Genomic DNA, 60,948 nt, shown 5'->3' on the forward strand with positions numbered 1-60,948 from the left:
AAGCAATGAAGACGAGGCGGATTATGTGCCCAAGTGTAACTAAAGAGAATAAGGGCGAAAATCAACGAATCATTAATCAATCCTTTCATGATGTGACGCGGTGCGTGTCCTTTTATGTGTCAAAAAAAAAAGAAAAAACAACGAGTGAGAGAAAGAAAGAAAATTACAAACAAAAAAAAAAGAGTGGGGGGAACCGAAAACAGGCAGAGAAAGCGAAAGAGACGGGACTAAAAAGAAAGAAAAAGAAAAGTATCTTTTTGCATGGAGTTGAGTGACAGCAAGGCACGCAGCGACGTCCAAGTGGATGAACAGGATATCCAGGATCAGGGTTGGGAACGGGAGAAAGAAAAAGGAAAGTAACAAGAAAATGGCGACAATGTTTGCCCAAAACGGCAAGTCCCGGCGATGGATTTGGGCTTATTTACATTTTGAGGTCGCGTTGATTAGCTGAGTGCGGGTGTTCTCAGCCAAAAATTCCACCCAACCTAGCGATAAGAAATGAAATTAAAATGATAAAAGGGAAAAGGGAAGAATTTCTCATTCAGAAGTTGAATGGATTTCATTTCCCACTAATATAACTAATGGTTTTTGGAATGACGGTTTTTGGGTAAAAATATCTTAAAGACTTTTTCTTGCTAAGATCTACAAAATATTTCCTATAAAAGCTTAATATTGTGCCCCAATACCTTCTAAATAAAATTATAAATTGCTTTACAAGACTTCTCCACAAACTTTAAATACAAGAAGCGCAACGGAAACCTTTAAACCAAGCTTCACCTGTCTGTCATGCTGGGGCCTTGTCTTTTGGGGAGTCTCTCGGGCTGAAGGGGCGTATGAGTGATGGCTGGAAAAGCATGCGTCTCCAGTTACCAGACAGATAAAAGATATGCCAACTATGCCTGGCATCTGCTTAGATGCAGTCTAAGCCAGCAGATGCATCATGGAGATGGGAACGCCAGCCGAAACGGAACCTTATCTCTTCGGTGCGGGGAAAGTCTTTCTCTCACGTGGCCCCGATGTACGTACACATCACGTTGCCCAGAGGGCAAAGATGCGGATACAGAAAAGTGACAGTTTGCCAGGAGCTGTAGAAAAAGTAGAGAAAAAAAAGAAAGAGCAGACGACGGACATGCAGGCGGTCCCGGTTTCAGGAGATTCAGATTCCTGTTCGGAGGAAGGGAGGGCGACATCAGCATCAGACCTACACCAATGCGTGAATATGGAGCACATCATTAATTATGCCCATGGGCCTGAGTTTGCCGCTGAGCCGATTTATCTGACATTTTTTGGTATTGAAAACTTGGTTCTCCGTGCTGGACGCTGCTCTTCCTGTGGATTTCTTTCCAACAAAAAGAAAAGAATTTCACTCGCTTGGGTTTCTCTTGCCGGTTGAGATCATTTGTTTCCCAGGCGACACATGCCCGGTCCGCTGGACAAGCACTTACAAAAGTTACTCCTCCTTTCCGTTTCGTCTCTAATGAAAAAATAGAGAAGCGTTTGCCAAGGGAGATCAATTGGATTTGCTTCTAAGACTTTATTAGGACACCAAAGAGATTTTTTTTAGCTAAATTGAGCTGTTTCTGATGGTCTACTTTTGTAGCGTTTGCTTTCTAATCATCCATCAAACTATTGGGTGGAAGTAATACGACAATCGTAGTATTACAAATGGGGCTCTAAATAAACAAAATTTAATAAATAACTAAAGTGAAAGGGAGTCTACAATGTCTGTCCATTCGATTGAGCTTCTAGAAGAACACATTTCTAAACTCTTACATAAACAATCCTACCAAAAGGGTATCGAAATCATGGAAAAAATGCAAGTTGCGTGACTCGAAAAAAAGGCGATTTGAAAAGCGCAACTGAGCATCAGACAATTAGGCTTTGTTCATTAATTAAGACTCGGGGAGATTGCAATTGTGAGCTGTGGCTGCGACTCTATAATCTGCACATTACAGCCAAGTACTTATCGTTATGACGAGCCAAGTGAGTTGCTCAACGGCGACTCGAAATGATAATTACGAGTGTTTGAACTCAGTGTCTGAACTTGATCAGATTTTTTGGAGAGGAATGACTGACGGAGCCGAGAGCCAAAGTCGTGAACATATGCAGTCAATTAAATAAACATTTTTTAAGCCGGCCACTGCACAAAAGCTGTTAACAAAGCCATTTGGCCATTTCAGAAAATGAAAACGTTCTCAAAAGGTGTTCGTAGATGGATGGTTGAGGAGGAAAAGGGGGGACTGTATCCAGAATGGTTGGCAACTGCGACTGAGAGTGTCTCTCTAGGTCCAGAAAAGTGGTAATTGATGATCTTGGCCAGGACGGGCAGGCCAGGCCCAGGCCAAGCGAGTGCAGTTGTTGTTTTCGACCAGCATGGAGCCCACATGCATTTTCAGTCGCCCTCTCTTTCTGGGTGTATGCCCGTCCCACTCCAACTGGATTTCACGCATGGAACTCGGTCGGCGTCCCGTCTGGTTTTCCAAACACTCAAAAAAAATACTAGTGGGTTTTCAAGAGTAATTTTATTTGAGTATTTCAAAGATACGTCGAGTAGTAATCGAGCCTTACCTAGACCATAAGCTAGAACGAAACTTAACTGAATTATTTTTCAAGTGTATCTTCGATTTTTGGAGAGTCCCAGGTTCCAATCCCTCCCGGGCCATATACATAGTAAATTCGAATTGAATTTTGGCGGCGCGTTCATTAATCATTATTTCAATCATGAAACAAATGTGCTCGCTTGGTGCTGATGGTTGTTGTTGTTGTATTGCCTGTTGTTTTGTATCTTATGAAATTTTGTTGGTGTTCTGCCAGCCCCGCATCCCCATACCCATGCCCTAAGATGGCCATCTTCGATGCGCTTCAAAGATTGATAATCTCTGGGATATCTTTAAATTTAATTAGTCACATTCATAACAGACCGCCAGCAAGCGAGCCATACCAAATTACATGTTACAACAAACTGAGCCTCGCTTTTAGCCATGTTTATGCTCCTCCCCCTTTTTTTTACCCCGGACTCTACTGCTCCCGATCTATGGGGAGATGTGTGTGAGAAACTGAATTCTCCACTGTGCATTCGGCACTCGGATGCCAGTGTTTTCTTTTACGGCAGCCGTTCGATATTCCTCTGGCCCTTTAATGAAAAATCGCCGTTGTTACTAATTATGATTGACACAGACGTAATTGGAAATTTGAGCAAAGCTCTCGGGCCCTACTGATTCCATTTTAGCCACTTCTGGCCGCCGCAGCGGCACTCTTCAAAAAGTTTCACTAAATTAAAGGTTTTTGGCTTCAACTATCCGAAAAGAAAAACTTTCTTTGATGGATAAGCGCAAGTTTCGAGGGGATATCCCAGGTTTTTGGTGTGAAAAATATTTACAGAAAGTTTAGTGTCTTCTAAGGCAAAGGTATTTGGGTCAATCAAAGTCAAGTTGTAAGATAAGCTTACACTTTATGAATTGTTCTTAGATTTCTTCTCCAACCTCACATTAAAACTATTAACGAAGCTTAAATTCTATTCATTGTTGGGCAATTTCCAAGTCATTTTATCTAAAAACATTGCAATTAAAAATTTTCAATTATTTTTCCCTGATGAGTCTCTATTCTAAAGAAATTTTATCCCAATCATTCACAAAATTATGGATAATTACTGGCGGAGCTTATGAATCTCTCATTTGTAGGCAATAATTATCCTTTTATTGCTGCTAATTTGATGACTTAATTTGACATCGGGAATGACAAAATTCCAATGATATGTGAATATTTTAATGGCCCTCGAAATGATTGGGTTCTATTGGGTATATTTTTCAGAAGAATCCGAGGGCTTCTCACTTTCTTAGGAGACGAGAAACTGCACGATCAGAGGGGCATGCTTTGACTAACAAAACAAAACAAAAGTTAAACAGCTTGGATCATTAAGCATAATTTGGAGAAGATTTCTTAAGTTTTAGAGCTAATGCGAGGCAATTACGGTTTCATCTTTTCAGCCAATTGGCGGCAAAAGGCGATCGGTGGTTCGCTTTTAGCCCGAAGCCCCCGAGTGGTCCACATGCAGCTGAAATCGACGAGATGTGTCTTAAGTCCCCGGGTCCGAGGCTCCATTATGGGTTTGTGCAGCGACCGGACGGCAAAATGAAATCAATCAGAGATAATCTGTCATGGTAATGGGTGCCTGTCCAGTTCCAGTTCCAGTCTCCGTATTCCGTGGGTACCCCCAAAGCGATCGGCTTCGACTCATTTAAGTGATTCGTGTAATTATTTTAAACAGCCACAGTGTAAATTTCGTTAAACATTCATCTCCGCTGTGGACATGGGCCCATCTAGGCCCGATTTGGGCATAATATGACAGGTAAACAGTTGGGGCCGTTGATAAATGGCCAGAAACGCTTTGGACCACATTTAATTGTTTCAGGTCCACCATCTCCGAATGTCTCTTGGGACGTGAGAAGGTACATAAATGCAAAACTTTCGATTGGTATTGTAAATCTGACTTTAATGACTGTAAGAGTCTGATTGGGCTTTAATTTCTGAGATGCATACACTCGAGAGCCGTTCATCCAGCCAGTCAATCATTAATCACTCAATCAATCATTTGGCAAGCGATTCCTGGCCTGGCCGCCTTCATTGTCCTGTTGTTTTCGCTGGAAGCCTCCTCCTCCTCCGGCGAAGACTCCTCCAGTTTTTCCCCGAAGGTCTCTAGCTAATCAACATCCCATTCCCCCGGAGTTCTTCTGGTTAGGCTGAGTCTACAACGACTTGTCAACATGTCGTTAACACAATTTCCATACCAGATTGATTGGAATGCCAGTCGCTAACCGAAAGCTGTGAGTGAATTGCGGAGGGGGTGATAAAATGTGGGTGGAATTTCTCAGCTCTGATTATATTTAAGGAGGAAAATTGAACAGGAATTTTTGCATCAATAAGCCAGCTAAGGGCTTCTAAATTTTAGATCCAAGTCTCTGGAACAAAGACCCTCAAGTAACAACAAACTTTAAACAATATTTAAAGCATCTGGGTAGTCTGAACATATTTTTCAATCTTATTATACCCTTGCAGAGGGTATTATAATTTTGGTCAAAAGTGTGCAACGCAGTGAAGGAGACATCTCCGACCCTATAAAGTATATATATTCTTGATCAGGATCACCTCCTGAGTTGATATGAGCATGTCCGTCTGTCCGTCTGTCCGTCTGTCTGTCTGTTTCTACGCGAACTAGTCTCTCAGTTTTAAAGCTATCGACTTGAAACTTTGCACACACCCTTCTTTCCTTTGCACGCAGTATATAAGTCGGAACGGCCCGGATCGGCCGACTATATCCTATAGCTGCCATATAACTGATTGATCGGAAATGGTATAACTTCGGTGTTTTTAGAGTTAGAGAGTTCAAATTTTACACGAGCGCTATTTTTGGCAAAATAATACGACATGCCAAATTTCGTAAGGATCGGCCGACTATATCTTAGAGCTGTCATATAACTGAACGATCGGAACTGACCCAACTTTCGTGTTTTTAAAGATAGAAAGCTGGAACTTGGTACAGATTATATTCTTGGTCAGTTAATCCGATCTACCAAATTTCATAACGATCGGCCGACTATATCTTATAGCTGCCATATAACTGAACGATCGGAAATGGTTTTTGGTAGAAATATCAACTTTCGTATTTTTGAAGATAGAAGTTTGGGACTTTTTTTAGATTTTGTATTGTAAAAAATTGGATTATATATTCCTATTCCCATAAGGATCGGCCAACTATATCCGATGTTTGCGATATATATCCGGTTTTAACTGCAAGGGTATATAAACTTCGGCTCCGCCCGAAGTTAGCTTTTCTTTCTTGTTATTAGCTTGTTCTTAATTGCTAGCATTAGTCCACTAATCAATGGACTGGATCCCACCCATTCCGGATAATACTTTTCGATCGGCTTGGGCTTGCTTAATTTTATATCAGAAACTTTTGATGGCTGGCTTAAAGAAGCATAGCGAAAACAAAGAACATCCCACACACAGACGGGCTGGTGGTGTGTGCTTTCGCATTGGTGGTCGTGGTGGTTGGGGATGGGGATGGGTATGTGGATGTGGATGCGACATCATTAATCACATTTCTGTGTTGTGCCTCGTGCAGCAAGTGAACTTCCTTCTGCCGCCGCCTGACAGTCGCAACTGATTGCTGGATCTGAATTGGGATTTTGGACTCAAATGCTCCGCACAAAGAGCAAGCTCAAGCAACACACAATCCCACCTATCCTTATTCCCGGGCCATTCCTTCCTCCCTGCTGACGCAAAGCTCTCAGCGAGACCTCGTTTCCCCCCAAAATGGGATGTCTTCTCCAATATCCTCCAAGTCCCCCGCCAACCACCTTTTCCATCCACCTAAGGAGCTGTGTCAGAGCCGGAGAAATTCAATGTAGCAGCCACTAATGCGACTGAGTGCAAATACTCCTTGAGTGGAGCTCTCGCCGAGGGAAGCTGTAAGCTGTATAGTAAGCGCTTTAAGTACAATTTTTTGGTTGCCTGATTCAAGCCAAGTCATCGAATAGGGAAAGTAAAACATACTTACCTGAAGAATTACCTAACAGAATTAGGAGTGATAAAGAGTTTTGGTAACCTTACATTGCATGAGGTAGGGATAAGTCGCATTTTATAGGATAAGTTACTTAAAACTTATATAGGAAAATATCCTTAAAGAAGCTACATTAATACTCAATATTTGTAAGATCCTTAATACCTTGTAGGTATTTATATAATATCTTATAGGGACTAATTAAATAATTTAATTGTTTGTAATTGTTAAGCCGGCATTGTTTAGACATCAATATGCTTTAATGAAACCGAAATACTATTTGTTAACAAGCTAGTTCCATTAGTTATCTTTCGTGTCAATTAAGTCAAACTCTTTAACATGAAATGAACCCCTAAACCAACATTCACACCTATCCAATTCAACCGAATGAGCCGCAAACTAAATTTAAGTTTTATTCACTTAACGAAGCTAATGACGTTTTGATGGTGACCATCAAAATCGAATCAGTTGGAAGTCGATTAATTAGTGAGCTCGCCTCCTGTGTCCCTTTCCCCGAAAATATATGAAACTGATGTCGGAGGCGGCTCAGCACGTGGACCCAATTGAGAACGGGTTGAGATACATATATGTATGTTTGTTAGGTGGGTGGCATCTAAGGGGGTTCAATTATTCGGCAATTAGGCCGAGTCACAGCCAGCCACACATGCCAGAAGTCTGACTCTACGTTGGTTCTACCTTTTCTATTTAAAAACATTCGAAAGGGGAAGAGTTATGGCGAGCGAGTCTAAATATTTACAAAAAACAATATTAAAGCGTTAAATGCCCGACCTTCTGGCGTGCATTATACAACAATCATTCTATCGATTTTCCATGTTTTGGTCGCTTCATTTGAATATCTGCCCGTCATCGCCAGTCATCACAACAACAACATCAAAGGCAAAATCACGGTAGTAATGATAACAACAATAACAGCCTCCCCCCCCCAGCGAGACCACAACAATAATCACATAAGAGAACATTATGCCAAAGTGATATTCGTTCGTTGTTCAATTGAAATTATTGCAAGTCAGCCCCTCAACTCGGTAGCCGATTTTCAGACGTGGAAATCGTCATTTAATATCGTATCATATGGTGGCTCCGGCGATCGATACTGATTTTGGCCCATGGGCTGGTGCATCTGGCCAGTGGAACCGCGTTCTCAACAAAAGATTCGAAAATAAATGGTCTAGTCCATATCCACACTTTTGGCCAGTCCGGGATCGATGAAAGCCAGTGAAAATGGGCGGTGCTTGGCCCCAGACGACTTTTTCGTAGCGTTTTTACTTTTCGAGCGTGCGCCATGGCGGTAGAATGCCACCAACACACACTCAGCCCCCATTTGTATCTGTGAGTGGTGAACAATCGTTGCCTTGAAAAGGGGCACAGTGTCTTACAGTGGTGTCGGAAGCTTCACATTCCTCAGAACTTATCCGAATTATTGGGAAAACATGGGATTTTCAATGAAAATTTTTCATCAAATTTGTTTTTTTTTTTATTGGTAGTAAGAAAGCATGTAATTTAAACATTAAAATGATATTTTAATATAGTAATTTATTTACTCTTTTTTACAACTTAAAAAAATAATAGTCACAGACAGCAAAAAAAAGCAATAATCTGCTTATATAATCTTGAATTTGTTTAGATTTTTAAAAACTTGTACAATGTTTTATATATTCAATAAGTATCTTTTTAAAGTATTCCCAATATTTTGAGCCTTGCCTGTTACCCGAGAACCCCGACATTGAATGGGTGTGTCCAACAGTCCTGCCATCTCGCTTTTCCGTCTGCTGCCATCTCTGTTTCGCTGCCATAAAAAAGAGCGGTGGTGGAAAATGGCGTGCGAGGAGTGAAGAAGAAGACCGAGCCATGGCTGCTGCCCCGCACAGTTCCCTTCCGTTTCGTTTTCCGTTTCATTCCAACTGCTCCGCGTGTGTGGGCCGTCCTTCGGAGGTTTCTCTTGCTGTTGTTGTTGTTGCTGTGTGTTGTGGCAGTGAAAACCCGTAGAGCGGGTTTCGATGGCGATGCGACGGCAATGGCGGTGGGTGAGTGTAAGCGAGACCGAGCACCGTTGAGAGGCAGAGGCAGAGAACGGCGGTACGCGAAACAGGTTCGCTCGCACGGAGAGCTCGCGTGCTGGACCATAACAAAAGAACGGCTCGAATGGAACGGTTCGTGTTCGCAGCGCACTCGTGACTCAGACGCGTCCGACTTTTCTCGCAGTGTGTGTGTTTTTCCCCACAATTTTCAATTCCCTAAAATCAAAATAAAGGGTTTTCAAATCGAAAATACAAGCCCCAACGGCAAAGATCCAAAAGTTGGGGTTCAAAAAAGTGCCAAAACAAAAGTGCAAAATCTAAATACAATAAGTATCTTAAGGATATAAGGAGGAAGTCCTTAAAAATAAATAAGCCAAGTCCAAAACACCAAAAATTGTTCACGAAACCAATAGTTACTGTACCAAGAGCCAAACCTACAGAATATGTGCGAATCGAGTGAAAGTGCCCAAGAAGAGTTGTGAAAATAAAAAAATAAAAAAAAACAACAAAGTCCTATTGGTGCAGCAAGATCGCCGAGACCTCCAGCCATGAGCTCCTTCCTCATGGGCTACCCCCACGCCCCGCATCACGTCCAGAGCCCCATGTCCATGGGCAATGGCCTGGATCCGAAGTTTCCGCCGGTGGCTGACGACTACCACCACTACAATGGCCACTACTCGATGACCGCGTCCACCGGCCACATGAGCGGTGCCGTCGGCAGCGGAGCGGTCACAGGTGGCGGTGCGGTTGGTGGCGGCGGGGCAGCCGGCATGTCGGGACATCCGCATGCCATGCATCCGGCGGATATGGTCAGCGACTACATGGCTCACCACCACAATCCGCACGGCCACTCCCATTCTCATGCCCACTCGCTGCCGCATCACCACAGCAATAGCGCTCTTTCCGGGCACCACCAGCCATCCGCCGGAGGTTACACTTCCAACTACGCAGCCGCCACTCCGCCCTCGCATCCGCACTCCCACACGCATCCACACGGCCACCCGCACCAGAGCCTTGGCTACTATGTCCACCATGCCCCCGAGTTCATATCCGCCGGTGCGGTGCATTCCGATCCCTCGAACGGTTACGGTCCGGCCGTAAACGTCCCGAACAGCAGTAGTGGTAGTGGTGGCGGTGGCGGTGCGATAGGTGGCTCGGGAAATGGCTACTATGGCAGCTATGGTGGTGGCTACGGAGCGGCGAACGGCAGCGTGGGCAGCACTCACTCCCAAGGACACTCGCCCCACTCCCAGATGATGGACCTGCCCCTGCAATGCTCCTCCACGGAACCGCCCACGAACACGGCTCTGGGGCTGCAAGAATTAGGTGGGTTAATGGTCTTAATAGGTATTAGAGTATTTTAGAATAGGGTATAGTTTCCTTTACTTATAGCAACATAAAATTTATTAAAAATATCCTTTTATTATTCCCTATATTCGCGGTTATCCGCCATATCGAAAGATAGTCCTAACTTATAGTAAAGTTGTAAGTTGTAAGTCATAACTTGTAAGTTATGAAATTGTCTTAGTCCCAGATTACAAGTCTCAAAATATATAAGATTGTATGTTTTTAGACTTAAATCAATACATATAATTGTTGGTGAAATAATTTCCATACATTCGTTAGTTTATTTATCAACTTAAACAACATGGTACAGAGGTTATAAGTTTCGATATCAAAGATACATATTTTAAAGTTAATAAATATGAAAATAATATCCTTCAATAGAAATAGAGCTTCCCAAGTCAAGTACCAAAGCTTTATTCCATTTTTTCAATAAATATCTATAATACGTATAATAATCATAATAACAACCTTAAAAATGTGTTAATTCCTTAATAAAAAATTATATTTTAAATTGATTTAAAAACAGGCTTAAAACTGGAGAAACGCATTGAAGAAGCTGTACCTGCCGGCCAACAACTGCAAGAGCTGGGAATGCGATTGCGCTGTGATGATATGGGATCCGAAAATGTAAATACCGCCAAACAGACAAACATATTCCTGAAAAAGTGCTTAATCAAGGTTTTGATTGAATTGTTTAGGACGACATGTCGGAGGAGGATCGCCTCATGTTGGATCGATCCCCAGACGAGCTGGGCTCCAACGACAACGACGATGATCTCGGGGACTCAGACAGCGACGACGATCTGATGGCGGAGACGACTGACGGCGAACGAATCATCTACCCTTGGATGAAGAAGATCCATGTGGCGGGAGTGGGTAAGTTGAAAGTTTCCGCCCATTTCCCTTAAGTTTAGCCCCCCATTGGAGGTCCCATTTTTCGGGTTATGCTAATTAAATTACTTAGCTGCCAACACCCACTTGATCCACTGACAGGCCCCTGTAATGTTGGGTCTTTTGGCGAAAACGCCAAATGGAAATAAACAAAATTAAAGCTAAAGACACCAGCCGACCGAGTTACAGAAAAAAAAAAGAAAACTGCGACTCGAAAGCTCATTAATCAAAATCAAGAGTGCCACGCCCTGTGTCGAGGGGCGAACTGTGCTCACCAAATGACAAGTTCCTGTACGTAGTGCTCCTATATGCAAAGTACAATGCACATATCGTTGAGTGTATGTAGTGGCTCCTCTGCACTTCCAATCAGCACTCCCAGTAGCTCCTTGTAATAAGGCCTCTTCAGTGGTTCTTTCAACACTCGAAGCGACTTAAAGTCGGCTGTTGAGCGGCATGGTGCCAATTGACATGTCATAAAGTGCACCCAAGGAATGCAGATTTTACACCATTCCCATAAAAATTAAAGCACAAAAACAAACTACATTTTAATGGTTTGATGGTTATAATTATAAAATTTAAGTTCTTTAACTTGATGGTGGAAAAACACTGTCGATTTTCTCATAGCCTCATTAAAATGAATAAAACAATTTACCGTCCCACTGATTGAGGGCTCCAGCCCACTAGATTCAGACTCAGATTCAGATTCAGTCCATTACCACATTGAGCAGAACTTTTATGATCGTTATGAATGCACCATTGAGTGTGTTCGTGTGCTGCGAACAGGTTTCCACTCGATCCATTCACCAGATCCGGAGTAGGACTGAATGGGCCCCACCAACTTCGCTGAAGTTGACACTGCGATGTGGTGCCTGGTAGAGATAATTACCCTTAATTGTCGGCGAGGCCCAAAACAGGGAACTCATTCAGCCATGAGTCGAGTGTGTTACCAACTGGCGTTTGGCGATTGTCGTCGCTTATTGTTTTAATAATGCAAAATGGGCATTATGGATGCCTTGCGGCGTCTAGTAGGTGACGAATGCATTTACTAGCCGATCTGCAGGTGGCAAGGGAAATGGCTGATAGATTGCTTTTTAATTAGCACAGCGTCGTAGTACTCCAGTTTGGGCATAACCTTGACCCAAATGGGTAATTATAATGTTTCGCTTAACGCCACTCGGACTCGTTCATTGTCAAATGCCGCCTCGGTTCATCAGTTCCCATTTCCCACTCCAGATTTCAGAGGCACTGGGGACTTGACTCCAAACACTGAAAAAAACTAGAGTTCGTTATGAATATTCTGGTTTATGTTTGAAAAGGTTTCTTGACAGAATATCTTTAGAATTGGGACTAGTTGGTTTTTATTTTAAATAAATAATATTGTATTAGATTGTAGTTATCTATAAAATTTTATTTCATGTGTCTTCCAAAAACCAAAATTATGGAAAATCCAAAATCGAAGTAGTCCGGTCTGTCCCACAGACGGACAAACGATCGCTCAGGGGCATGTTTGACACAGTCGCAAGGTATGAGACTCTGTCTCCGACTCCGATACCAATCCCCCTCCCATCTGAGACTCAAAACTCCGACTGAGTGACGGATGGTCCGTGTCATTTGATGTTAATGTTGTGACATTTATCATGAGCGCACGACCAGGAGAACAAGACGAACTTGATTATCGCCAGTGCATCATCTCAGCCTCATTCTCGTTATGCCCCAAAACCTGTCCCCCTTCTCCTGCCGTCGCCGGTGTCATGTTGTTCCCTTACAAATGACTTACACTCGCTTAGCACTTGGCCCGAAACTAAGGCCCGAACTATGCCACGGATGTGGCGTGTGGTCTCTTGCCCAATTTATTTTGTTTTTCTTTATTTTGGCCTAAGGCGAGCCTAAAACTTGTTCAAAAGCTGGGCCTAGGTGTGAAACGAATTTGGAGAGTAATTTTGTGGATTATTTAATAGTTGCCATTAACGTGTTGAAAGGTAATGAAAACTTAATGAAATCGGAATCAATTCATAAGAGAGATGGGCTGGAAAGAATAGAACCCTAGCAAATGCAAAGGTTAGAGAAGAGATACTTATATTCTTGAAAGAATACGATGTCTACTGTTGCAACTATTTAACAAAATCAAGTTTCAAAAACATCTTGGCTGGCAAAATATTGATTTCATGCACGACAAACGGCCCAAGATGAGGCGGCTAAAACCCGTACAAGCTCTGTGTTTGTGTAAGGAGAATCACACCGATATACATATAGTATGGTCGATGCCGCTTTCAATGAACAGTGAAACGTGAACAGCCTTGTAACTGAATTTCAATGGCAAGTCCACGATTAAGTTTCCACCATGAAGCGGAGGCTGAGGCGGAGGCCTGAGAGTCTGAGACTCCGAGAGTCACAGTTACCCGATGACTTGCGGAAAAGCCTCCTCGGCGGGCGAAAAAAAAAAAAAGTGCAAGCCACAGATACAGATATGCGAGGTTCAGGCCGAGACGCAGATGCTGTAGCTGGAAACTCAGCTGGATTTGCGCCTTGTGCAAAACTGCAAAGCGGATAATCGGGCAAGAGGGTGACCGGGTGGCCGGTGGAGCAGTCACCGGCGGCCCAGGGCATGACAATGATGAAAATGACGCAGTAAAAATTAAGAAGTTCGCCTTTATGACAGATGGGGCACGAACAGCTGAGTCTCAGCTGGATTCTTCACAAAGCATAATTAGCGATCCCGGCCAGTGGCGGGTGAGTGGCGGCTCTTTCTCCTTCACTCCCCCTCTGTTTCACTCTGTTTTGGTTCGGCAATTTACGCCAATAAAGTTCTCCGGACTCTGGAGCTGTGCAAATTATTGAAATTGGCTTTAATTAGCGGAGCTTTTATTGCTGCTGCCACACTCTGTCCATTGTCCAACTGGCTACATGAAAACTACGAATACTGGCGCGTTCTTTTGTCGAAAGCAACGAATCTTCAAGGTCGCTCTGGTCAGACTCCATTGTGTGGCGGGCTTAGAGTCGTGATCTTCTTAGCTGGTTTTGTCTATCTTCTGGTGTTCTGCAGTTTGGTGTCGGTTTCGCTTGATTTTCGGCTCCATTCGTTGGCAGAACAAAACGATTCCGTCTTGGGACAAGTGCTAAGTTTTCGGCTTAGTTGAATAACATGGTTGATGGCCATTCGATTGGCTACTTGGCTGAGACCGTGGATCGAAAGTGAAACGAATGGTGTTTGCAGACGTCATGGGAGTGAGTAATAGATACATTTTAGGGGGAAAACTAAAGCTGCCCCAAGGAGTATCTTATATTCCCTTCTAAACCTCCTCCATGCTTCTCAAATTAACATATTTTTTTCATTTAGTTATGCATTTGGCTTTAAGCCCAAAGTATTTGCGCTTAAATTAACAAAATTCAAGAGTTGGAGAACAATTCTCCCACAGCGCGCCAACCAGTTCAAGTGCTGCGGGTACTTTACTTTTGGATACACGATTCTAGCATATAAGTATTCGTACATATGTACTTTATATATACAGGGGTTTGGGTGTTCTGCCCGTACATATGTAAGTAGCATGAGATCATGTTTATTTTTATTATTTGCCTGCCACAAATTGCAAGTCACTTGACAAGCTGCTGATGCAGCTCCCGCTGTTGTTGAAATGTTGACTTGCCTTTTTTCTTCATCGTGCTTTTGTTGTTGTTGTTGTTGCCATGAGCTCACACACTTTACTAACAGAATATACAACACAACACAAAATAAAAAACACAATACCAACCACAACGAAAATATCGAGCTCCGCGTAAAGTTTTAAACTTAGAACCCAGCTGGATAACACGGCGTATGCGCAATCTCCGCTCGGGCATTCATTAGTGCAGACCGAAAATTAATTTCTTGCCATTTGTTAGTTATTTGAGGTGGCTGCATTCGCAAATGCGATTTCCTCTAATAAGTGAACAGGTTTCTTTTTATTTTTTGTGCCTTTTGCTATAAAAGGTTGTGATGAATGTTTCTTTAAATGAATTATGACAGCCGTTAAATATTTGTCGTTGATTTCTTTCTATTTTCATTACAATTTGTTTTTTATGTCTGGCAGTTGTGTTTTGGGGCTGGCACGAGTCAAATTTCTTTTCGACGGTTAACCAGACATAGCTACATAGGTACCCCCACTCGTCCGGCGATTAATCATTTGGATTCAAGCCGCTTCTCGCTTCCATCGCTCCATCGAGAAATGCAAAATGAATGAAGGTGGATGGATAATCGAAGCCCGGAAGTTGTCTGGTGGCCACCGCACCTCGAAATCGGGTTGGCTTAAGCCCACAAATGAGGCCGCCAGACAATAAGGGATTATGAAATAATGCCTGACATAGTTTTATCGCCTCCCCAGCTCATTCCAGCTCGCGGTGTGCCTGATGGAAACTGTAGAGTCACAAATGCATGATAAATCATATAAAATTTTCGGATGGGACAAACATGCCGACAGCCAACAACAGTTTCCAGCATGAGTCGGGGTCTGGGAGGGAACTCATACAATTCCCTCGGGGGCGCCATTCAAGCTAGTCCAGCTCTTTAGCACTTTTCCAGCAAGGAACCCCCTTCCAAAAGCAGATCCCCCCAGCCATGGCTTGCGCAATCTTGATTTCCTTGGCCTTGTATGATTTGGCATTTTCATAAATTGGCTGCCATTCTTGGCAGTTTTAAATGCAATTGGCACTCTTTTTGGTTTTCCTCCTTTCGGCTCTGGCCGTGACTTGGCGTTTTCCTTTGGCCTGGCCTGAACTTCGCCTTCGCCTTGGCTGGGTTCTTCCTCTCAATTTTTTTTTTTGGGCCTGGCAGTTTCGTTGAAATGTTGAAATGAAATGATACGCACTTATTAAAAACGAATTAACGCAGCATGCCGCCAACGCCATCGCCATCGCCGACGCAGCAGCTGACATTGCTATATTGGTGTTGTTTTCCTTATCTTTCTTGTATTTTTTTTTTATAATTTTTATTTTGCTCCTTTGGGGTCTTTGTAATTGATATTGCAGTTGGTGTGTTTCGTTTTGATTGCTGTTCCTTTTGGGGTTCTGTTTTTTAATTTCCTGCCATGTTGTGTTTTGTGTTTTCGCTTTCAAGTCGAAATAAATAATTGATGGATTAGTCTTACTGATAATTATTTAAAAGAAATTATATCAGATGGTATAGGATTTTTAGAATATATATTAAATACAAGTACCATCATAGCTTGTAAGTTAGCCATCACTAAACTTTAAACATTAACTCTGCAGGCTACATTTGATTGGAAAACCTCTGGGATGACATTCCCAATAGTATAATGAAACTTTCAAATGATATTCCTCCTCCCTTTCAAGAGTCCTTCCTGTAAGGTTTCTGTAAACCTTGAACATGGCTTGACCTCTTCCCCCCCCACAGAAATAAAAACATGTCAGCAGCTCTTAAGCGCATCTGCTCCCTTCTGTTCTTTAGAATGAGGTGACCCATGTTAGTCCATTTTTTCCGATGGACCACCCAACAACCCACTATCCACCATAGGCCCCGCCCATGTTTGGGGGCCTGTCAACGGTCGGCTGGACACTGTATCATTAATCTAAGTTTCGGACCGGGTCGGTCCGTGCTGGGATTGAAATATTTCTATCAAATCGAAAGCTGTCTGTCACAGAGCAATGAAATTTTTATAAATGCACAACTCCAGGGCGGTGTAATTCTGATGGAAACATCAGCGGAGATGGCGTCAAATTGAAATTGATGGAGCGCATATACATTTGATGTCCATCTCCGACTTGGTGGGGGCAGACGGATCCGTCCGACGGCATCCGGGCGGCAGGTGCGAGGCATTTATCTGGCGGCGATAAAAATTAAAAGAAAATCGAGTAAGAAACTGGAAGGGGGGAAAGCGGAAGGATGCAACCCTCGGATGGGTTTCAGTTTTTCGGTAAGGAAGTCAGTTTTCAAAACTAAATGCGGCCGCGTAATTTTTCGGGAGGCCCAAGGACATGCCCGACGTCCTGGCAGTTGCGCGCTATTTGATTTTGATTAATTATCCGCGAGCCCAACTGTCAGGAGTCTTTCATGTGCCCGCTGGCCAACCCTTGGACCTCCTCCCCCCATTCCAAACTCTACGCCCACCCCTCCCGTCTGACCGGTTTCAAGGTGAAAGCGGGAGTAACTCGGGAGCGGGCTGTTTAAGGGTTGTCAACTTATCTGGGAGATTTATTGAGAACTTGGGCGATTATGAAACGCAATTTGAAGTGTATTAATTGTGGTGCCCCCACTCTCACCTCTCCGTATTGTTTCTTGTCGATCATTAATTATGCAAATCCTTGGAACTCCACGTAAAAAAAATGTCGAACAATATTTTTGCTAAAATATTCAAGTTTCAATTATTAATTTGAAAACTTTTATTTTCTGTGCAGCAAACGGGTCTTATCAACCTGGAATGGAACCGAAACGCCAACGCACCGCCTACACACGCCACCAGATCCTGGAGCTGGAGAAGGAGTTCCACTACAACCGCTACCTGACGCGTCGGAGGCGCATCGAGATCGCCCATACGCTGGTGCTGTCGGAGCGGCAGATCAAGATCTGGTTCCAGAACCGTCGCATGAAGTGGAAGAAGGACAACAAGCTGCCGAACACCAAGAACGTTCGCAAGAAGACGGTGGATGCCAACGGCAACCCAACACCAGTAGCCAAGAAGGCCACCAAGCGGGCCGCATCCAAGAAGCAATCGCAACAACAACAACAACAACAACAACAACAGCAACAGCCGCAGCAGCAGCAACAGACTCCGGTGATGAATGAGGTGAGTGGAGCGTGTTGAAAGTCAACAGGAAGAGGCACTTAAAGTGGAGCTCCGCCTTAATATTTATTTTTGCATTTGGCAGTTGTGCGTTCTGCCATTGGCATTCTTGGGTGTCTAAGTGGGGAAGATTAAAGGGAACCTATCATTTAAAAGCATTCATAAAAAACTAGTATAATATTAATATTTTTAATATATTATTTGCAGTGCATCCGCTCGGATAGCTTGGAGAGCATTGGCGATGTCAGCTCGTCGCTGGGAAATCCTCCTTACATACCGGCGGCCCCTGAAACGGGTAACGCCTATGCGGGATCTCAGCAACATCTTAGCAATAACAATAACAACAACGGCGGCAATAATAATAATAACAACAACAATAACCTCAACAACAACAATCAAATGGGTCACACGAACCTCCATGGCCACCACCAGCAACAATCCGATCTCATGACCAATCTGCAATTACACATCAAACAGGACTACGACCTGACGGCCCTGTAGGATCCTGCCGGAGAAGCCGGAGAATCCTTAAGAGATCTTCAGAATTGTAAATTGAAAACCATGCTTTCTTTGTAGATTTTTTTTTTCGTTACCAATCCCCCGCCTTGTACTTGGACAAGGTTAAGGACAAATCGGAGTATACAGTGAATGTAGTTAGTTAGTCTAGTTAAGGATCGACCATTAGTTAAAGGAACCCTCATGGCATAGTGCTGTAATGCCCCTCACCAATATTACAGGGGCATTATAAAAGCTATATGTATATGAGTTGTACTTAAGCTCCGTAAGATTCAGGTATAAGAGTTTTGTAAAAATCCTATAAAAAGATTCGTCATAGCTATTAAGTGGCATACATACATACCGTTTCTATATGTAGTATAGAAGTGCTTATTTGTATAACTAACTTTAAAAAATGAATATTATTACTGAGTGTAGTTGGCATTTGTTGTGCGTCCTTAGGTGTATGTAAGTTCGTACGTATATTTTATGAATAAAACAAAAATAAGACATGCGTATTTAAAAATAGAGAGAATACTATGTACATGGAAACCAAAATAAACTGAATTTGAATGAAATTATTGTGTTTTTTGGTTTGAATCTTTATTTTGTGGGGAAATAAAAGACCTTATTCAACTTCAGATAGTTTTCCAAGCTTGCCTGATTCATAAATACCCGCCTACACGAGACACCAACCAGAAGATCCGCTGATTCATCATCGGTCATTGTCAACTAATTAGGACAAATTTAAACATCATTGCCCAAACGCTGCTGGGTAGCCACATTCTGAATCGATTGGATCCCAGTATCCCCTCAGCTCCTTTTCGCGATAAAGAATTCAACAGGCCTTTGTTGGCAATCAGGCCGGATGGGGCCGGAGAGAGTGAAGTTGGCCAAATGCTAACAAGAGTTCTTAATTAAAAATCGATTCGCCAATGATTGATCACAGCCCATTGGCACCTGTTGGCTTCTGGAAATATGTTCAACATCAAGAAATCATCTCCCTGGCCTGCGGATCCTCCCGATTGCTTCGATGGGGAGTAGTGTGTGCGATAAACTGGTCTTAGCTCACTTCGCTCGAATCCGATCGGGTCCTATTGCGAATTGTGGCTGCTTGGTCAGGCGTGGCCTGCGTTGACAATGACCCTAGTCCCAACGAGGCAGTCAGGAGTGTGTCCAGCAACATCGGGATATAATCAATCTACCCCCGGTCCCTGACAGTGGATTGTCTCGCGGGTACATGGAAACACTCTTAGCGCTTAATTTATCATTGCGAAATGATCAGGCCAGCTCCTCGAGGAAGAACTCGGGGCTCGGTTCGGTTCTGGGACTTGGGGTCTGAAAACTGGAAATTGCGCGCACTCGGTCCCAGCGATAAAAGGATTAAGACCTACTTATACCTCGACCGGAACGCAAGTGATGGCAACGAAGACGAAGCAGTTGAAATTAGCAGCTCAAAGTGATTACGAGAGCATGAGCACGTGTTAGGGGAATAATTTAACACCTTGACAGGAAGAGGGAAGAGGAGACAGGAGATCGCTCGTAATTACGAGCAACGGTAGCTTCACTTGTCACGTGTCCTGGAATATAGCCCGCCACACACAGTTCGTAACAATACAGGATTGGGTTTAAGGCTTGAGTATAAGCTTTTTTAAGTAAATAAATAAGAACTAGTTAACCCCACAAAATGTAGGTTTCTAGGAAAATTCGATAATCCATTAACCACCACAAAACGTCCTCACACCTTTTGTAAACATCTGACGAGAACCACAAATCCGGCAACCATTTGTTCTAAATGATATTTAATAGACAAAACTCAGCGCAGCCATTCATCTGGCCATTTATATCCCGCACCGGCTTCAAAGAGCCAATCGAGAGATGGCCTGGAGGGGCATGGCATAACATAATACATGGGTTAATGGTTACAAATTAGGCTGGATCGGTTGCAGGCAAGCGCAGCAAACACGCAAGGCGGGCCACTGGGGCGAAGGACCAACCGCAGGCTCCCTCGGATGGTCGAGGTGTGGCGGGCGAGCGAACTAAGCTGCCAATTTAATAAATGGCCAGGCATTAATTAAATCGAAAAAGGAGAGAAAAAGGGCCAGCCAAGTGGGTAAGGGGACTCGAGAGTATCGACTTGAGTGATGAGACTTGATTGATTCCTGCCGAGGGCCACACTTGAGCTGCATTGTTGCACATAATTGTGGCTCTGGCCTTGGTTGCACATTGATTTATATGTGCGGCCGCACGGCATTGTCCCTTGGAATTTGTTTCCAATTCAAAGTTAATGAGAATTGATGCCTCTTCAGATTCTTCAGCTTTTTGATTCGGAGTGTTTGTTTTGGCTCCGGGCTGTTTTGCCATTAAATGGCCTACTAATTGGCAAGGTGAACACAATTAGTCGGATAATTCCTAGAAATCTGCACAGAATTCGTCCTCTGACTGAAACGGTAGCCAGTAGGGACAGAAAATGTCCTGCGGCACTTTTCAAACGGAGTATTAGGAGAAGTCAAACAGGAGACCCTATAGCTGTAGCTCAGCACGAGTCCTGCGAATCCTTTTACCGTTCTAATCCCATCACTTGCGCCGCCCGACGTCGCGTGGGCGTTTGGTGGGCGGTGCCCTTCGAACCCGTATGCAAAAAGGGTATGCCGATCCACCGAAATTAGCAACAGTAGACGCAGTTAATTGTTTCGCTTTGATCTGCCTGGACCTGGTCTCGCATCCTGCCTTCAAAGGGTTGAGACAGTGGGCCGGGCCGTGTCCCTTGACTTCTGTTGGGATAATCCGGGATGAAAGAGGATGAGACTGGATTACCCGAAAGGATATTTTCTCCAAGACTGCCGCTGTGAAAAGTCAAAAGTCGAGAAAAATAGAAACACAGAAAGCAACTCAAAATATTAGGAAAACTTGTAGTTTTTGCAGGAAATGGAAAATTGCATGAAAATTCATTGATGAGCGAGGAAATTGCAATTGTTTTGAAAGGATATGGTTTACAGAATGAACTATAGAAGGAATATATTTTTAACCAAATGTGTATATATTTTATTTTGTATTTTAAGTACTCCCGTCTATATACCATATAGTTTGTATTTGTATGTATATTGTACAATACACTTCTCCCTGTATTTGCAAGTTTTTCTTTTCGGATGCCGAGCAGCATAAGTATCTGCGGTAATTGACATCCGATCATTAATCAAACTGCACAATGCAGCAGGCATTTCTTTTAGTTTCATTTCATTTCGTTTTTCTTCGTTTGGTTTCGAATTTTTATTCGCGTTGAAAGAAAAATACCCCAGTCCGGGGACAGTCTTTTTTTTGGTTTTCTTTTTTTTTTTACAAAACTTACAATTTCCAGCCAGCGGAACGGCCTTCAACACCTATTTTTTTGGGAATGAGTGGGAAGGCAGGGGTGTAGGCAAGCGGGTAAATTGAGGATTTCATCTCCCCATTTTGTAGTCGCATCATGGCGGCCCAACTGAGTGCCTCTTGTTTTTGCCACTGACAGCTCCTTGACAAGCCGAAGGCCTGAAGGGTCCGCAAATCCTCATATATGATGTGTGCTCTCACCGTCATCCCCCGGTCGACCATCCCCTGGCTGTCGGCTGCCGACTACGGAGTGAAAGTTTTCCCGTGAACCGAACCCCAAACGGAACCCAGATGAAAGTAGCAATTCCAACCATTTGCAATTCCTCCCCCGTTCCCGGTAAGTGTGCCTGTGACAGTGGCATTTTTGATGAAATTTTATTCCGTCCACATTTCTGCCGTCAATGTCATTTCTGCCGCTCGCTTAGTCCTTCGCCTTTTTCCTTTTTTTTATGTCACTTTGTTGATTATTTCGTTGACGTGCCTCTGTCTCGGACGCACTGAATGTGGAAAAACGAACTGGAGACACCCACGCATTTGCGACATTATTTTTTGACAAATGTTACCTTCTGCCTTGGTGGGAGCTTGAATTTCGATCTGAGTTTTGTGGTGCCCTTAAAGATGGAAGATGTACCTCCCTATGTATGTACATAGATATGTATTTAACTAGCTCCGTATAACATTCTTTGATGCAATATCCTATAACCAAGCTGGATAAGGGAAAGTGGAAGACAAAATAGCCATTTTGGTCAAGTTCCAACATCCATAATTCGGCTTATATTTGCCAAATCGTCGAATGTTATACCTTCCCGATCTTAAGTTTTCGAGTACTATCATTTCTCATCAAAACATGGCCAACTAAAATTTGACCCGATTTTCAAAATTTTTCCAAGGGTCAAAAAGGGTTTTCAAATTTTTTGTGTGTTAGTAACATCACAATTTTGGCCATCTACATCTACAATCTACATTTCGCATTTTTTCAATATCATAAAAATATCATGATATTTACAATATCATCATAACTTTTTCTAAAAATCGACACACAATTGAATTCCCCGATTTTGACAATATTTTGAAGTGAATCGAAGGTACTTGAAGCCCCGATTTGTAAAGGGTATTCGTTTTCCATATCCGATAAAGAATAGCTTAAATATACTGTAAAAAATGTCTCAAAATTTGCATTTTTTTAGATTAAATAAGATTAAAAGATATCTTAATGTGGTAAACGAGTCCTTAAACCTCGTCTTTATTGCAGATCAACCAGGTTAATGTAACCAACATATCCAACGTTAGGTTACGCTGTTTATAATTCGAACATATTCAAAAATCTAAACTACTATTACATTAATGTTAAAAACATTAAAATGTTTTTTATGTTCGTTTTTAAAATATATTCACAAGCCATCTACCGGTGGAAGGTAACAATCTTACGTTCCACAACATGTTAGCTTAGCATGGACACCAACCGCAAGTATTCGACTTTTGCAAACATGTAGGAAAAAAATACCGTGTGCGGCCCTCTGGCGGTTTTCGAACAAAGCACTCACAGGCCATGCCGGTTGTGCAGTTTTTAACACTAAATACAGAATCAAATCATAGGCACTCTACTGTACTCGAAAACGACTGGTCATGGCCCCCCAGCAGGACTTAAGAGGCCACATGGCCTCCACAAATAATAATTTGTATAATATAATTGTATGTTTTCTTCGAACAGATCAATTTAAGTTTTAAACTAATTGTGGACTTGCACGCAGTCACGGGAATTTATGTTTCCGTCTATAACCACTATGAACTACACTCATAGTTTAATGTTATTCTAGCTCATTAAGGACCATATTCGATTAAGAATAATTGAAAACCAATTATTTTCCCAATAAAAAACATCAAGCAGCATTTGTTGCAAAGCTTTTATTTGAATAATTCATTTTTAATTTTACTAATCCTACGTCACATTATTTTCCGATAACTTGTGTGATTTATTGCTATAGTTTTCCAGTAAAAAAGGATTTTCGAAGAGCCATAAATGGCCAGATTTTAGAGCATGACCCAAATAATTAACACTGCCAGATGTGACTGCCATTGAAACTGAAACCAAATCTGAAGTTTGGCCATAAATTCAGGCATTCAGTTTATGTTAATCCAATAAATATTTTCGATTCCGCCACTGCTGCTGGGGGTAATCAATTTTATTTGCAAAACAATTTGTATTTATTTGGTTGGCCATCGTCCTGGGTGGTGGTCTCAGGTCCTGATCCCGAGGTTCTGTTGGTGCTGTTGCTGGTCCATCCTGCAACAAATTTAAAAGCTCAATTTGTCCATTTATGTCAACTTGTCACGCGAAGCAAAATAAAACGAATTAATAAAATAGACAGCATTGGAGCAGCGGAAGGAAAAGAAGAAAGCAAGAAAGAAAGAAAGGACCTTCCCAAGAGAGAGGGAGAGATAGGGAAACTAAACGCGTAAAATATATTCAGCAATTGTTTGTCGCGCTGCTGCTAGCCAGATACAAAGATACTTCAGTGCCGAGATACGGATACACCATCATTCATCGCTTATGTTCGCCGCTCCTCCTGCGTCCTCCAGCGTCCTTCGCATCCTTGGCATTGCAAACAAATGGCAAAAACTGTCGCTCATTCGCATAAATCCTGACGAATGATTTCAACGCTCTCGGTAAAATGGCAAAAAGGCGGACAAGCGAGGTTGGAGGTGGAGGACACCGAAAGGGGGGGGGGGGCGTTTTCCGTGAGGAGTGCCACAACAAAAGCAATTATATGTGCGAATCATTTTACGAGCTGCCTCGCCGGCTCATCCTGCCACCCACCACCCACCACCCACACTTTCCCACCCAACAGTGTGCTGAAAGCTGCAGCAGCAACAAAGGCGGGAAAAAAACAAAGGACATGGCTCAGCGAGTAAAACAACGAACGAAAACAAGCGCAGAACAACAGTTCAAATGACAAAGAAATTGCCAACTCAATAAAAGCAACAAGAGCTGAAAACAAACAAAAAAAAATCCAAAACCGAAAACCAACCGGGAGGGTAAGTTTTCGTTGGAGTTTCCCCAACCCTCTGCCACCCACAACCATCGCACTCGCACTCCCCCAATCGTAAAAAGGAAAAACGCAGCGAAAATCAAACGATTGTCAATGCGAAAATAAATCGCATTCTTTCATTTTCGTTCTTTTGCCAGCTCTGCAGCACGCTAACATTGGCATCCCTCCCCAAGGACAACAGCTGCCATAAAAGCAACTTTCTTCCCTGGCATCCTTGATGAAACGTGAGGCATTTTTATATCGCTTTGTGCCAAAGGGGCTTCGGCCAACTTCCAACTGGAATTCAACTTGAAGTTTTAAAGAAGCAAAGAAGTGAAATCAAAATTCAAATATCTCAATACCACAAATCCCATTCAAATGAATAGCAATTTGGCCATGAAGTTTGGTAAACAAAACGCGTCTGCGACCATAAATGATATTTATTGTTTGTGGTTAAGCTAATACTGTGATTATTTTTCAATTGAAATGGCTTTTAAATAGAAAGGAGTGATATATTCTTCTTAAATATGATGTTAATCATCAAATACTAAAAGTTAATCCTTGACAAAATTCGATTTTACCTCTTGGCCTAACAAATAGCCCCTGTAACTTGTCCAATTCTTCAGCCACTTAAAGTTCAGCCACCATGACGAAAAATAGCTGGCAAGCTTTGGAGCCAGTCTCCCATAGAAAACGTTGACAAATGATTCGAAACAGTCTGCCGAAAGTGGCAAGAAGCGAGAACAAAAACCAGATGAACAGGAAGAAAAGCAAAGTAAAGCAATAAGCTTTCAGCCAACTTGTCGCAGGTGACTTACCCAACTACTTAGCACATAAAACATCAACTCAACTATGACAGGGCAGTATCCCAGCGCCGGGAAACTTATCCACCTGAGAGGGGATCCACCAGAACAGTGGCGTCTGAGGGCTGGCCCGGCAATCGTCGTTGCCTTTTAACGTTTATTAATAATTCAGGCCCACGTAAAAGTGCGCTTCACTTAGCCAAGTGCGAACAGCCAGCGACAGCAATGGTGGAAAATCGTGGAAAATCAGAGGCGAAAATCACAACCCGACACGCAAGGCGGTGGAGGGCAGAGAGAGTTGAGAGTTGGTCCAAGAAAAATCCACATATATATGGACCATTGTCTGCAGGAAAACTCAATGTTAGCTGGGGGAAAGAAGCTTTTCCAGCTTGCCACGTTTTCCTACATAAATAATGATTCCGATGGGCCGTAGGTTGCTTTTTTCTACACATCCCCTGCCCAGTTGTTGGCTGGGTTATGATGACGTTTATAGGTGGGTCCTGCTCCTGATATTAAGTATACGCCGCATGGTGTTTGCCTTGTTTATGTCTGGTATTTGCTTTGGGGTTTGATGTGTTTTCCTTTCGCCTTTATTTTTTTTGTTGTCCCTGCCACTATAAAAAGGAAACCCATGGATGCTGAAAGCCGATGTTGAATGTCTGCCAACAATGGGGACAGGTTTTCGATGGCCTGAAAGAAAAGGATACAAAGAAAAGGTTTCATTTGAATTTCTGTTATGGTGGATGTTTTTAGAATTCGCTTAAAATGTTATGAAGCGTTTTATTTACTTATCTTTATAAGCAATTGTTTTTCACTTTTACATCAATTATTTCTCACTTGAAATGTTGTTTCTTTCTACCCTGTGAGATACCTGTAGAGACGAGCTTCTGATAATCGAACGCAATAAAAACAAAAGCCCGGAACTACAGGGTAGGTCACGGGAGCGTTACAATTGAAGATCCTGTCCGGCGTAGGAGATAGCCGGAAGCAGCCAATGCCAGTAAACAGAAGCCAAAGAATAACTGCCATAAATATGGTGGAGGGAAAACTTTTTGGCATCGTATCTGCCTTCGGGGCGTTGAGAAATTTACAGAAAATAGCAAACAAAACAAAAAAATCCCAAGTACAGAAAGTAAAATAACAATTTGGAAAAACACGCAAAACTTCGCACGCAGATTCGCAGAATCGGAGGAGGCCAGGGGCAGGCCAACAAAAATGGTAGACAGAAAAGTGTACTTGAGGCAAAAGTTAGTCGTTCGCCGTTTTAGTTACTTCTGTACAGTTCGAGACGTGGACAGCCCGGCGAGCAGATGTCCTGTCGCCTGGAAGGACTGAAAATAAAGCACCTCCATCCACCTTCCTCAAAACCCCAAATATTCACCTTTTGTCCAGCGGCCGCAACTCATTTAATATTTAAATTTGTTTGCATTCTTAACCGGCGGTGGCCAGGAAGCGTCGGGGTCACCTCCTGTAACGAGTTAAAGTTTATAAGCAGAAATCATAATTTTCAGTTCGTATCTGTGTTTTGTGCCAAAGTATGCCCACAAATTTACGATTTGTGTACGCAAGTGTGCAATTAAATGAAAATGAACTTGTTATTTATGTCTTCAGATCCAGAACGGGCCAGTAACTTCCGCCTGTCCCACATCCGCAGAGGCAGTCGCTTCCACATCCAGATCCGCACCATGTTTGGGGAAATGGGTGCATTTTAGTTTTCATTTTAATCTGTAATTTACAGCAAAATTGCGTTTATTTATGACGCCGAGAGAAATGTGCATAATGTGCTTTGGCGGAGCCCTATATATATTCCTCTATCTGATGCATATCCCTCATAAAAACATATGTATTTGTGTTAATTATGTTCCCTTTTTGATGGCGATGTTGCCAATGCCACTGCTGGGCTGTGTATTAAAATCAGGCAGCGTCTGTCCCTACATCATAAATAAGCGACTGAACAATGGAATGTCCTGGGCAAATTGTTTTCAGATTCGTAATTACATTATTATATGACTGTGTGGTCTACACGATAGTTAGTTTCATTAATTGCAACCTCGGAGCATAAATCACGCCCAGCTGGAGCGCAAAAACGTTATACTCTTGTGAGATTTTCGTTGTCAGTATTGCAAGGCTACTCCACAAAAACAATTTAATTTAAATTCCTTGTTGGAGGACAGTATGCTATGTTCTTATTCCTTTGTTTGCTTTGGATTTCCTACCTGAGTTTCCGATCTGATTCAGACATTTTTGACATGCCATTTCCTGTGACTAGGATCCTAAGAAATTGGCTCTGTATCCATTTATTTTTACGAGTTTTCATTTCCCTTCCATCTCGAAGAAAGCCCGTCTCCTACATTTGTATATCCCGTAATTGAATCCTTTTATCGGACATGTATCTGCTGCTGCAACTGCAACAGTATCTGTATCTTCCGCTCCGCATTGCAGCCAAGAAGTCATGGCAATGGCCCGGAGCTGCCGTAAACTTTAATTAAATTAGTTCCACAATTTATCATGGCTTGGCAATCGCTTAAAATGCCCAAAGAGCTTGGAATCCGAGACCACTTTTTCCTTGCCCTCGTATTTCTTTCGTTTCTTTTCCTTTTGGCCTTTTTTCGATGCTGTTGCAGCCTTGTACAGGAATTAAAAGGTCTGCCACTCCCCATTCTTTATGCACATTCCTGTTCGGCCCCCCCTCACGGTGTATTTTTTTGACTGCACCAGAAGGTCATTCGCTGTGAGTTATGGGCCAAGAGGTTCTAGCCACGTACCTCTCTAATGGGCCCATTTTGAGCGAAAAAAAGGGGAAAATATGAACACAGTTTGTTGAAGTCCAAACGAATGTAGTAATTTTTTTGGGAACTAGTTAGGAACTCTTGAAAAATCTTTTGAAAATATTAAAAAAATTAAATTACCAGTCAAAAATCTGCTGTTTTAAAAACTTCTTAAGCATTTAAACTTAATTTTTGAGTGAGTTCTTTCGATAAAAAGTGTCGGAAATCGGGAGTACTCCATGTTAATGGCAGGACATAAACCAGGCAGTGCAGACGTGCCACAAACATGTACTTAATGAAAGCCTGGCAGAGGAAACCCCGTTTAAATTCGAATGAGAAATGGAGAGCGGCATAAAAAGCACACGAGAACGAGCCAAAATAATTCTGTGCAGGGCCTGTGCCATTTGTTTTCAATTTGTGCGCTGCACTGAACACTCGCATTTGATGTTTTGCCTCGCTCCAGCCATCAGCCATCCAGCCCCCGCTGTGCTTCCGCTGGCTCACATTTTCACTTAGCCAGAAGCCCCCCCAGCATCTTCAGGAAAGGGGCTGCACAAATGGTGGTAGCGGAAAATGGCTTCATCGGAAGGCGACTGTAAAAATTCGCCATGAAACTCACGCTTTTGAGGTTTGCAAACGGACCTTGCGGACCGATTCGCACTGAAAATGCACCGGATGCAAAAGTAATTTCAGCAGCAGCACGAGCTCAAGAGTTCTCTGGGATGAAACCCTCGGAAACCCACTGAACTTCTCCACCACCGAAGCTTTTATGTGAATGAAATGTTTAAGGTCGCACTGCGTGTTGCAGCTACTGCTACTGCTGCTACTGGATGGAAAAGTTTTCGTGGCTGGTGGCAAGTTGTAACGAGAAGTTGTGCATAAATTTGGTTAAAATTAAACAAGCATAATTGCATGCCCAATTTGATGGTGGACATTTTGCGTGGCATTTGCACACTTGCCCAGATAGAGATACACAACTGCCGCAAATACCAGATACCAGATACAGATACAAGCTCAGCTAAGGCCGATGTCGAGGACGAGGCCACATTTGGCAGATGTGCGCGCCGGCTACATACTCAAATATGAATTAGCATAAATTCAAAAGGTAATTAAAATCTCCAACTCGCGGCCCCCGCCGAAAACCCGAAACCCCATATCTGGTTTCCCCATTTAGACAGCCAGCGACCCCCATTAGCCATTATCTTGTGCCTATGCGAGTGTGTGTGTGTGTGGGTCTGTCTGTGTGTTTGTGGAATTTATGCAAACGGCCATTTTGGAACACGCACTGCGAAAATGGCAGCAAAAATGCATTTCGAATGAAATGAATTGAGTGGAACGTGAATCGGAGTGCATTAAACAATTAATTAGTTGGGGGAATTGTGTAATTGTAATTGCTGCCAGTAAAAGTTACTTAAATGAAGCCCCTTGCGTATCGATAAGATTGAATTGTCTGCGCCATAAAATATAGCATACTTTTTTGCTCCCAAGCTCCCAGCCATACTTTATTGAGCATAATCCACACTTCTACCCACCTACCTCTCCGCCATTCATCAGCAAATATTTACTATGTTCCAGAAGACACGCCTCCGGCTCGTTCCGCTCCAATCTCCGTAACAAGCGAGCACATAAAATAGAAATGCGCCAACAACGAATAAAACAATCCAACAGAAAAGGATAAAGAAGCGCCTCAAATTATATGCAAATTTTATGCGACTAGCCTCGGGTTAGACCAAAGTCAGACAAACAAAAAATGGGGGAGCAGCACAAAATATTGTGGCAGTGGAGAGGGGCCAAAGGCCAAATGGGAAAGTATCAAAAGTAGAATGTACAGACTCACCTCGTTCCACTGGCATCTTGATACATAAATACGAGAATGCAAATAATGGAGAAGTTTACGGAGGAAAGTGGGGAAAAAATATAAATATCCCTTGGCTTTGCCTTTGATTTTACTTTCAATTTATTTATGTATGCAAAGGACATGTATTACTCCTTATTTGAATACTTTCAATAATAAATAAATATATTTAGAAGGCAGGGAGCTCTAACTAGAAATCGTCTTCAAAACAATGTATAAAGTACTAGTTTAAATTCAGAAAATGGGAAAAGATTTACAGGAAAATAAATATTACTTCAAATAAACCTGTTAGCCACTAAATACATTTTATTGACCACAAGGACATATTTCTGCTGTTGAGGTAGAAATAAAAGTCCAAAACATAAAAATGGATTGAAGTCTCGACTAATTTCCGGTGCACCGAGGCCGATGGTCCATACAGTGACCAGAGTCTCTAACCAAAACAGATGCCAATTCTCGTTCGGAATTAAAGACCAAGGTCCTGGCAGATTCAAAGTTATAGGCGGCATCAACTGCAGAGCTGGGTGGAAGAGGCCGGGCCAAAATCAGACCGTAAATTCCGCCTGTTCCGCCCCCACAGCCGACCGCCCTGCCAGCAAATACGCAATTGCAGATGCGACGACGATGATGCTGGCGATTGCGGCAGTTTATTTATACCCACAGCAAAAGGCACAGGACTAAGGACTCGGGACTTAGAAGGTGGTGCGGCAGCGAGGTGGTGAGGGCGTGGGAGGAGTGTGCTGGCAGGACTAGCGGCAGGAGATGCTGATGTTTGTTGGAGGAGTAGCTGGTTGCCTGGATGGCAACATTTTAATGTAGCTCGCCTCCTTCCGCCTCTAGCCTCCCCCTTCCCCACGAATCTCATCTCCGGGTGGGCGTGGCCATGACGCAGTGTGTATGTGTATGTGTGTGTGGGTTTTTTGTTGCCCGATTCTGATAGATACACGGGTTCCAGCAGCTACGATGCTGCCAAGCGATAGCGATAAAGCCGAGAACGCGGCGTGCGATGCATGTTATAATGAAAACCCCTTAAACCAAATAATGTCCTTCCCGCCGCCACCACCTCCCCACGCCTTCCCACGCCCCCAAACCCATGTCCCAGGGTGTAGCTGATATACGCTCCAGTCTGGGAAATACCACGGATAAGGAGGAGAAGGAGTAACCTATCTGGGACATTCATTACACAGCAGATTCTCCCAGATTCCGCGCAGATAAATTGCTCATCATTTCACATCGGATTTTGGCTTTCTGACAACAGCCAGCAGCCAGCGCAGCCAGATTCCGCCATCAAAAATGCTGCAGAGTCCCTCCAGCAGCAGCTTTGCGGCGAAAATTTCTGAGAAAGTGCTTGGCGGAAAATATAAATGAATATGAATGGCATTTCATTGGAGACAAACATGAATTAATAATGAGCCTTATCGAGGCTTTAGCTGTGCTTCCCAATGTTATTATTAGGAAGGAGTTTGTACGAATATGGGGGTGGAGCTGGGCTCCACATCTTCCAACTCATTGATTTCGAGGCCGCAGTTATTTATGTAATTATTTTCCCACTTGAACCTTCTTGAATCAATACCCAATAAAAAGGACATCCTCGTGTTCGGTTCGCTGTGTCATCGAGCACTTAAGTGAGACACGGCGAAAACATAAATTAAATGTCAAGAACATAAATATTTTTGGCCCGGAAGAAGCCAACACAAGCGCAGATACAAAGGCACCAGCACCAGTACATACCAAGTCGAAACCAAAACCGTCTGCACTGTTTCCCCTTCCTGGACCATCCTGCGGCGGTGTCCTCTCGCACAGAAATGGCGGTGGCCCAGAACTTCCGCCAGAAGTTGCCAAAAGAAAAGGAACCACCAAACCACTGAACACATCAGTGGCAGCGACACCCAAATGGGCGGCTAGCAAAGTGCCAGCAGTGCGAAAACTTTTAACATGCAAATGCGTCGCGCTGTGGCTGCCTTTCTTCATTGTTTTTCTTTTTTCTCCGCTGCGAGTGTCCTTTTTTTATTTTAATTTTATTTCGTTTTTAATTTTCAACAAAAGAGCGGCGAAGTTGGGGCGACCAGAAGCGAACGTGATATCAAAGTTGCCTGAGATAAGTGCAGACAGCTATCTGCCACACTGCCACACGACCACGCCTCCCGGCTACCAGCATGGTCGGTCGTCAAGGAAAAGTTTTAATTTCAGTTTCAGGCACAGAATTTTTTAACGGCCAAACGCGCTCCGCATGCATTTGCAACTGTGAGTTTCGAGCACCCGTATCTGTATCTGCATTTTGCATTTTAATTGCAAATGGAAACAGTTATCTAAATTGGTCGAAATATTAAAACGACGCATCGAGCTGGTTTCCAGATATTCCCTTGGTTTTTTTTTTTGCGGGGCGTGGCCACCAGATGGGGCCCATCTGACAGAGGGACACAAAAAACACAAATTCCCGTGAATGCGAATGCGAATGCTGGCGAAATGCGTTACACATTTTTGGCGCAAGGCCAGCATGGAAATCCGTAAAAAGCGGATCCCATTTAAGCCGCTCTGCAGTGGTTTCGGGCAGGACTACTTGTCCTCATTCCGCTTGAAGTGCTCCCCCCAATGTAATTTGTTTAAAAGTAACCAAATGTTTGATATAACTCTTTTGAAAGATATCCAGAAAGTCGAGACAACAAGCTTACTTTAGATAATAGTTTGTTAACTTGGCTTACCAGCAGGGGCCACCCCTAACCTGGCCAAATTTAATAAACTTTATCTGAGCCAATCAATATACAATGTATAATCCCCCACTTGACTAAATACCAAATTCGTTCCTCCGTCCTCCATGAATCATTGAAAGTAGTCTGCCTAATCCCCGAGTTAAGCCAAAGGAAAACTCTTTCAATCCATTTTCCACTCCCGCCTGACTTTGACATCGGCCACGCCCCCCCCGTTTCGAAAGTTTTGGGGCAACAGAAGTTATCCTGCAGAAGATTAGAGACTGCCGAAGCGATATGCATATCCTTGCCAATGCAAATGGCCATCACCATTCTGGCTCTACTCCTTTTGTTTGTTTGGCCAATCGCTCTGGCAATTAGTTAAATTTATTATTTGAACACGCACCGCAACCGCACCAGCAGCAGGCGTTGGGGCAGTATGGGGGCGGCAGCAGTTTGCATTTGTCTCCACATGAAGGGATTAATGACAGGCAACAAACAAGCGACCGAAATCCCACCAGCCCTATCCGTAGGGACTCGAATGCCATGCAATCTTGTCACTCACACTCAACAGCACTGAGAAAAATGCCGAATATTAAACTTTAAGGAAATAATAGAAAATAATGTAAAAATTAATAAACAAAAAAGTAATGCCCTAGTACCAGTTCTATCTTTCAACATCTTGCCACATATACCACCACCCATACGCATCCTCGTAAATATTTGGCTTTAAGGCAAACAACGAGGCTAATTCGTTTTTATGCCCGGCCCATGAAAAATTTAAATTATTATTTATTGCAGAGTTTTCCCCCATTTGCATTTGCCGTTTGCCATTTTCCATTTTTCCACTCGTGCATCTCTGGCGGTAGTCCGTCCTCGGTCGTTAACGGATATTGGCAAAATGGTTATGCATTCGTCCATAAATTGCCCGCGAGTCATAAATCAAGCGCCCGAGACTTCAATTAATGCCCCACTATTGCCAGCGATAATTCATTTACTAATTTATCTTTACAAACAGAGAGCGGCGTGCCAGCATTAATTACAATGCAATTACTTATGGCCGTGCAACAGCGTACATGCTCATAATTATCTGATTGTGGGCGTGGCACTCATTCATTTGCATCTGTTCCGACCTCATCCTGGTAAAGAAAAGCCCGCCCGCCCACAGAATAATTATAATAAGACATCAATAATTGGGGCATAATGGTATAAGGAGGGATATGCGCTGTCTCTTAAGCAGTTCTAGGGTAAGCAGTGCACTGCTTGATGAGGATCCTCGACAGGGACATTGTTGGTACAAAATAATGCAAGAATTTGCCACAATGATAAATTATTATCATTTAATATAGTTTATCTAGTTAGTTTTGAAAAAGAACAATTTTACAAAGATTTCTGAAAATATTTTAAGACTCTCTAGGGGTTTTGGGAATATGAATGTATCTAAAGATTGGAAGAATTTGATTTATAAGGTACTCAGATTGGAACAATTGTACTATACAGTGTTGAGGTAATAACTATGAGATTTTTATGATTTTTTAATAAATTATAAAATGAAAAATCAACTAAGAGGTACGCTTATGCTTGAAGAGAATTCTTTATTTGAAATTCATAGAACTTTAAAATGAAAACATTAACCATCATTTCATATTCAAATCATGGCTTAATCCTTTTAAAATATTAATATTTCCCAGGAATTAGGTATTTCTTATCAAGTCTAGATACCTTGCTTCTTAGCTTTTTTATTTAATATTCCCAACTACGTAGTTGGTTCTTGGCAATTTACCCTGGCACAATGCCAAAAATTCACTCGCCAAATGTTTGCAAATGGTCTTGGCATTTCGTCAATATTAAACACACTTTAACACATTTATTTAATTGCCATGATTACCTGGGTAATTAGTTAATAATCAATGAATATGTTTCACTTCACATTACTGTTGATAGCTTTTTAATATTCTTAATAGAGCGCCAATCCAAACTACAAGCAAGTACACATCGTCAGCAGGACATTAAAGTCGGCAAATGTTCACTTCACATCAGGACACACTTTGTGGGGGGGAGGTCGTTCTATCAAATCTTCAGACGAGATACTCACCCAATCAAATTTCACGTCCCGCTGCCCGCGTTTTATTGTGATGACAGTTCTTGGTCCTTCATTGCATCTCCAGCAGTCACAACACAGAGCATCATCATCAGCCATCATCAACTCGTAAAACCAACACCACTGCCTTTGTTTACAACCGATGGCCGTTCGTCGGCCAGGCGGTGGAAAAATAGTGGGAAACCAGGTCTGTGAGCCGCCGGCTCCGGGCCCCAGCATCCTGGCCAAAAGATCCCAGTCGAATGAGCGCTTGCCTGTGGAGGCGGCTCGTTTTGGAAGCCAACAATTGTTGGCGGAATCGTTTTCCAGGTTCCAACGCTCAGCATCCAACAAAAGTGCAAGACCAAGGCAGTGATGTCGCACTTTCATAGACAGGAAAAAGGATTCCAAATAAGAGTAACTTGGGAGTATCTGGTTATAGTTTTGGATCTCTATATAACTTTTTAGAGCTCCAATAATGCTTATAATGTGTCTTTTGAAATCTATAAAATTCTTCTGTAATTTATATTTTTTTTTAGGTATTTTATTTAAGGAAATTAACGAATATGTATTCAAAATTTTCAAAAAAAAACCTTGTCCAAACCGTCAGCACTGGTCCAAAGGTAAACAAAAATACCTTCTGCGCAGGCGCCAAATCGAATGAAGCTCCATCCTTCTGGAAACTGCATACGAAGTAGCAACTCAGTCCACGGCCTGCTCTTGAGTACTGCCCGTGGCTCTTTAGCCAGTACGTACTGTTGCCATTTTATGAGGCAAGGTGGTGGCAAGGTCCATGTGTGCAGCACGATTTCCACCCTTAAATCTCACGGAGATTTCGGGTCTCACAGCTTGCGTTCCAATCGACTTTTGCCGCACTCTCTCTCAGGGGTGTTTCTGGCCGAAAATCAATAAAAGTCACGTCGACGTCCATGTTGGGTCGCAGCAGCCTCATCCTCCGGCTCCGGGTCAGACAATGAAATGATGTTCTTGCCAAAGGATCCCCAGGATGGGACTGGGCTGGGAGAAACGGACGAGGACGCACGTGTTGTCCCTGGACTTCGGGCTCGAATGCGTGCGACCGGCAGCAACAATACCAATTACAATAAAGACAGACATTTAGCCAGGATTTCGTTTAGTTAGAGTAGAGATGGTTCAGGACGGGGAAATGGGGACCAGGGACAGGACATGTGCAAAAAAGAGCGGAGATGAAAAATTTGCCAAATGTATTCTAGCAACGAGTTTCTAATGGAAACAATTAAGTCATTAGCAAGTGTTGATTTTAGTGAGCGATGAGTCGGCCTGGGGTTTTGGCTAAACTAATGTGTCCTGGCCATAATGGAGTTCTTCGTCCTTCGGGACATGCCACCCACTCAAAACCGCACCAGCATCCCCACACACATACTTAAATAGTTGTTGTGTCAGTGGCAGACCCAACTCGTTGGGCCGCCTTACAAATGCCTCGCATTTTTCTCAATTACAATGAACAACTTACTTTCGGGTTCACTTCTCGGAAGGACAGACGCACCCCCCCCTTGGGCTAGCAACACTGGCACCCATGTCAGCCCAAGGATCCAGCCCTGGATAGCCCCCCGTCCTGACATGTGAGTGTGTGCTTGCGTCAAGAGGTGAACTGACTGCCATTTTTTAACCATGATTGAAGAGTTAAATGTTGTGGCACTTTGAGCGGGCTCAGTTAACTTTTTGGCAAATGACTTTAGCCAGTACAAGTATTAACTGTTTGGCTACAAACTTTGGCTTAAATGGCCATTTGGGGGTCAAGGTGAGGCATTAAAAGATTAGATGGGAGGCTTAAAGAGATTTTATAAAGCGTTTACATTTAGTAGCAGTGGTCTAGATAACCTTTAATATACAACGTTTTAGGCTTTCTTTGTATGAAACATTTAAGCCTCAGCTACAGCTGCCCAATCTCCTCCTGAAATATTCACCCACCATATAGGAAAAAACCGATTATACTTTATCAGAGAACATTATTTACTTAGGCGTATAAAATCAGTGTTGTACATAGTCCGACGGATGCAGAGCAAAATTCTTAAGGCACAAGCAGTCGCTCGATCTCGAGTGTCTCCGAAAATAAGAGAGTCTGAATGGGAGCTAATTGAATGAATCATTAATAATATAAACACTGGCCGCATCCGGGCCGGGTAATTGCCGAAAAAGCGAAACGAGATGCTAAAGTAAGAGTTCAAGTCTTATTTCGTGGGAATGGGAATGGGGATGGATATGGGAATGGGAACTGAATTGGCGAATCTTAACTACGAAAGTGATGGCACGGGGATGACGGTCTGGTAGAGATGCAGCCGAGCATCGGCGTGGCCCAATTTATTGGTGGCGTTGCAGTAATAGTCCCCAAAGTCTTCCTCCGACACGCTGGCGATCCGCAGCACCGAGGTGGTGGTCTCCGAAGTGGAGGCAGTGTTGGCGACCTCGTGCTGCCGGCTGGATTGGATTTGGACTCCGTTGCGATGCCACACGACAATCGGAGCCGGATAGCCCTGCACGGAGCACTCCAGTTCCACGGAGTGGGACAGCATCTGCGCCACCTTGGGTCTCTGCACGCCGATCTGCGGACGGAACTCCACCTCCACACGGACCAACCTCTTGTCCGGCTGGCCCTCTCCGTTCTCAGCAATGCAGTAGTATCCGCCACGGTCCAAGCGATGCACCGACTTGATCCGGAGCGTCGGCTCCGACAAGACATGTCCCCCAGCCGGCATCACACCGTTGTGCTCGCGGGCCCAGGAGATGGTGGGCTTGGGGAAGCCATTGGCATGACAGGTCAGCTCCAGATTCTGACCCTCCGTGACCAGGGTGCTCTTCGGGGTGGTCTCCGCTATGACGGGTGGAGTCTTAATCTGCAGGTTCAGCTTCTTGGTCACCTTCTCGTTGACCGACACAAGCACCTGGCACTCGTACGGTCCCGCGTCGTTCGCCTCTATCTTCTGGATGCGGAACGAGTAGGTGGCACTTCCGGAAGTCGGGCCTTCGATCACCGTGAGATTGTATCGATTATCCGGAAGACTCAGTATGTTTCGCAGGGAGAGCGCCATGGGCTCTTGACCCCTTTGTCCGGATGGGAGCTTGTACCAGCTGACCGCGAGCTGGCCAACCTGCTCCACGGTGCAGTTGAACTCCACACTGTCGCCGACGCTGGCCACCACATCTTTGCTGATCTGGCTGATGACGGGTGCTCCAAAGGCCGGTTCCAGGCTGATCGCCAGGGCCAGGATCAGGCCGATATAAAGCCGCAGGTTCGACATGGGGCTTTACTGAAAGACAGGTTTAAAGAGATTCTTCTTGAATTTCACACAAAATATAAACAAAACCGACACTTTCTTATAGAAAACAAATCGAGTTCAATAACTGATAATCTATATTATATTTTTCAGTGTAATTACAGGATAAGGTGGGTGTCGATGTCCCTTGTTCTCTCTTTGATTATCTTCCCAGGGGGGTCTCCTCTTCGTTGCAAGTCTCTGTGGCAGGTTCAATGCGCTTCACTCCGCGTTCCGAGCTCGACTGAGAGCTGGGCTCAAAAGTCCGTCCCTCTGCCGGCGCATTGCTGCCGCTGCCGCTCTGCTGGCGCGCCGACGTCGACCGCTCGTTATCTCCGGAAGACCAGTCCCAAGAAGAGCCCCGAAAATCCTACACTTCAAGAAGTGATAGATAGCCATCACGATGATCGATTGACCTGTCTAGACCTCGGATGTTTTCTTGCTCAGGTATACTCAAAAAAATAGGATTTACTTCCATGACAAATCATGAGTATCTTTATATATCTTTTCGTGTAATTCTTACGATTTCTCACAGTGTAGGTTGCAAAGCCGAAGTCATCGACGTTTTGGATCTTATCGCCCCTCGCTTATTTACTTTGTCGCCTGGGCCCATGCCCGATCCCAGGCATCAGTATCATTATGTTTGCATTTAAATCTTGTGTTCGTTCACTTGTGCGTGAGTTTGACTTTGGCTTCTTCTCACTTATCAATGCACTCGTCTTATCCTCTTTAATTGATTTGTTTTGCTCGCAGTACCCCTGTCCCGTCCCCTGGACACTGCTCGGATGCACCCTCGGATGACCCCTCCTCCCTCCTCCCACTAGATAAGCGCTCCGGTACAAAAACAAAGCACTGGCGAATACGGCCGCGGGACAACTGAAAGTCCGTGCGCGAAATTCAAATTCAAATTTGTGCCGCCATTCGGCCATAAAACGTTTAAGGGTTCGTGGAAGGTCGCCGGGGTGAGGAGGCGAAGCGAAATTCGAAGCGAATGATTTATGGCATGGCGCGCTGCCAGGAAACAAAAGCAACAACCACGACAGACCTGGTTCCTGGTTTTTCGGACTCCGGGCTCTGGATTCTGGACTCTGGAATAACCTATGCTCGCTCTGGAAATCCAGCCTCGATCCAAGGACGAGCTGGCTATCTCCTTTCATCGCACGAACAGGGGCGCGTGCGTGAAAACCACATTGGTGCAAAAGGGGGTTGCAAAGCCAGACGGGTGAGAAATCAGCCATGCTGGGATATTTTTATGGGGAGAATGCCAGGGACTTTAAAGGACTTTAAGCTGACAGATAAGGATATACTTTAAACGGTTGTGGAAGGTGGGTAGGCACGTCATAGAGCATCATAATTTAATAGAATAGGTCTACAATAGATATAGGTCTTTAAATCATTGGACTAATTGAAAAATTCTTGGACCCCCTGAAAATTAATTTCTATATTTTCAAAACTTGACTTCTGATCGGGCCTGGACCGACAAGTCTCACCCTCTGCCCTTTGAGGTTAACCCCAGCTTAGCTGTGGCAAATGATTGATGACAATGGCTAGTGTCTGACAGAGCGATTCCCCTTAAAACTAACGAAAACTATACCACAGTTTTTGGGAAAATTAAATCACATCTTAAACCGTCTCGGTGACTTCTGCTGAAAATGAGGCATTTCCCATGGGAGGCAGCTGCATCTGTCGTCCTTCCTGCCTCTCCTTCTGGGTCTCCGAGTGCACATTCGAATCAGATAATTGTAAATTGTGTAAAATAATAAATTTCCAGTTAACTATCTGCGGACCTCATAGGGCGCTTCTATTCGGGAGTCTCGCTCCTGCTGTCTCTCTTCCGCCGTCGTCAGTGGGTTATCCTTGCGTTAGTTGCATCCCAGCACAATCATCGTCATCATCATCATCATCACCATCATTATCCTCATAGCGTCGAAGCCTTTTTGGGTCCGGGACCGGGTCCGGGTCCTGTCTCTGGCCCTGGCCCTGGTCCTGGCTGCTTTATGCACTCGAACGCAACGGTCGACTTGGCCCGGCTGGTCCAAACTGGACACACACCGAACGAAAGAGATGGATATAAAGTGTGCGATAGAGAGCGATAGAGCGAGTGCTGCTGCTCACATTCAGGAGCAAGCGGATCCAAAACAGAAAATGTCAAATTTTGTAATTTATTACCCGAATCCTGTTTCTGTCAGTGACTCTTTGGGTGTTTCGCTTCGGCAGCGGCACACAGAGCGCCCGAGGGGTGAGGGGAGGGGGCAGCAGCAGGAGCAGGACCAGGACCGAAGCGACTGAAACGAAGTCCTTTGTCACACACTGCGTGTGAATTTGTGGCCCAGAGTATGCTTGTATGTGCCTACTGGGTATTTGTATGCTTACAGTGGTCTCCTTAAAAAAGGATAACGAATATTTTAGAGTTTATCTCAGGATATTTTTGATTCAAGAATTATAAAGAATAGTTTTTTTATTTTAAAGATAGAATGAATGATTTTTTAAGCTTAGAAAACTTACATTCCTTAGAGAAACCACTGTATCCTTTTGTGTATCCTTTGGCTTTAGCTATGTACCCGTATTTTTGTTTGCCTTTTGGCTGGATGCCTGGCCCGATGACTCTGCTCCTTGCCCAGTTCTGGAGTATCTGAATTGACTTTTGTTGCCAGTTGGCAGCAACAGCGGACACCAGATCCCAAGAGTCAACACGACAATTATTCGGTAAATGTCATTAAAATATTTCACTTATGTTAGTTAAAAAAATTAATTGATAAAGGGGGACTAGGGTGGCATGCATTTTTTCAACACAACTTTTGGAATAGTTTCTGAAATGAATAGATCTTAGGTTTTATTTTTTTAGCCGAAGACAAAAATTTAGGATTGCGTTAATCATTTGTTAATCAAGCATCTAATAATAGTATCCTTCAATATAAAATATTCTTTAAAGATAGTTAAAATATTAAATTACGAAACTGGATATAAATGGTTGAGCTTTGAAGATTTATCTTTTTTGTATGAAAATAACATATTTGTTAAGAATATATATTTCAAAAATAGCGCGTCTTTCGATTTAGCGGTTTGATGGGCAGCACTGAAAAACATTGGCCAGAGCGCCAGAAACAGTTTTAGCCCATTGCGCTAGAGGGCGCTTTCTTACAGTGACGCCACCTGCTATGCGAGTTATTACTCATTTTTTAAAAATCTATTTAGAACATATTAGCGCAGCTTCTGGCTGCAGAAAACGAGTTTTTGTTCAATTTAGGCAAATATTATTTTCAATTATAGTAAAAAATATTATTTAATGGTAGTTAAAAAGTGCATGGCAACTTCTTTCTTATCTGTCTGGCAATGTTGAAAGTCGAGGTTGAAATTTCAATGTTGGTCAACGAAAATATTTGAAAATAGAAAATTCGTTATAAGTCAAAATATTTTATTTTTAAAATCAATTAATCTACTTAAAGCCTTTGAATATTATTTATAAAACTTGATATGTTTATTCCCAGCAATGTTAATTATTTTCTGTTCAATGGGTTGGCGCCCATTTAAATTCAAAAGATTTTAAAGTTTTTTCTTCGGGAATATTACAGACATATTTACTTAACTTTTTCTAAAAATATAGCGTCTAGAAATAATTTGTAATATAATAACTGGTTTACCGCGCACAGGAGTTTTTAAAGAACTTCCCAGTCTCAAACCACGAGAGTCAATGAAAAGTAAGAATAATGATTAACAGCTTTATTTAAGGATGTTTAGAAAGCTAGTAGTTCTTAAGGACCGAGTATTATTAGAAAAATGTATATGTTATATTAGTTAAACCTTATCGATCTTTTGTTTTTTTGTCGCATCTCTACAATTAATTAGTCAGCCCTTCGAATAACGGCACCATGAAGATGCACAGCAAGAGGAACGCAAAATGTTGGCGAAATAGGTTCGCGAACTCCTCCAACGTAACCGGTTACAAAAAGCAAGTTAAAACCAACTTATCTGGCCCCTGGCTACTTCCCCCAGCGAGGCGCTGACTGAAAAGTGCTGAGAAAAAGCGGCGGGCGGAGCTTTACGGGGAAAATGGCGCAACCGCCACCTGATCAAAACTTTTACCATCACCCGCTGCCGCACACACATGCACACCCCCACTCGCACCCGCATCCCCACTCGCATCCACATCCGCACCCTCATTCGCATCCGCACCAGCATCCGCAACTACAGTTGCCGCCCCAATTCCGGAATCCCTTCGACTTGGTGAGTTCATCCTTGGGTTTCAGCGGTGCGAGTGTAACCTATGATCCTCCGAAGCTATTCGATGAGCGGACGGGTGCCATAAACTACAACTATATACGTCCCTATCTGCCCAACCAGATGGCCAAGCCAGGTGAGCTCGTAACGCATCCAGAATCCTATATCCCATTCACCAGACATGTACCCCGCAGAGGAACTGCCCGACTCCCTGGTGATGCGGCGACCACGACGTACCCGCACCACCTTCACCAGCTCCCAGATCGCTGAGCTGGAGCAGCACTTCCTGCAGGGACGCTACCTCACCGCTCCCCGGCTGGCTGACCTGTCGGCCAAGTTGGCCCTGGGCACGGCCCAAGTGAAGATCTGGTTCAAGAACAGACGGCGCCGTCACAAAATCCAATCGGATCAGCACAAGGACCAGTCCTACGAGGGCATGCCCCTCTCGCCGGGCATGAAGCAGGCGGACGGAGATCCGCCTAGCTTGCAGACACTTAGTTTAGGCGGTGGAGCCACGCCCAACGCCCTGACACCCTCACCCACTCCCTCCACGCCCACGGCGAACATGGTGGAGCATTACAGCGAGTCGTTCAACGCCTACTACAACTACAATGGAACGCATGTGCATGGTCAGGGACAGGCCAGTGGGCATCGCCACATGCACGCCCAGTACCAAAATCCAGCGAACGGTGGAGCACCCAATGGGGGCCAGTTCTTTCCGCAGCAGCTTCAGCATCAAGCACAGCAACAGCAGCACCATCACCATCAGCAACAGTTGCACCATCACAGCAACCATGGACCGCTCCACATGCAACAGCAGCAGCAGCAACAACAACAACAGCAGCAACAGGCAGCGGCACAGCAACAACAGTACCAGCACTTTGACTTCCCTCAAAAGCCAGCCAGCGCCTGCCGTGTCCTGGTGAAGGACGAACCGGAGGCCGATTACAACTTCAACAGCTCGTACTATATGCGCTCGGCTCTGTCTGGCGCCACTGCTGTTGCCGTAGCTCGCGGCGCTGCCTCGCCCGGCTCTGGCTCCGAGGTCTATGAGCCATTAACACCCAAGAATGACGAGAGTCCCAGTCTGTGTGGCATCGGCATCGGCGGACCGTGCGCCACAGCCGTTGGCGAGACGGAGGCGGCCGACGACATGGACGATGGAACGAGCAAAAAGACGACGCTACAGGTGAGGATATGCATTCTTTTCTAAAGCCTTGATCCTCAGCGAAACGTTTTCAATGTCGCCAGATCTTGGAGCCTTTGAAGGGTCTGGACAAGAGCTGCGACGATGGCAGCAGCGACGAACTGAGCCCCGGACTAAGAGCTTTGTCAGGAACCGGAATTCGTGGCACAGCCTTTGCCAAGTTTGGCAAACTTTCGCCCGCGCAAGCGCCACCGCCACCACCGCTGGGGATGGGTGGGGGCGTGACCATGGCCGAATCGAATCAATATCAATGCACGATGGATACGATAATGCAAGCGTATAATCCGCATCGTAACGCCGCAGGCAACACGCAGTTCGCCTACTGCTTTAACTAGGCCTGGACGAGCGGCTGTCGTCCCAGAGAGTTATGCTAGTTATGCTAAGTTAATCCTGATTGTACAAAGAACCAAGTGATTGTAGATATCTACGCGTAGTAAGTTAGACCTAGTCGTAAGAAAATTGTATATTGTCCTTAGTGATGTTCTATGTGCTAGCATATTAGGCAAGCCATCTGGTTTTCAAAGCATCCTTTTAGTAATAACTCTATTTAGATTGAAATTTTCCCTGCAATACGTTCTTTGCCTCCACAGCTTCTGGCTGGGTGTTCCAATAAAGCCCAGGAATACTCAGTCAGATATAGTGGAGGCTTTAATGGGCTTGAACGTATTCCAGGGAAAATTATTTTTGAATTTTAACTTCAAGCCAGCAAGTAAGTCCTGCCTGGAACAATTTGGCATAGCTAAAAACTGTACTAATCGAAATGTAAAATGTTTCTCTTGGGGGGTAATCAGACACTAGATTACCTCTTAAAGATCGAACATTTAAAAAATAATACTCGATAAGATATTTTCAATTTCTATGCTATGCCAAAGAGTCTGGCACAATCCAACATTGTCACGTTCTTGGATCGAGAATTGTGATCAAATAGTTGTTTCTAAAAGTGCCGACCACTTGTTCTAGATTCAGTGATTTATTTATTGCCTGTGGAACGAATTAAATTATATATTTTATATCTACTTTAGTTGCTTTGAAATCTATTTAAGCTTCATATTTTAAAAGTGCACTCTTTAATGTTATAACGAATAAGTTTTATGTAAATCATGAAATACAAGTACTACATGAATATATGATTTCCAAAATAGTCACTATCGGTTTTCCTCCCTGTCTAGGATGAAAGAAAACTGTAGCTGGTTTTCCCGAAAATCTTATGAATTTAAAAACTCACTTTATGGCAGCACATACTCACACATGCTGTCCATAAAATATGATTCGCCATATTTCCGCGAATTGCCGCGAATCGTAAAATTCCTGAGCCAGCTGCCTGTGTTTGTGTAAGTACCTGATCCTGCCGACCCTATCTCTATCTCATCCTGGACTATCCGGACTAGTTAGGTAGGCACTGTACGGGCGCTCTGGATCGCGCTCGTCCGCAGGCAACTTGTTGCCTCTATTTTCTTTGATATACATTTTGGAAAATCCAGAAAACCAAAACGAACTCTATATGAACGAATGTTGATTGGGTTTCTCCCATATCGGGAACTTTTATTGATCTTGCTCCTTGGCGCGAACAAATGGGCGCGTTTTAAGAGGTGGATTATCGATGGGTTGTGTGCTGGGAAAAACCTGATAAAACCATTCTTACATTTCATACAATTTTTTAGATGAATACCTGAAGAAATATTTCTGATATAAACTATCTTTTAATCATACATTACTATATCATTAATCCCTTGTAGAAACCTTTTCTTACGTCTATAGAATTTTTAATAATTCTTATAATTTTTCCATCAACAACATAGTTTGAAAATGTCAATATTATTTCTTCCAAAAAAAAACTTCCTACAAAATATTTAAAATTTATGTAAATTTTTCTCCTCAACTGTACCCCAGATATTTCGAAAAATTCCATAAGATTTCCCTTCCCTGACTTTTCCTTTGTTCCAGCTTATTTTTAGCGGATTCCCAGAAGGAACAAATCCGATAGCGCCAGTAATAAAATTTGCGAACAATTTCGTAGTCCTGGGACTGAGCACAAAAGGACAAAGGGTCTGAGGCACCAAAGGACCGCGACGGTTTTTGCATTCGCCACGACGGAGACTGTAGGCTCCTACTAGGCATCGTGGCTGCTGGTGCTGTGCGACAACAAACAAAGTCATAAACGGTCCAAATCGAGCATAAAACCCAGCAGAAGAGTATCCTTTTTGCGCAGCGTTGCTTTCATAGCATTATGAGGATAATTGCGGACGTCGAGCGACCAAAAGCCGCGACAACAGCCTCGCTGGTCGGTTTCACTTTCAGCGCCGCCACCACCAAGTCTCCTGGCAACAGGTGCTACAAGTTGGACAACAATCGCTGCGAATCTCCGATCATCATCCGCCTGTCTACCTGGCGAGACTCTAACTCCGCCAGGACCCCGGGAACTGTCTCACGTAACGCCAAATCCTGTCAGGGATTGCGATCAAACCAGCCTCTCGATGGCCCATCGCCTTGGCCGGAGTCTTGGCTAGTCGTCGCGGTGCCAGTCGGCTAGTCGCCAGCTACGAAGGGATTTATGGCTCGCGGGTTTAGGCAAATTTTTTTCGCAACCGAACTTCAGACGTGACCTGCGCCCCTTGGCCTCTACCTAAAGGACACGTATATAAAGGTCCGTGTTTGCTTAGGACAGCAGATCATTTCAATTTTGACAGCTCAGTGGACAGCATCAGCATATCAGGAAGTGAACGATATGTCATCCGTCATGCATTACTATCCAGTGCACCAGCCCAAGGTGGCCCAATACCCGGTAGCTCCAACCATGGGCAAATACAGCGATGTAAGTACTGAGATACTTGGTTAAATTGAAAAGCCAATTAATATTATTTTGACCGTTTTTATAGTTGCTTTATGGCCACCATCACCACGCCACAAATCCCATCAGCTTGCCGCCCACCTACAGCCAGATAAACACCAATCCCACCACCATCAATGATCACTCCTCGCAGCAGCAGCTTCTTCATCACCAGCAGCAGCAGCAAGTGTCCTCCGACGAGAACTTGCCCTCCCAGCCCAGCCAGGACTCGCAGAGGGTGAAGTTGAAGCGATCCCGCACTGCCTTCACCAGTGTCCAGTTGGTGGAGCTGGAGAACGAGTTCAAGAGCAACATGTACCTGTACAGGACTCGGAGGATAGAGATTGCCCAGCGATTGTCTCTGTGCGAGCGCCAGGTGAAGATCTGGTTCCAGAACAGGCGCATGAAGTTCAAGAAGGACATCCAAGGACACCGGGAGCCCAAGGCGAGTGCCAAGCTGGCTCAGCCGCAAGCAGAGCAGAGTGCTCACCGTGGAATAGTGCAGCGGCTGATGTCCTATTCCCAGGATCCCAGGGAGGGAGCTGCAGCAGAAAAGCGTCCCACAGCAGCTGTTCCCCCAGTGATTCCTCAGCCAGCTTATGTGCCAGCCAAGATCAAGGCTCCAGCTGCGCCTACCAGTGCATCCAACAACAATACCAGTATGTGCTCCAGCTCTGATCTCAGCGAGATTCTGGAGCATCTAGCTCAGACAACGACAGCGCCCACCACAAGCCTTGCCAACCCCGGATTATCCTCCAATTCCGGAGCGAGTTCGGGACATTACTCCTACAATGTGGATCTGGTATTGCAGAGCATCAAGCAGGACCTGGAAGCTGCCGCCCAGGCTTGGTCCAAGTCCACCACGGCCACCCAGTCCTGGTCAGCCAGTGCCCAAAACCAAATCCCCTCAAGCGCTGTTCACACGGCTCCTTCAATGAATCTTTCATGGGGCGAACCCACAGCCAAGTCCAGGAAGCTGAGTATCTCGCACGTGAACCCCTGTGCCGCAGGCTACAATTATACAAATTAATCTTTTTATTTTACATTTTTATTACTTTAATAAGCTTAAGTTTATAAGTTTAATCTCAGTTGAGCTAAGCGAACGTCTCTGGCATTTGGACGCAAAAATTCCCAACAATCTCAGTGGCTTACAATCATGAAGATAACCAAATAATTGATAAAACCTATCTATTTTTTTAAATCTATGTATGCATGTTATAAACTTATATAATAAAATAAATGAAAAATAAAAAAAAATTCAATATTCATAGAAAAATAACTAGTTAAAAGTTTAGCAAGGGACTGCAAACTTCTCTCTGAGTCCTCGGAAACTTTCAGCTCTAACAGACTCAACTTTTGTAACAGTTTCTCCCGTCATCAATCCTTTCCAGATCCCCTTTTCCACTCCCCTGCAAAGTGGACACTTGGCTGGGCAAATAATGAAACCAACAGGATGGGGTGGAACAGGGAAAATAGCCAGAGAGAGAGTTAATTTTTACCATTTAGCCAGTGTGTCCCAGTTGTCTTCGGTTTCACTTTTGCATTTAATGTCCCATTGCGGGCGACTTGAGGTCAAGTCGAGGAATTTCCATTGCATTGCCCATCTATTAGGGCCCGAGAAAAGTGTCAACCGCATTAACTCGGACAGGCCCAGCCCCATTCCCTTCTGCTCCGGATGCGGATATGTAGCCAGGCCCAGTTTCTCGGTCTCTGACTTCGCTAGCCGGTCCAGGTTGGGTTGGTCATCTTGAGCGGTGGAGTGTTAGGATTTGATTTATGGACATTTAACCGCACACATTACTTGCTGCTGGCTGCGGTGGCTGGCTAGCGTCTTGCTGCGCGGAAATGCGACACTCAGCTCCAAGGAATTTCCACCAGCCATCCGAAATCCATCCCTTCGCTCCATGCCGGCCCAGTGGTGTGGTCGGATGGTGTGGATGTGTGGCAAATTGCTTCCCCTGGGAGGAAATTGTCGCTCGCACTTGCCACAGCCAAAGGACCCGCTGAAAGTGCACTTGAAGAAATATTATTTAATTTGGGATATACAAAATATTTAATTTCCAAAACCAAACACAATTTCTCTACAATTCTCAAATTAAAACATCTCATTCAATATTTTATTAAAATTTATATTTTAAATCTTTTCTCCAAGTGCATCCATGTGAAAGTCTCAGGGCCTAGGGGGAGGTCCTTTCTTAAGGGGTGGATCCTTGGAATTTTCATGCGCATTGTTGACATTTCCGGACATGTGGTCCGGTTCGCTTCGGATCTGGTTTGCTTGGAGCATGTCCTCCACATGTTCCGCGTGTTTCGGCTGCTGCCATAATGAATATAGATGCCTGATTCGGGAAGCGTGGGCGTGGCTAATCGCCGGGCAATCAGAGCCAGCTAATCAAAGGTGCATAAAAAGCAAACAGCAGGAGCAAGTGAGCAACTCTCCGCAGGCCAGCTTCAATTACGCGAAATGCCAATGTAATAAACATGTCGAACAGCACACAGATTGTTTCCATTGTTTGGCATCCAGTTTGGCCAATTCCCATGCTCAATCATTCACTTGGCGGCAACATTGCGATTTTATTAGCCGCAGTTTTGGATTGCGGAGTACGTTTGCCGGAGGCGGGAAGCTGGAAGCTGGATATTGTTGCCTTGATGACAATGACATTGCCGCAGTCTTGGCCTGGTCATAACAATAAATTCCGCAGCCGCAACGGAGGCTGGGCTGGAAAAACATTTCAAATTGTTTCTTGTTAATTAAATTAAATATTCACTTGGCATCCGCCCTGCCAACTACCCCCACACCCCCTGTGCCAACCGCAGCGTTTTGTAATTAGATTGAATCTATAATTTTTATAGCTAATCGCCTTTTGGGCGCTTTTGGCTTACAAGCCGCAATCCCACAGCCCGTGCCATTTGCAATGAATTTTGAATTCGCGGCCAGGACGCGACACCCAAGTGCTCGGAAATCCTTGCGACAGCCGAGCGAAATGTATTTTGTGTGCAAATGAAATGGTTTGGCAGGACAATCCGCCCGGTTTTTGCCGGGTAACTCTTCGAGTTAATTAACAGTTTTTATATCCTTGCTAAGAATATTCAAATTTTTGTCCAAAATTTGTCTATTGCCCTCCCGCGAAGGCTATATCTTTTCATTTTGGATCCAATATTCGATTCTAAAACATAATACTTCAAACGATTTTTAGATCGATTCTCTACCAATCTGCATCAAAATCCCGCAACAAAATATTTTTTAGATTTTTTGTAAGCTTTTCTGAAAGATCCCCTTCAAAATGTGGAAAACGCATGGGGACACAGTAAGGCCCACAAAGATGGCAATATCTTTGCCAAAAGACATCCGATTCTTGTGAGGAATACCTTAACAGATTTGTAGTTCGATTCTGCACCGAACTGCATCAAAATCCCACAACGAAATATTTTTTAGATTTTTTGTCAAATTTTCTGTGCCATCCCCCTCAAAATGTGGAAAACGCATGGGGACACAGTAAGGCCCACAACGAAGGCTATATCTTTGACAAAAGTCATCTGATTCTTGAGAGGAATACCTTAAACGATTTGTAGTTCGATTCTGCACCAAACTGCATCAAAATCCCACAACGAAATATTTTTTAGATTTTTTGTCAAATTTTCTGTACTATCCCCCTCAAAATGTGGAAATCGTATGGGGACTCTGTATGGCCCACAGAGAAGGCTATATCTTTGAGAAAAGTCATCTGATTCTTGAGAGGAATACCTTAAACGATTTGTAGTTCGATTCTGCACCGAACTGCATCAAAATCCCACAACGAAATATTTTTTAGATTTTTTGTCAAATTTTCTGTGCCATCTCCCTCAAAATGTGGAAAACGCATGGGGACACAGTAAGGCCCACAAAGATGGCAATATCTTTGCCAAAAGACATCCGATTCTTGTGAGGAATACCTTAAAAGATTTGTAGTTCGATTCTGCACCGAACTGCATCAAAATCCCACAACGAAATATTTTTTAGATTTTTTGTCAAATTTTCTGTGCCATCCCCCTCAAAATGTGGAAAACGCATGGGGACTCTGTATGGCCCACAATGAAGGCTATATCTTTGCCAAAAGTCATCCGATTCTTCAGAGGAATACCTTAAACGATTTGTAGTTCGATTCTGCACCAAACTGCATCAAAATCCCACAACGAAATATTTTTTAGATTTTTTGTCAAATTTTCTGTACTATCCCCCTCAAAATGTGGCAAAACGCATGGGGACACAGTAAGGCCCACAGAGATGGCTATATCTTTGCCAAAAGTTATCCGATTCTTGAGAGGAATACCTTAAACGATTCGTAGTTCGATTCTGCTCCGAACTGCATCAAAATCCTACAACGAAATATTTTTTAGATTTTTTGTCCAATTTTCTGTACTATCCCCCTCAAAATGTGGAAAACGCATGGGGACACAGTAAGGCCCAGAGAGATGGCTTTATCTTTGCATACCTTAAACGATTTGTAGTTCGATTCTGCACCGAACTGCATCAAAATCCCACAACGAAATATTTTTTAGATTTTTTGTCAAATTTTCTGTACTATCCCCTCAAAATGTGGAAAACGCATGGGGACACAGTAAGGCCCACAGAGATTGCTATATCTTTGCCAAAAGTTATACGATTCTTGAGAGGAATACCTTAAACGATTTGTAGTTCGATTCTGCACCGAACTGCATCAAAATCCCACAACGAAATATTTTTTAGATTTTTTGTCAAATTTTCTGTACTATCCCCCTCAAAATGTGGAAAACGCATGGGGACACAGTAAGGCCCACAGAGATTGCTATATCTTTGCCAAAAGTTATACGATTCTTGAGAGGAATACCTTAAACGATTTGTAGTTCGATTCTGCACCGAACTGCATCAAAATCCCACAACGAAATATTTTTTAGATTTTTTGTCAAATTTTCTGTATCATCCCCCTCAAAATGTGGAAAACGCATGGGGACACAGTAAGGCCCACAGAGATGGGTATATCTTTGCCAAAAGCCATCTGATTCTTGAGAGGAATACCTTAAACGATTTGTAGTTTAATTCTGCACCGAACTGCATCAAAATCCCACAACGAAATATTTTTTAGATTTTTTTTCAAATTTTCTGTGCCATCCCCCTCAAAATGTGGAAAACGCATGGGGACACAGTAAGGCCCACAACGAAGGCTATATCTTTGCCAAAAGTCATCTGATTCTTGAGAGGAATACCTTAAACGATTTGTAGTTCGATTCTGCACCGAACTGCATCAAAATCCCACAACGAAATATTTTTTAGATTTTTTGTCAAATTTTCTGTGCCATCCCCCTCAAAATGTGGAAAACGCATGGGGACACAGTAAGGCCCACAGAGATGGCTATATCTTTGCCAAAAGTCATCTGATTCTTGAGAGGAATACCTTAAACGATTTGTAGTTCGATTCTGCACCAAACTGCATCAAAATCCCACAACGAAATATTTTTTAGATTTTTTGTCAAATTTTCTGTACTATCCCCCTCAAAATGTGGAAATCGTATGGGGACTCTGTATGGCCCACAGAGAAGGCTATATCTTTGAGAAAAGTCATCTGATTCTTGAGAGGAATACCTTAAACGATTTGTAGTTCGATTCTGCACCGAACTGCATCAAAATCCCACAACGAAATATTTTTTAGATTTTTTGTCAAATTTTCTGTGCCATCCCCCTCAAAATGTGGAAAACGCATGGGGACACAGTAAGGCCCACAAAGATGGCAATATCTTTGCCAAAAGACATCCGATTCTTGTGAGGAATACCTTAAAAGATTTGTAGTTCGATTCTGCACCGAACTGCATCAAAATCCCACAACGAAATATTTTTTAGATTTTTTGTCAAATTTTCTGTGCCATCCCCCTCAAAATGTGGAAAACGCATGGGGACTCTGTATGGCCCACAATGAAGGCTATATCTTTGCCAAAAGTCATCCGATTCTTCAGAGGAATACCTTAAACGATTTGTAGTTCGATTCTGCACCAAACTGCATCAAAATCCCACAACGAAATATTTTTTAGATTTTTTGTCAAATTTTCTGTACTATCCCCCTCAAAATGTGGAAATCGTATGGGGACTCTGTATGGCCCACAGAGAAGGCTATATCTTTGAGAAAAGTCATCTGATTCTTGAGAGGAATACCTTAAACGATTTGTAGTTCGATTCTGCACCGAACTGCATCAAAATCCTACAACGAAATATTTTGTAGATTTTTTGTCAAATTTTCTGTACTATCCTCCTCAAAATGTGGAAATCTTATGGGGACTCTGTATGGCCCACAATGAAGGCTATATCTTTGCCAAAAGTCATCTGATTCTTGAGAGAAATACCTTAAACGATTTATAGTTCGATTCTCCACCGAACTGCATCAAAATCCCACAACGAAATATTTTTTAGATTTTTGGTCAATTTTTCTGGAGCATCGCCTCCTCGTTCTGAAGGAAAAAAAAGTTGTTTTTTTAATACTAATCTGTTTCTTAGCTACTGAAATGATTTTTTCTTCCTTTTTAATTATTTATTTAGTTAAAGTGCCTAAAGTTGCTTCCTCAAAAAATATGTTAAGCATCAATTCATGAAAATATTTTTTTCCAAACTTCATTTTCCGCTGCCGTGCTACCATTTCACCACCCACTTCTCTGATTTGGGAGCTCAATTTGGATATTTTTGGCACGTTTAAACGTTATGACATTTCACAGACGTGTTAGTCCCTCAACGCCACCAATATGGCCAACACCTGTCGTATAAACAAATCGTGCAGCGCCCGAAAAACTTTCCGTTCATTCCACATATGCCCGGCTTGGGGATGTCCTGTTTTTAGTCCGCAAAAAATATGCATATATAGTGAACAGCAGGCACAGGAAACTCTTCTTATTTTGTATTCCATGGAAGATTGTGAATTCGTGAAAAAAATCACTTCAAAATTTGAATGCCAATTGCGCTGAAGAGGGGAGTGGGTGGGGTATCATCCCAGCCCCAAAATAGAATTCTTGGGCGTACAATGAAATTTTTGTTGTACCTTCCGAAGTCAGGGGTTTTTTGAAATTGGGGTCGTGGACCGTAATGTTTTTTGAAGCATCTGTTGCATGGTTTTTGCATTTATTTTACCCTTATTTAAGGTGGTATGATTTGGAAGGAAAAAGGTTCGTAGTGCCGGAAGTAAGATGGACTAGACTTACAATCGTATTTTACTAAAATCACTTAAATACTATTCATTCTCATATGAATAAGTTTTATTTGTCAGCCCCCACCGCTTGAAAGGGTTCACATTTCATGGGTAATTCGATCAGGTCCTCAACCCTCTCATCAACAGCTGATGGGCAGCATATGCAAGTGACCTCCCATCTGTAGGGTTGGGCCGTATTTATGGCCCGTTGGTTGGTATATTTTTCATCGGTCTAAAACCCATAATTAAATTACGTGAAATTCATTTATAACAATTACGTCGAAATGGCAATCTATGCTGATGATGCCGCCAGGCGGCAAGGAGCTGCCACAAGGAGCGTTACCGACTTTAGCCGACTAGCCAACGGAAACCCAAACGAATTTCGTGCGGAATAAAAAATGCGGTGCGCCATGTGAGCAATTTGGTGTCGTTGTCGTTTGTCCATTTGCTGGCAGGAATGGTGCTACAACCAGTTCAGGCTCCTTTTGCGGCACTGCAATTATTTATTCCCGTGCACTTTGTTTCCTCCCCTTACCGCCGACAACCCCTCGCCTTGTGCAACCGAACCTGGCGCTTAAGCATGTCCATGTCCGGTTGGGGATAGTGTGTGTATCGGAATATGTGTATGGGTTGGCTCCTAAATGTTTGGCACACACGACACAGACACATATCCGCCACCCAGCTCTCACCAACCAGCTATCCTGCCTCCCTGTCTCTCTCTTCCTGTCCTACTCCTGCGAATGCAGGTAATGTGCCAGCGACATGCACTTCCAGGTGAGCCAAGGAGTGAGGGAGAAGGACAAGAAGGTTCCACTTGCAGAAAGATTTTTCAAGGAGATTCAGATTATTAAGGGTTAAAAAATATTTAAACTTATTTATACAATTTTAAGATATTAGAGAAATTTTAAGTTTTAAAATAATATATAAATTTTCTATACTAATACTCTTCTAAACCCCAAGAGACCTCCATTTTTCCATGTGTTTGGTTAATGTTTTGATGGACAGGGGCTTTGAGGGTAGCGGTTGAGATTGCAACTCTACTATTATTAGATGCCATTATGTTTTATAGTCTATAATTGATACTTTGAGCCACGCTGAGCTTGGCATGCATTTGTGCATTTCTTTATCTTACAAATTATATGAGATTAAATGAAAAGTAATGTGAACGTGAGTATGAATATGGCTATCAGCGAGTGTTAGTACCAGCCAGCGTGTGTTTGTCTACACCCGTAATCATGTAAACGATTCAACGCAAATGACTGGTAAAATATAAAAAAATAAAAACAAAACCTGTAGCACGATAAACTTTTTGTAAGCTAACAAAAAATTATGCAAAAAAATCCATACTGTTTTCAAATCACAAACCGCCAATCTATCGATATGTTTTAAGTATTTCTTTAAATACACTTGCCGAATCGCTAGGCAACCAGTTGGTTAGAGCCAATAAATAATACAACCCCTAGTTGCCACGGGAAGCGTTTGTTCAGCTGGTAAACATTTTGAATAAACAAACTATACAAACGGCAAATGGAAAACAAACATTTACTTGAATCCTTTAGGATCCTTTTGTTTTCTAACTGAAATCATGTATTCATTGCAACACCCACAGATTGATGAAAGCTTCTTGGATGCAAAGTCAGCAGTTGAGGAGGTTGTGAAGATACTTGAAAGTCTTCAGAAGCCTAAAGAGTAAGTATTTAATTGACTTAAAAATAAATATATTTTACCTTTGATTCAGAGAGGAGGAAGAGACTGAAGAAGCCGTTAAAACGAGCATCATACCGAAGTCTATATCTGAAGAAAACTTTATCATAACCGAACGTACCAATGGATCGAATCCTTCGGCGGCAAAGGAACCTTTACAGAAGGATAAATCAAAGCGTCCCACCTTCACCCCAGCGGATAGGCAAAAGGATAGATACCCTTTCATGCGACAGGTGGACATGAATCTGGAGGAACGCTCCAAGGCGCGCTTGGAAAGGGAGCGCGTGGCTCAGAACTTTCGAAAGTACGTTAATTATTCTATTTATTAATCATATTCATTGATTTTTATTTTAAGATTGGGAAACGCAGAGTATCGTCGAGGGAATTATGAAACAGCTATGCAGATGTACTCCGAAGGCATTGAAAATATCAGGGATAGTCATATCCTTTATATAAATAGAGCTCTTTGCTATATCAAGTATGTTAGCCAATTATAAAATATTTTAAATATTAATATTATGTAACATCAGATTGGGTAAATTCAAGCGAGGCATCGTGGATTGCGATTTCGTTCTAAACAAGCTGGATGAGAAGAATCTAAGAGCTTGGCTGTATCGAGCCATGGCCTACAAAGGCCTAAACGATGAGGCCAACTTTGAGACCTGCGTGAAATATGCTCGCAAATTCAATTCCAAGCAGATGGAGTTTATTGATGAGTTCCTGGAAAAGCTGAACAACGAAATGTGACTTTGAAATAAAAGGTATTGAAGGTCGAATACCTCTTTTTCATAAAAAACATTAGGGTATTTTATTTTCCCTCTAATAAACATTTTCATAAGCCATATTTGATATTATTATACTCTTCATAATCTCATAAGCCTACCCATTTTCAGCTTTAAACAAAAGCTTTGCATTTCTGTTTTAAAATTTAACCCTTTGCCACAAAAACTTCAAGTGTTGTTTACATATGACAGCCGGAGTATCGTGTTTGGTAGCTCAACTCTTTTGATTCCGTTCCAATGCCATTCAATCGAAGTCAGACACCCAGGGCACATCCTCTGCTCGGCTCGGCTGTCAGGCTGCTCCCCCTCCAGCCAGACCTCTCCGCAACCACCATCGGATGAAGGCAAACAATTCGATGGCGGTAATCAATCTTCCTTCACTCTCTGCCAGCTGACAGCTCCGTGGTGTAGAGTCAAATTGCGATCTTTGTTTGTGCCGGGTCCGGGTTACGGGCCAGGACAGCGGTCCGTAGACGGGAGACCGTATAGCAAAGAGCTTGCACTCAGCATTGGCATGTCAGAACACTCGAAACAAAAATGGGTTATAAGTAGATATAGTGTCTGGTCAAATAAAAAGGCTTGAACAGACCTCCCTACACAGAGTTTATAAGTTATATATAAATTATATATTTTTTTTAAGTGCATGAGAGTTTGGGTGGATAGGGGACGCAGTGGACTGAAGCGGTTGGGGAGGCTAGCTGTTCCATTTATGCGTGTCAAAGGTTGCGTGGCACAGGCGGAGGGCGACAGATTGAAGCCGAGGCAGGCGACACAAATGTTGTACTTGTCACGGTTGTTGCGGTAGTTGCATCTTGTACTTGGGCGGGTTGAGGTTGTGGGTGGATGGGTTGAGTGCTGGGCGCTGGGTGTTGGGGCGGGAACTCCAAATGAGTCGTAGTACCACTGAGTCGGCACAAAATTCTTATCCACTCATTAATCCTTTCCATTTAACACAATTATCTGACAGTTGGGTCTCCATTTTATTGCATCTGAACAATAGGAAAAGGCCAAATACCGAATATAGTATATAAACATGTATCGCATCAATCAATTGTTTTTCAGCAATTCATGGATGGTTTTTACAGCTTATTTTAGGTTTTTAGGTGAACCAATCAAGTGAAAATATATCAATTAGAAAAACATTAAGCCAAAGCTGATCAGGATAAGATCAATGTAATTATCCATTTCGGATGGGGGTAATGTTCATATAAGCGTATAAATGAATAATATTATTTAAAAAAAAAAATAAATAAATAAATAAAAAAGTTCTTAGACATATGAATTCATTTCTCATTCGTAACTTTTTCGATTTGTTGAACAATTTATTTGTGCAATTTATCCACTCACACACTCCCTTGATAGCAAAACTTTATCGATAATGAAATTCTACAAGTTTCTATTATTGGCATAATCAAATAACTAATAAAAAGAGACGACTCTGTGACAGCTGACGATGAAATATTGTTCACAAAACATGGAAAATCTAATATGATCCAAGGGTCCTCATCCTGCTCCACTTTCATGTGTCACACACGACACGCTGGCCGAGATGGAGGAGCTGAAGAAAATTTCAATATGCTGGAAATTACTTTATGATGTGATGACACCAATTTATCTGAGCCAACATTGAGCTGGAGCCTGCCATGTTGTCCACCAAATTGGCCTGGCCAAATGGTGCTCATTTTGGCTTTGTATTTCAACCAGCTGAGTGGAGTATAAGTTTATCAATTCACGTGAACTGAATAAATTTTAAAGAGCACTATGCTTAAACTACAAGCATAGCTTATGACCATTTCCCTCAAGGATAGGTGAATCTTCTCGACAGCTTGCTGTACTGGATTATTGGATATCCTAAAACTCAGATCAGATCATCTTCTCAGAGATTCCTCTCTAAGTTGGACTCCGTATCCTAAGAAAACTCCAGATCCAAGTAGAGTGTTATTTTGCATAAGCCTGTTCGATCGTAAATCTATGCCGCGTAGCACGTAGCCCAGGTCCGCGGATATATCTGATTTTATAGCGGGTGATTGGATTAGCTTGAAGTAACGGTGACACCCTTTTTAGGACCAGGGATCAGGGTCAGGACAGCCATGATCCCCTTCGGTTGCTAAGCAGGTAGTTCAACCCCTAGATATTCATAACTGACTTGGAAAACCCCGGGGAAAACCAACAGAATTCCGTTCATAGTAGATATCTACCTGATTAGCAGGATTGGGGTTTCGCAAGCCTGGCTTTAAGTTATAGCGACCTTGAAAGGTGGAATCTATGCTGGAGGGACTTCTAGGTGGTTCTTACAAGAGGGTGGCAGCAGCACAATCACAGGTAGCTTAACAACATTTGAAATATTTAGTTATTAAAATATATATTTTAATTAATCATAAAACATAATGCATAAATAATATTTCTCTTGACTATGTCCCATTTTAAAAAAGATAATATTGCAGTTAAGACATATGCCAAGGACCAACATTACTCCCTAGAAAAATGACGAAGAGTCTCCAGACTTCATAAGATCATAATTAAGTAAACAAAACGTAATCAGGACTCACGCCACCTTGTCGCTATGAAGAAACTTCTGACACATCCTGGACGCTCTTAGCCTGGCCTAAAGAGACGCGCCAGCTACCAGGTCAGGCCAGACTAGCCGGCTGCCAGCTCTGAAGTCTCGCCGTCGGGACAGGTAGGAACCAATACGATCCGATGCGGTACCTAAAGCATCGGTATATAAGCAAATGATTAGACTTCAGTGACATCTAGTTAAAAAATACACCTCTCAGCGAACAGAAGCCTTGAAAAGTACTTTCCTCAGCAATCATGTTCTTTATTGAAAACGAAAACGGTTTTGTTGACAACTCTTTGGTCAGCGATTTTGTGGTAGGTTTTTAAAAAATTATACATTTTTAGATTAAATATTAATTATAATTTTTATTATAATAGATGCATCCTTGTGGTGATTTAAACCTGGAAGGTATTCCATTAGCCCCCACGAAGTCGACTGAAAAATGCAAGAGATCTCGGACCGCCTTCACCAGCCACCAACTTATTGAGTTGGAAAGGGAATTCCATCTCAACAAGTACTTGGCCCGAACTCGTCGCATCGAAATTGCCCAGCGTTTGAAGCTGACCGAGAGACAAGTTAAGATCTGGTTCCAGAATCGTCGCATGAAGTCTAAAAAGTTGGCCAACAAGCAAGTGGCCAAGGGAGTGGTTACTATGACGACTGCTCCATCCAGCCAATCAATTGAAGATGTTTTTGACGATGGAATAATTGCGGAAAGACTGCTCCAATATGCCAATACTAATACCGAGACTGCGCCCTTGCCCCAAGATGTTCCTCAGATGCTGCAGCAGGGTCAGATAACACCGCCCTATCAAGAGTATGACTACCTCAACGAGTTCTGTTCCGCTCCCATGGACTTTTCCCAACTGCCCATCAACGGAATGGAGGCTAATTGGACGAGTAATTGGTTTGATATTGAGCCCACCATTCCAGTTCCCCAAAACTCAGCTGAGCTTATTCCCAATGCTTATGAATTGGACCAATATAACAAGCCCATTGTGCCAAACTTGTGTTGGGAAACGAATAGTTCGGTCGCAGGATCCACAACGTCGGAAGAGTACCTTGAAGTAGACTACGATTTTATTCAGAACTTGTTAGACTTTTAAAATGGCTTAAACATTTGTTTCTAAAACTGTAAATAGGACAATAGAAGTTGACTTAAATTGTATTATAAACTATAATTATAACAAATATAAAAACCATTAACATCATTGCAAGTCATAGCTTATTTGGGGAATGTTTCGATAGAACTGGCCTAGGGGGGAAAGCTAGACCTGACTGTGAAGGCTCCCAGAATCTCACCTGCGCACATGTGGCAATATTTATAGCAACATTTTTACACCTGTAGTGACGTTCGGGTGCATTATATCCGCACATAATTACACGCTTTTGCCGTGGACTGCATTGAGTGGATTCGAGAATGCAAAAAGCGGCCAAAAGCAGGGCGAGAGTGAGCTCTGGGGAGGTGTTGGCCACAAAAAAATGTGGCTAAAAAGCAATGCCACCAAGATTGACAACGTGATGGTTAGACAAGAGAAGAGACGCTCAAAACAAAAACTGCGATGAGCAAAGCAAAATGTCAAAAATACCCAAAAGCCAAAAAACAGCACCGCGAGAGAGAAGAAACTCTGTGGAGCTTGGACTTTTTATTTTCTTGTTGTTTCGGTTTTTTTTCTATCTGGTGGATACTGCTGCTGTAGCTGGGGCTGTCGCTGCTGCGGAATGTGTAAATAACAAAAACCAAATAAATTCCGTCACAAGCAACACGTTCGCTTTGGAAATGGAAAAAAAGCAAGTGAGGCAAGAGCAGCAGTGGCAGAAGAACCGCTGCGGAAATGACAGCCAAAGATACAAAAGGCACCCGGCGACACGACCGCAAAGATACAAAACGCTGACACACTAGCCAATCAGCGCCTCGGAGAGTTGTGCGCCTGTGTGCGTGAACTCCACCCCCCTGAATGGCCAGGAGTAATGGCCATAGTAACCAGTTTCCAGCCGCCTACGGCGCATGTGTCGGCCGGGTGGCTAAAAAAAACATGTGATGGATGCGGTGCGGTGGCTGTCGCTTTGGCCACTCCTTGCGAATGGGTCCAAAATCCCAGAGGCAGCGCGTTCAGTGCGTTCGGTGCTATTGGATGGAATGGTTGTTGGTTGGTCTCCAGCTCTCGGGCCCGCACGAAGCTCTCAAGAAGCTCTCCGTCTCGCTCTTCCCAAAAATCGCTGTTCGGTGGCTTAAAAACAAGAATATTTTACAAAATAATACAAAATTTTAATAAAAAATATTTTGAATTTTAAACTTAAACTTTTCCAACGTGGAACTCAAAGTGCAACAACAACAATCATTGGTGCAATCGAATAAAAACACCTTAAGGAAAACCGGTTCTGCGCACCTCCAGCTATCAGAGGGCCAGAAAGAGACAGCTGGCGCCCAAGTGACTGTTCGTGTGTGTGAGTGAGTGGAGAAAACTATCTCAGACA

The 60,948-nt window shown here is 43.2% G+C and overlaps 6 protein-coding genes and 1 long non-coding RNA gene across 10 annotated transcripts; 6 read left to right on the top strand and 1 right to left on the bottom strand.

The window, feature by feature from the left end:
* The first annotated feature begins 3,897 nt into the window (after positions 1-3,897).
* LOC138926757 (uncharacterized) lies at positions 3,898-4,671 on the top strand. The gene is made up of 3 exons (XR_011443384.1): positions 3,898-4,203; positions 4,268-4,348; positions 4,412-4,671. It is a non-coding gene; the product is annotated as an uncharacterized lncRNA (long non-coding RNA).
* Positions 4,672-8,858: 4,187 nt separating this feature from the next.
* Positions 8,859-18,650, top strand: Dfd (homeotic protein deformed). Its single transcript, XM_017248381.3, has 5 exons — positions 8,859-9,924; positions 10,472-10,572; positions 10,644-10,821; positions 17,224-17,612; positions 17,817-18,650. The coding sequence occupies exons 1-5, from the start codon at positions 9,147-9,149 to the stop codon at positions 18,108-18,110; spliced, it is 1,740 nt and encodes a 579-aa protein (XP_017103870.2). The 5' UTR covers positions 8,859-9,146; the 3' UTR covers positions 18,111-18,650.
* Positions 18,651-36,663: 18,013 nt separating this feature from the next.
* Ama (Amalgam) lies at positions 36,664-38,245 on the bottom strand. Its single transcript, XM_017247240.3, has 2 exons — positions 38,112-38,245; positions 36,664-37,982 (listed from the first exon to the last, which is right to left on the bottom strand). Exon 2 carries the CDS (start codon positions 37,971-37,973, stop codon positions 36,969-36,971), a length of 1,005 nt encoding a protein of 334 aa, XP_017102729.2. The 5' UTR covers positions 37,974-37,982; positions 38,112-38,245; the 3' UTR covers positions 36,664-36,968.
* Positions 38,246-41,834: 3,589 nt separating this feature from the next.
* Positions 41,835-44,528, top strand: bcd (bicoid). Of its 4 annotated transcripts, none has more exons than XM_017248364.3 (4): positions 41,835-42,212; positions 42,267-42,342; positions 42,401-43,395; positions 43,458-44,528. In XM_017248364.3, the coding sequence occupies exons 1-4, from the start codon at positions 42,039-42,041 to the stop codon at positions 43,746-43,748; spliced, it is 1,536 nt and encodes a 511-aa protein (XP_017103853.2). In that variant the 5' UTR covers positions 41,835-42,038; the 3' UTR covers positions 43,749-44,528. The 4 variants fall into 4 exon arrangements, with proteins under 4 accessions (XP_017103853.2, XP_017103852.2, XP_017103851.2 ...); XM_017248363.3 differs by having other exon boundaries at positions 42,386-43,395; positions 43,458-44,527; XM_017248362.3 differs by having other exon boundaries at positions 41,835-42,342.
* Positions 44,529-45,207: 679 nt separating this feature from the next.
* Positions 45,208-47,425, top strand: zen (zerknullt). Its single transcript, XM_017247333.3, has 2 exons — positions 45,208-46,225; positions 46,290-47,425. Exons 1-2 carry the CDS (start codon positions 46,139-46,141, stop codon positions 47,268-47,270), a joined length of 1,068 nt encoding a protein of 355 aa, XP_017102822.2. The 5' UTR covers positions 45,208-46,138; the 3' UTR covers positions 47,271-47,425.
* A 7,580-nt stretch (positions 47,426-55,005) lies between these two features.
* LOC108129236 (tetratricopeptide repeat protein 12) lies at positions 55,006-55,875 on the top strand. Its single transcript, XM_017247192.2, has 4 exons — positions 55,006-55,113; positions 55,163-55,432; positions 55,484-55,606; positions 55,659-55,875. Exons 1-4 carry the CDS (start codon positions 55,010-55,012, stop codon positions 55,873-55,875), a joined length of 714 nt encoding a protein of 237 aa, XP_017102681.2. The 5' UTR covers positions 55,006-55,009.
* A 2,817-nt stretch (positions 55,876-58,692) lies between these two features.
* Positions 58,693-59,576, top strand: zen2 (zerknullt-related). Its single transcript, XM_017248223.2, has 2 exons — positions 58,693-58,784; positions 58,848-59,576. Exons 1-2 carry the CDS (start codon positions 58,725-58,727, stop codon positions 59,574-59,576), a joined length of 789 nt encoding a protein of 262 aa, XP_017103712.2. The 5' UTR covers positions 58,693-58,724.
* Positions 59,577-60,948: the final 1,372 nt, after the last annotated feature.

Source organism: Drosophila bipectinata, chromosome 3R (assembly GCF_030179905.1).
Source record: "Drosophila bipectinata strain 14024-0381.07 chromosome 3R, DbipHiC1v2, whole genome shotgun sequence".
NCBI classification, from domain to species: domain Eukaryota; kingdom Metazoa; phylum Arthropoda; class Insecta; order Diptera; family Drosophilidae; genus Drosophila; species Drosophila bipectinata.

Bases quoted from the DNA above. Each gene is read 5' to 3' on its own strand.
- Dfd (XM_017248381.3), top strand. From the start codon at position 9,147: ATGAGCTCCTTCCTCATGGGCTACCCCCACGCCCCGCATCACGTCCAG. The intron at 9,925-10,471 runs GTGGGTTAATGG...ATTTAAAAACAG, and splicing joins TCTGGGGCTGCAAGAATTAG to GCTTAAAACTGGAGAAACGC. The intron at 10,822-17,223 runs GTAAGTTGAAAG...TTTTCTGTGCAG, and splicing joins GATCCATGTGGCGGGAGTGG to CAAACGGGTCTTATCAACCT.
- Ama (XM_017247240.3), bottom strand. From the start codon at position 37,973: ATGTCGAACCTGCGGCTTTATATCGGCCTGATCCTGGCCCTGGCGATC.
- bcd (XM_017248359.3), top strand. From the start codon at position 42,039: ATGGCGCAACCGCCACCTGATCAAAACTTTTACCATCACCCGCTGCCG. The intron at 42,343-42,385 runs GTGAGCTCGTAA...CCCATTCACCAG, and splicing joins CAACCAGATGGCCAAGCCAG to ACATGTACCCCGCAGAGGAA. The intron at 43,396-43,457 runs GTGAGGATATGC...CAATGTCGCCAG, and splicing joins GCAAAAAGACGACGCTACAG to ATCTTGGAGCCTTTGAAGGG.
- zen (XM_017247333.3), top strand. From the start codon at position 46,139: ATGTCATCCGTCATGCATTACTATCCAGTGCACCAGCCCAAGGTGGCC. The intron at 46,226-46,289 runs GTAAGTACTGAG...CCGTTTTTATAG, and splicing joins CCATGGGCAAATACAGCGAT to TTGCTTTATGGCCACCATCA.
- LOC108129236 (XM_017247192.2), top strand. From the start codon at position 55,010: ATGTATTCATTGCAACACCCACAGATTGATGAAAGCTTCTTGGATGCA. The intron at 55,114-55,162 runs GTAAGTATTTAA...CCTTTGATTCAG, and splicing joins AGTCTTCAGAAGCCTAAAGA to AGAGGAGGAAGAGACTGAAG. The intron at 55,607-55,658 runs GTATGTTAGCCA...ATGTAACATCAG, and splicing joins AGAGCTCTTTGCTATATCAA to ATTGGGTAAATTCAAGCGAG.
- zen2 (XM_017248223.2), top strand. From the start codon at position 58,725: ATGTTCTTTATTGAAAACGAAAACGGTTTTGTTGACAACTCTTTGGTC. The intron at 58,785-58,847 runs GTAGGTTTTTAA...TTATTATAATAG, and splicing joins CTTTGGTCAGCGATTTTGTG to ATGCATCCTTGTGGTGATTT.